The following is a 72,089-nucleotide window of genomic DNA, read 5'->3' as shown; positions in this document are numbered from 1 at the left end:
GAATAATTCACTGCTTGATGCAGGAGTTTCTAGGGCCCGCAGAGCATAGCTAGGAGCTGCGGGAAGTGGTAAAGCCCAGAAGTGCCAACTTTTTGCCTTTAATTTAAATTCCTGCCCAGTGCTGACCCCACACGCAGTCAGGAGAGCACCCTTTCTCAAACATTCGACATGAATACAAGCAGCCCTACAAGCCACAGAGCTGGCTCCCCCGCCACCTCCTCCCCCCATGCTCCTGCCAGCCGCATGTAGTTTGAAACGCCTTATAAATTAGAACAATTTATGGGGAATCATGTTGACAGACAGCAAAGGCTGTCAAAAGCAACAAAAAAAATCATGCAGAGAGTGCCGAGTCTCCAGCATCGCTGAGTGGATGTGCAGAATGGAGAAAGTTTTAAGTGAAATTTGGGAAGACGGCTTTTACATCCCAGTTAAACCCATGAGAATGCACTGGAACGTCTGCATCTCTCACCTGGACAGGTCAGTCAGAGAAAGACCAAATGCATCCTTCAGACACTTTCAGCCCCAGGGTTTAAGCTCGCACTTCACCACATGCTGGCTAAGTGCCGAGGGCCGTGCTGAGAATGCATAGGTGCGTCACACACAACCCTCTCCTTGAGAACGTCACAGCCCGCTGGGGAAACGCCAAACACCTGGGAAAGTGTAGGGGCAGAGAAATGTAGGGAAGGGCTGGGGGTCACAGGTGCTCCTTTCCACTGAGTGGAATCATAAAGAGTGGTGGCCACCAGGGACAGCACCAGTGAGAGTCCGGATGAGAAATCTGCGGGAGATGGGGCAGGCACACACACTGACTGGGGGAGAGGACGGGGGCACACACTGACTGGGGCAGAGCATGGGCACACACACGGACCAGATGAGAGGGCGGGGGCACACACTGACCGAGGGAGAAGGTGGGCGCACACACTGACCGAGGGAGAGAGTGAGTACACACTTCAGTGTTGTTGGAGCATGGAGTTCAAGACGGGGAGAGAAGAGCGCTGAAGCTGAAAAGGCAGTGCGGGGGCCAGACCATGGACAACCTCTGACGCCAGGCTAAGGACCGAAAGGACAGCCAAGCCAAAGCAGCAAGCAGTAGGGCCTGACCCACAGAGACCTGCAGCATCAGCTAGTGGATCATGATGCGCTAGGAAAGAAGTAGACTGCAGCCAACCAGATTCTGACTTGACCCTCATAAGCACAAGAACTCTAGGTGCAGCGGACAGAGTCTGACTTGAATGACGAAAGCAGAAAGTCCCCCCGATGAACCAATGTCCAGACAAGCCAAGTTACAGACCCAGAGCCCTTTGTATGACGGGGTGGCCAGGCCCTGGGGGAAGACTCCACTATCCTGCCAGAGTTCACACTGTTACTCTTTCTCCCAGCATTTCCCTAAGGAACCTATGACCATTTGCCAGAGTGGTTGTGAACTGGGGACAGTGAAACAAGCAGACTTTTGGAGGATTAGTGGACACTGGCTCTGCTCTAATACTAACGCTGGGAGACCCTGTGCTCACCAGTCAGAGTAGCGCTTATGGGGTCAGGTGGTCCATGGGGTTTTAGCTCAGGCCCATCTTATAGTGTACCCAATTAGTCCCTGAACCCATCCTGCGGTTAATTCCTCAGTTCCAGAATGCATAATTGGGGTAGACATATTTGGGAACTGGGAGAATCTCTACATTGGTTTCATGACTATGGAGTGAAGGCTATTAATGGTGGGAAAGACCAAGTGGAAGCCACTAGAACTGCTTCTACCTAGGAAAATAGTAAACCGAAGGCAATGCTGCATTCCCGCTGGGACTGCTGAGATGGAGCCCCACCAAGGACTGGAAGGGTGCAGGGTGGTGATTCCCACCACGTCCCCAATCAGCTCTCCTCTTTGGCCTGTGCAGAAGGTGGGTGGGTCTTAGAGAATGACAGTGGGTTATCACAAGCTTGACCAAGCAGTGACTCCAACTGAAGCTGCTACTGGGACATGGTTGCACTGCTTGAGCAGATTAACACATCCCCCAATGCCTGATATGCCTGGTATTGGAAACTGCTTTTTTCCTCCACTCTTATTAATAAAGACCACCACAGCAGTTTGTTTTCAGCTGGCAAGGCCAATGCACCTTCCCCGTCCTACCTCAGGGTTCTATCAACTCTCTAGCCCTTTGCTATGATTTAGTCCACAGGGATCTGGACCAGCTTTCTCTTCCATAGGACATGATGCTGATCCTTAGATTGATGACATTTTGCAGACTGGACCCAGAGATGCTGTTCGGAGCCTTTGGCAGACCCCTATGAGTGAATCACAGCACACACCCTTAAGATTTTGGAGCAAACCCTCCCACCCTCTGTGGATAACTAAACATCTTTTGAGAAATGGCTTATGGCTTGCTACTGGGTCTTAGTGGAGACTGAATGCTTACCATGGGCCACCAAGCTACCATGCAACCCTAGCCACACGTCATGAACTGGGTGTTGTCTGACCCACGAAGCCGTAAAGTTGGGCGTGCACAACAGGACTCCATCATCAAATGAAACGAAAGTGGAATACACGAGACCTACCGCCTCACCCCCATCCCAGCCCTGCCCACATCCAAGCCCCCCAGCCTGAGGGTCAAAGGAAAGGCTTTTAAGTCCCTCCTGATGTCAGTGGCAGAGCCAGAGGCACCATAATTGAGCTTGACTGTAACATTCCTACCCACCCTAAAAGAACCAGGTCTCCCTGCAGCCGTACCAGGCTCTGGTACCCAGACGACGTGGCACCCATCTTGGAGGCCTCAGAGGGTGGACAGCTGCACAGAAGCCAGGGGGCTAGTGGGCTGAGTTCATACTCAGCAAATTCCCAGTGCTCATGGTCACCCGTGTGGGCACTGGGACTTGAGGGCCCCTTTCAGGACAGATGAATCCAGTGAAGTTGAAATGCTTGCACTTCTGGGGGTTCTGCCCACTCTCCGTGGCGCTCCCTGCACAGCTGATTTAGTGCTGGGACTGGGAGCCTTGGGCTTGACGTTTTAATTTATCGGCATTTAGATTCATGGGCTTTAAGACTTGCTAACGGAATATAATTAAAATTAGCCAAGCTGACCCTCGCTGTCCTCAAAACTGTAGACAGTGGAGAGAATTCACCCTTCTCTGGAGTCATGGGGGTGCTGCGGAACCGGCCCCGTTTCAGGGTGGCTGACTTGCTTTGTTCAGTCAGGAGAGAAGGAGGGAAGAGCATATATTAGCCACAACTTAAAACCCTTACTCAAGCACAGAGGCGCTTTCCTGGCTCGCTCCGTACAGCCGATAATGCAGTGGTCTTTCAAAGACTGCCCAGGAGGCAGTGACAAAAAGGGAGAAGGTTAATCAAAAGACACTCAGGGGTCTCCAGTGGACTGGGCTGATAGAAACGCCTCACAGAACCGCCCTGCCCAGTACCCACGACATAAGCAAAAGCCAGTGACGGCATCAGGTAAATGCCCTGCTCCCCTCAAAAAGGTTCTCAGACAGCAACCAAAGGAGGCGTGGGCGTCCCCTAGTGCACTGCGCGCCCCAAACCAGTGACAGAGTCCCGCCCCCACCCCCCCACCCCCGCCGAGAACTCCCCAGTGAGGCTGCAAATCCTGAGTCTTCACACGAGCCCCTCGAACCTGGGCTGAGGCAAACTAGGGGGTTCAGGGGGGGCCTTACCTTTCCTGGTGAGGAAAAGTAGAAGTGGGTGCCGGCTACCAGGGAGAAAGGGGTGAGCCTAGGAACGGACGCTTCCTGTAGGAAATGAGGAGGGCAGAGCTGAAGTCACCTTCACAGCAATGAGAAATTCACTCCAGTATTGACAGCTCAGCAACGTGGGCGAGCACTGGCCCAGATCTTCCCAGGGAGACTGCGCTCCGGCCCATCTCTCCATCACGTCCTAGGGCTACAGAAATGCAATAAAACACTGAACCCACAGAAGCTCTGAGGAGGAAGCAAATGGCCCCAGATAACGGGGGAAAGTGAGCATAGCGTGGAGCAGAGAGAGCAGCAGCTCTGGACACCACTGCCTGAGCAGGAGCCAGGAGGAACGGGGCCAGCTATGTGAGCAAACAGCAGACACACACAGTCCTACCTGCGCACAGGTAATAACACTGAGGACGGGCCGCAGCTTGCAGGAACGCGGAACCCGACCCAGAGGAGAACAGACTCGAGGAGTGACAATAAATGGCCCACAACTGCCTTTAACTGAAGAAGACGTGAAAGGGCCTAGAACATGTAACAAGAAACTCAGACAAATGATAAGACAGAATGACAGCAAAACAGAGACCGCGATACAGGGAAGCAAGTTCACAACAAAACAGCATCATTACAGGACTGATAATACATCAGAAACAGCAAGAAACAGAATAAAAACCACCACATATAATTGCTCACTGGCAGGAAAAGCTCAAGAAGATAATTATTTAACAACACACAGCACCATTATATGAGCCAGCACCATTCTAATCACTTTACTAAATTCACTATTAATCCTCGGAATAATCTTACGAGGTAGGGAGAGTTGTCTCCATTTTACAAAGGAGGAAAATAAGGCACAAAGAGGTTTATCGTCTTGTCCAAGGTCACACAGCTAATATGTGGCAGTCTGTCCCCTGAATCCTTGCAATTAACCACTTCACTATTACTGATAATAATAACAATAAAAATCCATAGGAGCATCAAACACTACCGCCTGCATATGGCTTGCTCTGGCCGGAGCACTGTTTCAAGAGCTTTCCTTAGACTAAGCCTTTTAATCCCGGAAACGCCCTGATGGTGAGCACGTTATCCCGACTTTCTAACGAGGAAACAGGCTCAGTGAGGTTAAGCGGCTGGAAGATGAACACAGATAAAAAAGGGAAAGATAACAGAAGTCATCACAAGGGAAACAGACACAAACGATCAGAACATGTCCCCAGACGTGGAGCAGATAATAACTCAAAGAAAGTCTCTGAAATTAAAAAGAATCTCTAGATTAAAAAAGCACATTTTAATCAAGGAAATATAAATAAAGCACATAATGCTGAAATATCTTATTTCCTAGTTAACTATTACAATTAAAGGATAAAGAAAGAATTCTTCAGGCATCCTGACAGACAATAAGTAACCAAGAAAGGTAAAAAATATCAATCTGGCCTCAAATTTCTCCATAGCAACAGCAATGTCCAAAGACAGCAGAGCAACGTCTGCAGGTCCTAAGGGAAAAAAGGAGAACCCCCAGGCCAGGCGGGAGCGCAGAAGCCGAGATGTCCCTCCAGGTCACTGAGGCAACAGGTGCACATATGCAAACACGAAGAGACTCAGAGATTACCAAATCCATATGTCTTCCCTTAAAAAACCATTTTACAAAAAGTCTAGACAATTAAGAGAGAAATGAAAGAATCCAGAGACGGAGAAACGATTAAAAAACTGGTAGTAAGCAATGAATCTACTGACATCTATTACTAATATTAAACAACTACAGGAATTCTGCTTATAGAATGAGGATGTTTTATGTTCAGATAAAATAAAAACGAATAAGAGTGGGCGGGTGTGAAGAGGCGATATAGGGGAAAATGTAGATAACGCTGACGCACTTGTCTGTCCCGGCAGGGAGTCAATCAATACTGAATAAATCGGAGAAACACAGCTAAAAACCATCGCAAGCTCTCAATGGTTTCCATGACGTCTCTCTTTTAAACAGGAAGGGGTTTTGCGCACCTGCTTTCTTCTGGCAGCCTTCGTTTACTGCTGGGTAAGAAGGAGCAATAATAAAACCAGCTGCGGCTTGGCGAGTGCTCCTTCTGCACCAGGCGCCATGGCCAGCACCGCGTGTGCACAGGAGCCTGCGAGCCGGAGGCTGCAGCAGAGAGGGGCCGCGGCGGCGGAGGGTGGTAACGGGGCACCCGCAGTGGCAGACCTGGGGGACTGATTACTCTGAGGCCACGCTGGGCTTTGAAGCACTGCACTCTATTCTGACCTAACTGAGCCCACCCAGGTGCGTGTCTGTGCTTAGAGGGAGAAAGCTCGGTTTTCTGGAGAATCTTCTCGCGCTGCCTCCCGCATTGCTCCTCGCTGCAGGATGTGCAGGGTTTCACTGTCCCTGCTGACGTGGACCACCCGACTCTGCAGAACTCAGCTCCCGGTAGCTCCAAGTCCTCTAATGCAACAGCTTTTGGAGAGAGTCCAGGCGCCGAGTGTCCAGCACTGTGCTAGGCCTCAGGGATCCTGTCCCTGTCCCCGAAGAAGAGACAGCAAGTCAGCATGGATTCGGTGAGGAGCCCTGGGCTCCGTGAGATAAGCAGCCCCTGGAAGCAGGATCTTCCACAAAGATGGAGCCAGCTGGAGCCAGCAGACTGAAATCGCATTTGAGTCCACTGGCCAACATGTTCGACATCTAATATTAAGAGGCAGCAGGCCTGGAAATTCCACAGCTGTCCTGCGACGCTGGTTTCCAGTGATCGCCCACCCTTCCTGGCACCATCTCTACACTGCGGACGGCTGCTCTGTGGAAAATTAAATGAAGACAGTTCCCTTCACAGCGGTTGTTACTCCTGTATTACTCTCTCCCCATCTCTCTATCGGATCTCAATAACTAGTGCCTTTCACTTCTAAAAGGAGGTGGCCGCAGTCCTGCAGTCATGGGGGCTCCTGCCTGGAGTGAAGCCCCCTCCCCAGGGCCAGCAGACCTGGAGGTGCAGGAGGAGGCTGCTCCTGGAGGCCCAGCACCTCTTCTCTGGGACAGCAGCACAGTAGCATTCAGGGGCAAGGCACACCGACTTGGACTCAGACATGGGCTCAGATCTGGTCCAGCTGGTGATCTGCTCTGTCTCCTTTAGGAGCTGCGCTTGCCGAAGCCTTGGCCCCCATCTGACTGTATCCTCCTCTCGGGATCATCAAGGGTCAAACAGAGAACCAGCTGGTACCCCTCGGAGTCGCAGCTGAGAATGAAGGGTTCCCTGCTTCCCCTACTCTCTTACGTGGCCCTTTTGTTTTGTTTTCAAGGAGGAGGACGTAAAGGGCCAGTTTCTTCCTAAGCCTCCCCCCCAGCCACCCCACCCCCCAGAGCATGGCACCCGGGGACATGGGACATGGCCACAGTGACCCTCTGGATGTCTCCTTCCGGCCCCTTCATGACCCCCAGCCTGTCCCAGGCAAGGTGAATCTGGCTCAGCCCCAGGGAGTTGAAATTTGAAAAGCATGATTATTTCTGGAACAATTCTTATTCTGTGTTGAGAACTCACATATTTCCAGAAAATGAATTAAACAGACATTTCCTTTGAAAAATTCCTCCACAGCCATTGCATGGCCCGACTCGAGCAGGTGTCTGTGGGGGGAGGGGTGTCTCCGGGGAGGTGGGGGCTCGTGGCTGGACAGCCCCGTGGCAGGCCTCCCTACCCACACTCAGTGGGTCGAAGCTCCCAGGTAGGACCCTCAGGTAGTTGCATGACCTGCACTGTTTCAATTAATCCCCACACAGATATTTTGAGACATTACCCTGTTTTACAGATGGAGAACTGAGGTCAGAGAATAAAGGAATTGCCCAAGTTGCCTGGGAGAGTAAGCGGAAGAGCAGGGACCAGGAGGCGGGCGAGCCTGTCCCCAAAAGTCCGTGCCCTTCAGCGGTGTCCCCATCCTTCACGCAGCCTCTCCCCTGAAACACACTCTCTCGGGGTCAGGTCAGGGCTGGAGAAGGCACCAGACACGGAGATGGATGTTTCCTGGGCGCTATGCTGAATGACCCTCACAGCATCCCCCTGTGGTGGGAAGGGATGCTCCCCATTCATACATTAGGAGCCTGAGATACAACTCAGTCAAGTGACAAGGGGCGAGTCACTCAGATGCCCTACGCCACCTCTGGGTCTGGGGGAAGGAACAAGATGAAACAGAACTGGCTCCTCCAGCAGTTGCCCCAACAGCACTCGGCAAGAAGGGCCATCTCCTGGCCCTGCTGCCAGCCTGCTTTCCAAACCTGCATGGAGAAGCCCCCTGCTTGTGCCCAGGGGTTGGCCCCCAGCGAGCACCATGCTCCAGGTGGGCAAAAGGAGGCTCGCACCCTCCCTCCCACAGGCCTCTTCTCCCTCCTGCACTGCTCAGTCACGCTGCACAAAACTCTGGTCAACCCTGGCGGGACTTCTGCCCCCATCCTCATCTCCTGTTCACCCCTCAGACCACTGCAGTCTGCCCCTCACCCCACCACCCTCCTAACCCTACATACCTCCTAAAGGCCACGTCCTACATAGCCACAGGCCTGGGACCCTCTCACTGTCCTGAACCATGCCCTCAGCTGCTGGTCAGATTGTCCAACTACAGCGGCTTCAACAGGACAGAGGACTAGCTCCCTCTCACGAAGATGAAGTCCCACAGGAGGGCCGTTCAAGCTGCGTGGTCGCTCCATGGTCACTGGGGACACAGCTTCCTTCCACCTCTCTGCTCTGCTCTCCTTGGCATATGGTTTTGCTCCGCTCAAGCTAAGTGGTCCAAGATGGCTGTGCGAGCTCCAGACAGCATATCCAAGTTCCAAGTGGCAGCAAGGAGGAAGAGGGGAGAGGCAAAAGGTTTTCTCAGAAACCCTATTTAATGACGTCTGTTTGTGTCTTATTGGCTACTCCTACATGCTGGCAAGCTGGGAAATGTGATTTTCCGTCTGGGGCTGTCAGCTGGTTAAATGCTGGGGACCCTCCTTCTCTCCCGTGGTTTTCTGGCCACCTTTGTCCCCTGCTCTTGCACTCCTCCAGCCTTTCCCCTCTGTCTCTCACTTCTCTGGACCTACTGCTCTTCACTCCGCTCAGCCTTTCTGGAAACAACCTCATCCACACTTGTTCCTAGCTCTCTTCTCTTTCAAGTCGCTCCCGGAGCTTCTGATGGTAGCCCCCGGTCCCTTGGTCTCTGCATGCCTCTGAGTGCTGGCCCAGCAAGGATCTGCCTCTCACGGCTTGTCCATCTCTGCATCTTCATGGATTCCTCCAGCTCTGCTTTTCCTCACATTATCCACCCTGGAGGCATTGAGTCTTCTTGCAGAGCCCTCAGACTGAATGATTCTCCACAGGGCTTTTTCTCCGTGACGAATCTGTCCCCTTCTGCCACCATCCTCTGTTCTAGATCAGGGTCAAGGGAGGCTGGAGGGCCGGCAGTGGTAGATGGTGGAGACCAGCCTGGCCTCGTGTGGGGCCCTGCCTGAGGTCGGTGATCGCGAATTGCCCTGTGCTGCCGTGTGCCTCTCTCCAGCAGGGCTTGGCTGTGCAGGAGCAGGTGAGGATGAGGAGAAAGCGGAGTGAAGGGAGGGTTTGCCCAGGAGCGAGGCCTTATCAGACTTGCTTGTGAAGGTGAGGGAGCTCAGGGCATAGGGAAGCAAGCACTGAAAGGAGGCACCAAGAACTCGAAGCTGGGTCAGGAGGAGCAAGAAGGCAAGAAGGGGCTGCTGCCCCAGGAAGACGTAGAGGGACTGGACCAAGGGCCCGGAGCAGCTGAGGGACAGTGAGCGGGAGAAGAGGACCCTTGGGCAGGGAGCTGGAGGGTGGGGTTGGGGGGAGGGTTCTCAGTAATGGCTTGAGTCCAGAGAGATGAGGGGCACGGGTGGCTGAGCTGCACCCCCAGAGATGGTCCCTAGGGTCAAGGAGGCCAAGGATGCCCAGGGACAACTGTTGGGTTGGGGGTCATCAGCATGAAAGCTGACACCACTGAGAAAGTGGAGAGCAGATCTTAAGGCAGGTGCATGCCTCAGGTGTGAACGAACAGCAGTGACTGGGCAAGTGGAGATTACAGTAGATAGGAGGGCAGTGGGGCAAGGATGCCCACGCCATCTGCCGAGGTGAGGAAGTCAACAGCCCCATGGCAGGAAGGCAGGACATCTCCATGAGGGGGAACAGGGTGAGCAAGGGTACAGCGGGATGTGTATAGTCTGCGCTGGGAGCCACGAGGCATCGGTTGGGGCTGGAACACACGGCAGGGACTGGCCAGAGAGGCCAGGGCTGGGAGAGGACCCTGCCTGCTGCGGGTTTAGGAGCATGGTCTTGGTCCTAGATTAGACCCCAGACCTGGCACAGGAGAAGCACTTAATAAGGGTTTTCTAAACGGAGCAATAGGCTTTAGATGAGGGAACAACGAAGAAAACCCCAAATTGAGAACCATCTCCTTGACGGGTGTGTGGAGAGGGGTCTGAATGTAGCCAGAGTGTCCGGGAGAGGTCAGTGAGGAAGCAAGAGACACAGAGGGCCTTGGGGATCTTGCAGCCAGAAGCTGGGGGTGGGGGGTGGAGGGTGGAGGGAATGAGGGGTTGTGCGGTGATGATCAGGAAGCAATTAGTGGGATTCGGTCACTAAACACCCGCGAGAGAGAGGAGGGAATCAGGAAAGCCAGGTGTGGCCCACGCAGTCCGCCAGGAAGGCGTGCAGCCACGCGCGCGCCCCTGTGCTCTGGAAGCGACCAAGAGGTGGCCTGCGCCTGCGCGAACGCCTGGTCGGCGGCCAGGCCACGCCCACGCCACGCCCCAGCCGGCTCTCAACCACTAGCTGAGCTCCGATTGCCGCAGCGTGGGTCTGAGTCCAAGCTACCTTCTAATCATGCAGTGCTTTCGGGTGGGAACTAAATACCGCCTTTCAGCAACAACGGGCACTCCCTGGGAATGGAAGGCTTAACTATTAATGTCCTAGAAACCAAACAGAGGAGTTGATCAAATGGGGAAAATGAGCCACTGAGTGTTCTTGGACAGGGGAGACAAAGGTAAAAATAGTACTGTGGGGCCCGGGCTCTGAGAGGCGACAGGAGATGTATGAGATCCTTGAGCCTATCCCTGGAAACAAGACAACTAACAGTGAAATGCCGCTCGGAATTGTGTGCTAAGTTCTGGGCCCGGGGAGCCCCGAGTGGTCCGGCAGAACCAAGAGCTCCCGAACCAGGCCAGCCTGGGTTGCAATCGCAGCTCTACTGCCTGCTCGGTGCTATGGGATCTCCCTCGCTCACCTGCTCAGCTTATGTCTGCATTTGTAAGGGGCTCAGAATTCCCGCCCCTTGGTGGTCGAGGACGAAGGAGGCCCTGTCTGTAAAGGCCGGCGTGATGGGACCCTCTCAGGCAGGGCGTGGAGGCAGTTTCTCCGACCTGGGGGGACGTGGGGGGGGGGGGGCGGAAGTGGTTGCGGCTACAGTGCTCAGGGAAGCCCACCTGGAAGGACGCAGCAGAATGTGAGAGGCCGGGGCCTTAATGGAGGGGTCTGGACAGGCTGGAGGCCATTCAGAACATGGAACTGCAAGAACGAAGGGGTGGCACTGCCGTGGCCTGTCCCTGAAGTGGTCACACGAGGGATTTCCGCGGGATAAACCCAGCTGAGCGCCTCCCCTCCGGCCCGTCAGCCCTGCTCTGGCCGCTCCTGTCCTGGTGCCACAGGCAGCAGAGGTGAGGGCAGCTCACCTCACTCTGCCCTTTGCTTCCATGATCCCTGCTTGGACCTTGAGGACAAACTACAAATGTCCAGTGCGGCAGGAGCAGGGCAGAATGCGGGTGGAGAAGCGACCCTATGGGGCAGGGGGGAGGTGCCATGGGGTTGGAGCGCAGAGAGTCTTACAAAGAAGATGAAGCTTAGGGAAGGTCAGGATTGGGGGAGATAGCCGGGCAGCCCGGCCCAGGGCCCATCTGGAGGCAGTAGCACCCCCGCGAGGCACACGGAGAACCCCACTCCAGGGCCACATGACCCAGCTCCACCCTCACCCCGCGCCGAGTTTCCGCCAGACACGTAAAGTGGTGCGCTGTTCTTAATTCCCGAGTGCGGTCACCTGCAGTTTCATTTGACTCTTGACGAAGCTGTCAGGAGGAAAAAGGGCACACGTCTGGACCTACGTCCCAGCTTGGAAGCCGGCGAGAGCGCCCGCACAGCTCGCCGCCACCGCGGCCGTGGCCGAGCCTTTGCCAGCCCCCACCCCCGGGCCGCAGCCCACCCCACCGGCAGCCGCCCTTTGCGCTCCCCGCCCTGCCCTGCCGGCTCGGGAATTCCAGAAAGGGCGGGCCCAGGGGGACACTCAGGACAGTTGTCACGCTCCGGTCATTCCTCCCAGGAACCCGCCCCAGCCCAGGCCCTGACCCTTCGCCGCATCTCCACCCAGCCGGCAGCTGAGTTCTGGCTGGTTTCTGGGAAGGGTGCAGCCTTGGGCAATTCGCTGGACCCGTCTGCTTCTCGGGCGCCTCCACCGTCATGTGGGGATAGCACTGTTTATTGGAGAGGAAACGCGGTGCTCTGTTCTCTGGGGCCACACGGGTGGGGGGTGAGGGTCAGGGAATGCGGGCGGCGCGAGTCCTCCAGCCCTCGCTCAAGACGCCAGATCGGCCTCCCGCACCGCCCGCTCCAGGCTCTGCGTGGAGGAGGGCGCCGCGGAGGCTTCGACCATTCCTGTCCCTTCCCAGAGGGATCCTCCCTGGCTGGAACAGGTTCCACTGGGCTCGGTGCTGCCCGGCTCCGGGGATGCGGCCGCGCCTGCTCCAGCGGGCCCGCGGCGATGTCCGCCCCTACCCCGCGGCCACCCAGCACAGCACCCCACTGCTCCTTCCTCCTCTCCTGCTCAGTCTTTTACTCCGTAGGTGACCCTGAACAAGCCACGCCCGTTCTCCAGTTTCGCCATTTGTGCAGCGAGGTGTTGAAGAACTGGGATGACTAGGAGCCCCTCCTGGCCAGAATACCCGGTATTTTTCTCGGCAGCGCGGCGGAGCCAGGACGCGCCCGCCGAGATGCGCGTGCTGCGCGCGCCCTCTAGTGCCCGGTCCCGCCACTGCGCTGTCCTTTTGTGGACTGATGAATGAGTGAATAGGGAAGGGAATGGGATAAATAAACCTCAGAATGCATGAATAACAGTGAGTGATAATCAGTGAGTGAACACTTGAAAGAATGGACGTCAGAACTAATGCGTGCACAGGGTGAGTAAATGATCAGTGGAACCAAGTCAATTAATAGCCTTTTTTGTGACTACTTCCAAACATGTCATTTAGGATAAAAAATCAGACTGCTTATCCTGTGCACAAGGCCTTGTGCATGGCATGGAATCCTGCCCACTCTCACCCCCATTTTATCTGCCTGGAACTTATCTGCCAAGTCCTTCCCCTTCTCAGTGTTTTCTGCGCTTGTCTTTCCTCTGCCAGAAACCTCTCCCCCTGCACTCACTCCTTGTCCTTGGGGTCCGGCCCACTCTCAGCCCTGTGAGTCCAGCTGCTTCAGCCCCTTCCTGCACCCACTGTGATAGCCAGGACGCATCTGATAGGCAGGTCCCAGGGCTGCTGAGTGTCTGGCACAGAGTAAGACAAATGAAGGACAGGGCAGTTGCTGGTGACCTGACTTGGCACAGAAGCTCAGAGGAGCGAGCGCCACCCTCCCCCCCCCAGCTCCACCCCACCTGCCCTGGGCGACAGCCTGAGCCCTCTGGCCCCAGGATGAGGAGGGAGGGGGGAGCGAGCCAGGGGCATGGACTCCAAGCCAGGAGAGTCCAGCCTGGGGCTCATCTGGGCTGGTAGCTTTGCCCACCTCAATCCTGGGGCTGAGGAGGGACCTGGGGGAGGCAGTAGGTGATTAAACGCCAGCCCATTCCTCCTGCTGGCCTCGCCCCTCCAGCCTGGGCCTCGCCTGGGACAGAGTGGTTCAAGGAGCTGGGTTAATTAGCTTTGATGATAATCACCGAGCAGCGGCACAGGATGGCTTCGCTCAGCCTCCAGTGATAACAGCATGACCTCCTTCCTCCCTAAGTCCCCACGATCTACTTCCTGCTCCCTTGATTCCAGGGCTCCTGGCAGATTTCAGTGCAGCCCAATTAAAGGGGCTCCAAAGGATAAAAATAGTGTCTGATTCCAGAAGGGCTCCTCCCCTGTGACCCCTACAGCGTCTCCACTCATCAAAGCGGGGCAAGAAGGCCCCAGAGCTCATTTTCTTTTCCCTGCCTGTGCAGTTAGAGCTGTTTCATTTCCGCTGTCCAGCGAGCACCACTGGCCGCCTTAATTTTCCCCTTAGTTTGCTTTTACTGAATTTGTACGCAGAAGGGCAAGGACATGCTGCACCTCTTGGCTTCATTTCACCAGGAGTGGCGGTGCCATGGGTGGGGCAGCCCCCCCGGGGAGCCCACAGGAGCCCCGTCTTGGGTGCAGCAGACAGGCTGGCTGGGACGGGAGATCTGTGTCCTCTCCCGGGTCAGGCACTCGGGCTGTGACCTCACAATCCCTGAGAATGGATTCCTGCCATTCAGGCGGGGACCCTGGGTGCCGACTGAGGGAGACACGCAGGAGTCAGCAGCAGCGTCGGGCCAGCAGCGTTGCTTCTGCACACCTGCGGCTGCGCCTCCATCCGCTCCCTCACTGAGCACCTCCCGTGTCCCAGGCCCGGGCGATCCAAGCCCCGAGAAAGCAAACTTCGCTTTTTTAAGGATGAAGTCTCTGCAGCTGGACTGGGACTCAAACCCAGGGCCGCCTGATCCCAGAGCCTTCCCCGTATGTACACCTCCATTTCCTCCAGCCCCCATGCTCCCTACAGAGTCCCCTGCAATGTCACTGAGCTTCCCCTGGAATCCCTCCAGTGATGGGACGGGGTGGGGGTGGAGGTGAGGAGGCAGCCCCTTCCAACCATGGTTCCATGGAAAGGACGCCTTCTTAGCGATGTTTCTTTATGTGGAGCTGAGAACTGTCTGCTTGTAACCTAACTCAGAGAGCCCCCGAGACCGCCCTGCACGCCCGCTCCTGTCGCACACAGTCAGTAGTGGATGGCCACTACGCCATCTCCCCTCCCTGCTCCTCTGCAAGCTCAGCACCCCAGGGTCCTTCGTGGCTCCTCCCTGGGAAGTTTTCTACTCCTCTGCACCCACTTTCTCCCACAATGTCGATTTTTTTAGCAGGCAGTGAACGTGGCTGGCCTCACACTGACAGAGCAGGCTCTCCTGTACGGGGTGGCCACGAAACCTTCACTCAGCTCTTTTAGCCACGCACACTTTGTGCAGGCTGGGGATCAGCCAGAGAGCTGGGCAGTTTATTCAAGAATTTGGGGCCCCCTCCCAGGTTCTCCCCTCGCGGAGATTTCTCTACTCACTTTCCTACAGCTGTAGCCGCCCCAAGTCCACCCCTGGTTCTCCAGGCCAGTGCGACTCTGGGTTTCTGTCCCCACCCTCACGTCCTGGTGGCTCACGCTGCTGCCACACTCTAGCTGGTAGAGGGAAAGGCAGGGCCCGCGCCTCCCTCCTTCCAAAGCCCCTGGTGTCCGCCCCATCTGCCCCGTCCCTCCGTGCCTTCACATGGTTGCTCCAGTGCCGCGGCCAGAGTTCACAGCTGGGCCCTGCGGTGGGGCCTGGTTAACAGGAGCGACTCTGCCCTCCCCGTTCTGTGAAGCTGCACCACCCGTGGGGGGCAGTTTTCTCCTTCTCGTCTGGCTGGGTCTCAGCACCTCAGTGGCCAGCACGTGTGTTCCCTCAACTGCCCAGGGCATTGGTTCCAGGGAGTAATGACAGGTGGCATCCTTCCCTTTTCCCACCCCCCCCCCCCGAGTCTAAAATAAGAACTGAAAACTTTTCCTACATTTTATTTTAAACGTAATTAACAGAAACTCCACCGTAGCACCTATTCCAGCCCAAAGTGTCTCTGCCGGGGAGGCCCCAACGGCTTCAGTTTGCACAGACCTGTCCCCCATCCACGACCTGCACAGGAGCCCGAGATGCCTGCTTCCCTGCCCAGCCCACCATCCCACACCCCAGGGCGGGCCCTGAATCTGGGAGGCACCCAGGACGTCTTCCTGTGAACCCAGGCGCCTCCTACAGCAGGAACCCCACAGTGGGATGGAGACCCTGAGGTCCCGCCTCCCTGCCTCGGGCAGCCCAAGGCTGCCCAGCCGCTGTGCTCCTGTCCAGCCGTCCCCCCACACCAGGCAGACACATCTGCAGAAACTTCTAGAGCCCGGGACAGGGGCCATAAGGGAGAAGGGCCATTTCCCCTCTTTTTGGCCAACAAAACTGACTTCTTATTGTGGCAACACAGAGATGCACCACTCAGACCCCCTTCAAGAGAGGACTCGGCAGCAGACGTTTGCTGGCAGCCCCCACGCTAATTCCTTCAGGTCAGTTCAACTTCCAAGGCAAAGCCACTCTCTTCTTCCCGCTGCCCCCAGCCAATAACTCAGCAAGGCAGAGGCAGGAGGGCCTGGCCATTTCCCCAACGCAGGACCCAGGACACAAGGACCCTGGACAGGCAGGACCTGGGACAGACAGGACCCTGGGACAAGAGGCCCCGGGACAGGCAGGACCCAGGGCAGGCAGGGTCCCACAGACCCCTTTGCTCTGGATCACCTTCCCTGTCCTGTGGGCTGGTGGAGACCTGGTGAGATCTCACTGTGGTCTGGAGGCTCCCTCAGCCAGTCCTAGTCTGCTCTTTTCCTTCCACGGGTGCTACCCCTCCCCGTAAATCTTCCGTTCTCCCAGCTCCATCCATCAACACACCTATCCTGGGATCTGGGATTCCTCTTCCCCGCCGTCCCTCTGTGCCCCTCTCTACCACCCCCCCCACCCGGCCCCCCGCCGAGTCCTCTGCCTCCAGGCCTTCCACAAGCTGCCAGCCTTTCCTCTGCACCTGGGCCTCCGCAGACGGGTTGCACAGCCCTCCCTCTTCTAACAGCCGGTACCACCTAACACCTGGGTGTTCAAAGGGCCTGTCACTATCTCTAGTCAAGCTTAGCCGGATCTTCGTGGTGATGCTGCCTCCAGGCCTTGGAACACTGCCAGATGCTCTCCACAGGCACCTGTTGAATGAGTGAATGAGCAATGCTGCCAGGCGAGTCCACGAAGAAGGGGAGAGCTGTCCTGCAGCGGATGCCCGAGAGGACGGGAGCTGGAGGACACAGCCGGCTCCACAGAGGCCTCTCAGAGGGGAGCTGACTTTAATCATGCTGGGGGGTGGCAGCGGACGCTGCAGAAGTGACAGGTTTTAATTTGTAATTGTTTCCATCCTCATGTCTCGCCTCTGTTCCACTGACAGGCTCCCTGCACTTAAATCAGCTTTGTCCTTTCTGCCCAAGGAGAAACACAGAAATCCAAGAGCGAGCCCATGATTTGTGTGGATGGCAGGGATGGGAAAGATGCATGCGAGTGACAAAAGGGAGGGTGGCTGGATGCAGGGGAATTGCGGGGAACCCTGGCATGCAACTTTCTTAGTGACAGTAACTTCCATGGTTCGGGTGCACAAGACTTCCCTGCACCATGCCAGTCTGTGAGAACAGGCTCATTATGTCCTTTTTTTTTGGTGAAGAAGATTGTTCCTGAGCTAACATCTGTTGCCAATCTTCCTCTTTTTGCTGAGGAAGATTGTCCTTGAGCTAACATCTGTGCCAATCTTCCTCTATTTTGTATATGGGATGCCACCACAGCAGAGCTTGATGAGTGGTGCATGGATCCACACCTGGGAGCCAGACCTGTGAACCCCGGGCCACCAAAGCGCAGTGCTTGAACTTAGCCACTACACCACCGGGTGGCCCCTATGTCCATTTTTAGGGTGCGAATACTCAGCAGGAGGAAGTTGAATAACTTGCATGTGGCCGCCCAGCTGCTGCATGCTGGAGGCAGGCTTCCTGGCGCGAGTCCGGCCATGGTGCTGGGGCTCCAGGAGGACAGCAAGGGTGTGATTTGAGGTTTGCTCAGGCTCTGCTCCCCCTACCCACTCACTGGCCGAGAGCTGCCTATGGTCCCAGCATCAGCAGCCGTGAGCTCTGATGGGTGTTAATTCAATTAGATAAACTCGTGTGAGCACCCACTCTGATCCAAGCAGTGGACATGGAGAAGCGTGTGGCTGCTCCTGCCTCTGGATGCCCAGGTGGAGGACGATAGCTAGTGGGCCCAGCACATGCTCCATGCGGGCTTGCTCTGCAGAAATAGGGAGAAGACGTTCTCAGGGGAGCAGCAGAGGGGGAGGCAAAGCTTCTCAAGAGATGGTCCATAAAAGCTGATTCTAAAGAATCAGCCATGTCTGGACACGTCCCACGAGGGTCAGGGCCCTCCAAGCAGAGGGAAGGGGTGTGCAGTGCCAGAGGGTACACAGAGGTGGATGGGCAGTGACTGGAGCTGGCATGAGCGGGTTCTAGGAGACAAACTTACCTGGGGAGGAAGGAACACGAAGAGCTCCAGGCAGGTGGTGTGTCACATTGGGGGAGCATGGCTTTTGGGGCCCAAGGCCCACAGGGAGGGGACACTAATGTTCAGCTCCCTGGGTGGATGATGTGCTGGTGGGAAGTCCTTGCAGGTGTCCTCTCTGCTTACTCCCTTTCCTCCTGGCCCCAGGAGTCCAGTGTGGGCTGCAAAGGGCTGAGTTGTGGAATACGGAATCACGCCAGGATAGTAGTCGCTCACCACCTGCAGACAGCCACATTCAGAAAGCAAGAATGCAAACAGCATTGTCAGTGTCTGCCTTGTGCACAGCACTTTTCCTAGGACCCAGCACAATTCAGGCACAGAACAGAGAGTCAGCTAATACAGGATGGATGGATGGACGGGTGGGTGGGTGGATGGATGGGTCGGTGGATGGGTGGGTAGATGGATGGGTGGATGGGTGGTGGATGGGTGGGTGGATCAGTGGTGGATGGGTGGATCGGTGGGTGGATGGGTGGGTGGATGAGTGGATGTGTGGATGGATGAGTGGATGGATGAATTAATGAATGAAAAGGTACCAAACCTATTCTACTATAAGGGAAATACTAACCTGCACAACTCATCGGTTGACACACAAACACACATGTTCACCAGCACACACTCACTTGAGACAATCGCACATTCCCACACACTCACAAATTCATACACATGCACTCATAAAAGAATGCTACACACACACACACACACACTGCCGTACTGATTCTGGAGAGGTGACTCAGTCACAGATGCCGATCCATAGACAGGGTCTGGGGGCAGAGGCTGACCTGCCAGAAAGTGCAGGTCACCCTTTAGTGTTATGTACTGCCCACCTCTTAGCTACAGGAGTAACAGCCCCCACCCTCCAGATGCTCACAGTTTAGTTACAAAATCCAAAAAGACGGGAAGCTGCAATGCCATGTGATCAGAGCTACTGTAACCACAACACTTAGAGGGGGTGCTGAGGGTAGTCTGGGGTCCAAACGCTGTTTCGGTATGGGTGTGACATGGACATATACCCTCAAAAATACTGGAATTTGACCATATGGAAAAGAGGAGGAAGCGAGGGAGCTGGGAGAAAGAGCGAGGACAGTGGGGAGGGCACTCCAGGTGGAGGGGACAGCATGGAAGAAGGGCAGAAGCTTGGGGAGCGCCGTGCTTTCTGGGAGCATAAGGTACCTTGAGTGTGTGGTGCTGAGGCAGGAGCTGGACACATCAATGGGTGGGACTTGATGCACACGTGCTGTGGGGCCCTGCTTGGCTTCATCGGTCCACTTCAAGTGACCCAGGCAGGCAAAGGCAAAGAGACATGCCCGCAGTCACACAGTTCTGGGGACGGTCTCCAGTCTGTGGCAGCCACCTTCCTCCTCCCCCCCGCTACTTTGTTTTACCACATCTGCACAGGCTAAGGAAGCATGAACATTCCAGAGCCCTGTCAAGTCCTGCAGACCCGACCGCACATCACTTCCCACTGCCGACCTTGAGGAAGCAAGCGGGGCTGACCCCACCAAACTGGGTCCCAGATAGTGCTCAGAGCTTCATTTCTCAGGACGCCAGTGCCAGTAACTCATGATGCCATCCTGGAGCGGTGCAAGCCAGCAGGTTCCATGTTCCCAAGGAGTGAGTTCACTGCACCTCAGAGAAATAATCCTGCATCAGCTTCACTCAGTGCTACTGCAGATGCCTTTCTGCCACGTAAACACACGGAGGAAAAAGACTTCCATCTCAGCTCTCAGAGCAAGTGTAATGCAGCCAGGCCACACAGCACACTGCCAGTGAGTGCTGCCGTAGGAGACGCTGCTCTGCCACCTCCCAGCTCCTGACACTCATGAGGGCTCCTGGCCCCTCCTTCACGGCCTTGGTCCTGCCCACCTGCCCGGTCCCTCAACTGATGCCCAAGTGGTTTCCTTCAAAAGACAGTTTCCTGCTTGTATTAGTGAGGGTTCTCCAGAGAAACAGAACCAATGGAAGACAGATAGACGGACGGATGGATGGACGGATGGATGGACAGACAGACAGATGATAGATATAGAGAGATGGATAGATTTATTAAAAAATTTATGATAAGGAACCAGCTCATGTGATTACACATAGATTTGTTTATTATAAAGGATTTGTTATGAGGAATCATCTCACATGATCATGATTATGGAGGCTGAGAGGTCCCAAGGCCCACAGTCCTCAGCCCTGAGACCCAGGAGAGCCGATGGCGTAAGATCCAGTCCCAGTCTGAGTCCAAAGGCGAAGGAAGACCAATGCCCCCGGCGAAGACGGTCGGGCAGAAGAGCGGCTTCTCTCCAGCTCAGGCTTCTGCTCCTGCAAGCCTTCAGCAGAGGAGATGAGGCCCACCCACACGGGCGGGACGTCTGCTTTACTCACCCTGCGGATTCAAATGCTCATCTCCCGGAGATGCACCTTCACAGACACACCCAGAAGTAGTCTGGAACCAGATAGCTGGGGCCCTGTGGCCCCGGCCAGCTGACACATACAATCAACCCTCACTCTCCCCACATCTGTGTGCAGCTGCGGTTACAGCGAGGAGAGCCCCAGGAGCAGGAGCCTCTGTCTGTGGGCCCGTCTGCGGCCCGCCCTCTCCCCCCAGAACCTTCCGCGCAGGTGCTTTCCCTATCTCGCTCAAGCTGGACCCCAGGGCCTGAAACGGGACCAGCACAGGCAGCTCTCAGAAGAGCTCGTGGAGTGAGTCAGTGGATGACGGGGTGGGGTTACTTTAAAAATATTCTTCTCAGTATGATTCTGGTTTTCTAAAATATTTAAAACGGACTGTATCTTACCTATAAAATAAGAAAAATGTGATATAAATGATACAGTTTTAATTTTTTTTAAATGTCAGTTTGTGAAACTCTCTGTGTCCCCTTTCCGGCCTCCCCATGGCCCTTCTGAACCGTCAGGCTCCTCGCTCAGGGAGAAATGAGAGCTCTGCTTCTTGTGAACCAGACGTTATGGCATCTGTTCTCTCATCTAATCCTCACAATGATCCATGAGCAGGGCAGGCTAACCACATGTGACGGAGGGGGAAACTGAGGCTGGGAGAGTTCCTGGCACTTGCTGGATGCACAGGCCAGTGACTGATTCCAGAGCCAGGCCACTCACACATGCCAGACCCAGAGGTGGCAGGAGGGGCCAAATGTTGCTGAGCCCAGGACTCACAAGGCAGGCGCTGGTCCTGTCATTGGTCCTGCTTTCTGCTAAAATCCCTTTTACAGCTTTCTTTCCTTGTCAGGCCTGTGTGCTCGGGGAGGGGACGTCAGTGACCATATTTGTGTGTGCAGACGTCATGCACACATAGCCTCGAGTGTGGGTTTGGACATGTGCGTTCATATGTGTATTCTGTGTGTGTCTTGTGTGTGTTTATCTGTGGGTGGCTCTTTGTGTCTCTGTGTTGTGTGTGTGTGTTGCTCTCTCTTCCATGGATGTGTGTGTCTATGTTTCACACTGGAGAGAGGGTGCAAGAGAAAGAAAATATGGTATCTGCTCCCAAGAAGCCTCTAGCATAATTAAGGAGAAAAATCAAACATACTGAAGTGCTCGGGTAAGAGAGAGGACTGTGAAAAGTTCAGTCACGTGACCTAGCCAGCCCCGGTGCTGGACGTGGACCAGACGGCTGGTGGACCTCATCAGGCTCCATCAGTTGGCAGCTGGGATCACACCCAACAGACCGAACCTCAGCTTCCTCGTCTGCACTATGGGGCACACGGGGGGTCTCCAGTGAGAATCTCCTGAAATGCCAGATCCTGGCCCATGGAGGTTAGGAGAGGGCCAGAGGTTAGGAGAGTCGGTCTCGGATAGGGTTCTGAGAAAAGGAGATGCCAGTGAGCCAGAGCACTCCGGAAGGCCTTCTGGAGCAGGCCATGATTGCCCGCATCCTGGAGAATTCCTCGCAAAGCAGGGTATGGCTGGGGAAGGCCATGAGGAGAAACAGGCTGATGAGATCATTTCTCCATTGAACCAAGTCCCATTGTTTCAAACCCGATGAGGATGCGCCCCTTCAGGATAACACGGAGCATCCTTCAGAGCTACCCAGATCCTCCCACCAGCCTCCCTCTTGGCCCCATCTGCTCCCAGCAGGGAGCATGGCCCGGCCCTCCTCCCTGAACCAGCCACTTTTCTGTCCTGGTGTCTGCACTTCCATCACAGAAGCCCTGATCCTCCTTTGCACAGCTGCAGGGGCCAGGACTGAGGAAGGCCGGAAGAAGTGCCTTCCCAAGGAAAGGAGAAAATAAATGTCCTCATGAAAAGGAGCAGAGCAGTGCTCTCATTTGTCTGTGAAGTCTCGTGCATAGAGAGTTTTATCAGCCATGAAATTAGCCCTTCATGCTCCACACCACAGCCCAGTGAGGACTGGGGGGCGCTCGGCGCTTCCGTGAGCCCCAGGGACGCTGCTCCCGCCCAGCCCCCCTGCTGCCCTTGGTGGATTTAAAACGCAGCCTGCTCTGTGGCTGCAAATACCGTGGGCCAGGCCACACGCAGCCCTCAGAGCACAGCGCAGAACAAGGACACGGCAGCCTGGCCCTGTGCTCCGCTGGCCCTGGCTCAGCCGGAGGAAACGGAGAGCGACTTCTGCAGAAGACACTGTCCATCCCAGGGTTCCAGCATCATGCACGTTAACTACTGACACAGCCGAGCCGAGCCTTGTTGGACTGTGGGATGACAGCGTGAGGCGGTAGGAAACACACAGACTTTACAGAAAAACCTGGGCTTAAACCCTGGCTGCCCTGCCAAATGAATGTGACCCTGGACAAGTTCCTGTACCTCTCTGAGCCTTGGCTTCTTCATCTCTTCAATGGGCATCACAGCACCCACTCTGCAGGCGGAGAGAATTAGACTAGCAACGCGAGGGCTCAGTGGCGGTGTGTCTGCACGCTGGGTGCCTGCAGGCCCCCTTCAAGGGACCGCCTGAGCCTCGGGAGGCCTGGGGATGGGCCTCACCTCAGGGCTGTCATGTTGCCTTCACATGCACATACATGCACACACATGTACACACACGTGTGCACCTGCAACTTGGAGCCTGATCTGTGGAGCGCACATTTCCTGGTGGCTCCGCTCAGCTGGAATATTTCTCTGTGCCTGCCTCTCTCTGAGATGAATTCTGGCGGCATCCACAGAGTCAACTGTCTGACCCAGGCATTTCAGGATGAATGAGCTTCAGAAATGTTTTCTTCCATCCCTGCCCTCTCCTGGCTCGTGTTATCCAGGTGATTGCCCCTTTAAGGAGAAAAAAAAGATTCATTCTCATTCTCCTCCTTCTCCTTCTCATCTTCCCTCCCTCTCTCCTTCACTCTCTGGAGTCTTCAGCCAGGGGTGGGGATGGGGCGACCAGACCCCCCCACACACACAGGGACCTCTCTGCTGCAGCCAGTGAGACTCCAGCACAGAAGCTGCCCCCCTCAAGTACAGGGCCGCAGTCCAGCACCTCTTAATGCCACGAAGCTCCTTGGACCCTGGTGTTCCCCAGTCTCACAGGATGGGCACCCAGCCCAGCCACGCTGGCCCTGAGACCCACCATGTTTGGGGCTGCAGAGCCAAAACTTTTCTCTGTCAACTGATAACGGCAGAAAACAAGGCTTAACCTTCATCACTGCAGGTCCCATGGGCTTCCACGTCCAAGGTGGCATCCAGGCCTGGTGGACGGGGCCTCTGGGCTCTCCTTGTGCCTCTCAGGAACCAGGGAACATTCCTTTGGCTATCTGCCTCCACTCACCCTGGGACCACCCTGCTGGCTGCCCCTGAGATGGTCCGAGCGCCCCACGGCCTTTCGCTAACCCAGGTTCTTTGGAGTCCCCCAGCCTAATCCCAGCCCTCCATCAGCCGGTCCCATTCTGGCTTGGTGGGGGGGGGGTCTTCCAGCTGCCCCTTGCCGTGGTGGGTGAGCACAAGTTAGTGAGGCTGCCTCAGGCCCCCTGCCCAGACCCCTCCCTCCCCCTGCTAACTCCCATCCACACCCACGCTGGCAGCCTGTGGCCCGGTGCACATCCCCTGCTCTGGGACGCCCCAAACTTATCCAGGTTTCTATCCACTCTCCTCTCGTGAGCTTGCAGCCTGTCAACTTTCATCTTTGTGCTGGGGAAAGGCCCTTTATGCCTTCTGCATGTTCCCTCCTCTACACCTCCCAAAGCTTTTATGGTCTACACTTAGCATCTTTCGGGCTGTTACCTCTGAAACTCAATTTTTAGATATCCAAAAGCCAAAAACTGCATAAATCTTTTCTCCCTCAAAATGAAGTGCTTTGGCCAGAAAGAGGATTGTCTTTATGAGATTTCAAAAAATAATTTTACAGGAGGTGTAGAGAAGAAGCCAGATTGCCAAGTTTCAATTTCCAGCTCCGCCACGTAACTGCTGTGTGACCTCAGGCAAATTGGTGAACCTCTCTGTGTTTCAATGTCTACATCTATAAGATGAGGATAATAACGGTGAGGTAATACAGTAAAGTACTCAAAAGTATCAAGCACTGAAGAATCACTCAAAAAATGGGGCTACTAATATTTAGAAATGCAATTGACTCTCTGTTCTCTCTGAGCGACTGTGGTTTCTATTCTCTGGGCCAGTAGATGCCCCTGGAGGCAAGAGAGGGCCTATGGAGGGAGCACAGGGGACAGCAACAACTATAGCAAAAATAGAGCAAAGAACGACCTTAGTGGTCGTCTCAATGTTCCCAGGCACCCTCTCCCACTTCACGGCCCCCAGCAGCCCGTGGGCAGCACGCCAGCTCCCTCAGAGCCAGGAGACGGAGGTGGGGCAGGAGGACCCTCTCAGGAGCCGAACCCGGCAGCTGGCCAGCCAGCCCCACGCCAGCCGGGCCTCGGCCTCTAGAAACCGCGGCTGGGGAGCCGGAGTGTGACATGGGGCGCTGAGCTGTGCCGTGAGGGTAAATGCACACTGGATTTAGAAACTTAGTGCAAAATATGTGTATATGTGTGTGTAAAATATCTCATTAATAACTGTTATATTTATGACAAGCCGAAATAATATTTTTGATATATTGGTTTAAACAAAATATGTAATTACAATGGATTTCACCTTGGTTCTTCTTTTTTTTTAATGTGGCTAGGAGAAAGTTTTGAATCACATTTGTGGCTCGCATTCTATTTCCTCTGGATTCACTGCATTCCTTGACGTCAGCAGCAGGGCCTGAGCCGGGCGGAGCCGTGGCCGTGCTCCCCCTCTAACCAGGGCCTAACTCAGTCCCTCTCGCTCCTGTGCGGGCTGCTGGCTGTGGCTCAGGAAGCAACAGAGTGTGGACTCCCAGCACCCGGAGGACACTGTCCCAGCCGTAACGGGTCCATCCCGCAGGCCTATAGCTTCATCCTTCGGTGCACCATTGTTCAGGAAGGGGCAACCCACAAATAAACAGCCACCACTCAGCTCAAGGCGGGTACATAAAGGTGGGCCCAGCGGACGGAGTGGGAGAGATGACAGAGATTGGGAAGATTTCTCTAGGGAAAGACTCGTTTTGAAGTGCTGCTGCATTTTTTCTACCTTCACCTTAAGCCAAGTGAGGGGGGCTCCACAAGAACTCCTTGGAGAGATACAGGGACCAGAGCTGACCCCCATCCAACACAAACGTACCCAGACCGGAGGCCTTCCTCGCGGGCCAGACAGGCCCACCCTGGGGAGTGAGAACAGGGTCTTGGGCAGGTGACCCAGAGAACATCTGAGGGGAGGAGCCGGCACTCAGTGGACGTGGAAGTAGGGCAGGGGACATGGGTGACGGAACCGCATTACGGGGCCCTAGCCCTGGCGCTCCATGCACAGGGGACAAGCCCCAATCAGTCGCCCGAGAGGACGCGCAGCCCAGGCAAGAGCGCCCACTGCTCCCCTTCCGCCGGCTTGCCATCACCCTTCCTCACCTCCCCTGAAGGCGGAAGGGAGCCTTCCGGGGGCTCCACGGGTGTGTGGAGCTGGCACGGGGGAATCCAGGCAGCCTCCTTAGGAGGGAGCCGGTGCCCGGGCCGCCTCTCATTCCACTCCCTTTGGATGGTTTTCAGCCCAGTCTGCCGTATTTTCACCCCGGGTCTGAGTCATGTTTCCGATAACAAAATACGTTCAAGTGACTGCAAATAGTTAGGTGTGGCTATGCCCAGAGCAGGCGTGAGGGACACACGGCTCAGAGGGACAGAGGCCTGCAGCTGGAGGAGCGGGGAGCAGGGAGGGCAGGTCAGGCGAGCCTGCTCGGCCTCCAGAGCCAGTGCCACTGAGAGCCTTACGGGGCACTGACACTCGCACGCATCTGTTTCCAGCAAGGCCGCTCCGGAAGACGGATTTGAAATCAAGAGGCAGGCAGGATGCAGTGGCCATGTGCTCTCAGGAACTGGCAGTGAGGATGAAGAAGAGGAGACAGAGCTGACAAATATTAAGAAAATTCTAGAAGGGGGTTTGTCACTGATCAGCTCTGGGTGCTAATGGAGAAGGCAGAGTCAAGAGGCAGACCCAGGCTTCTGGCCTTGGCAGCCTTGCGTCCAATGGATCCATTCACGAAGTGAGAGAACGCTGGAGCAGGAGGCACAGGGGGAGGAGGATGAACTCAGCGTTGGAGGGTTAAGATCAGAATCCAGATATGCCCAGTCGACAACGCCCAAGTATGCAGTTCAGGCAGGAGTGGTCAGTAATGATAATAAAGAGCACTAACTGAGCGCTTACAAGAGGCCAGACAGTATTCTAAGCACTTTCATGCGCGGTATAATTATCTCCTTTTACAGATGAAAAACTGAGGCACAGAGAGGTTGTGACCCCAGTCTCCTAACCACTATGCTATCCCCCCTCTCAGAGGGACAAAGGCTGAGGCATCAATAAGAGGAGGACTGCGAATGGCCCGTTCAACAGTCAGGACGCCACGTGGGCCCCTTGCCAGAGGGTTTCAGTGGAGGGATGGGGCCAGGCGCCAACTTTAATGGATGTGGGCGAAGATGGGAGAACAGAAACACCACAGCTGTGACGTCAAGGCCAGATGGAGGGCGGCAGCTGGAGAAAGATGAGTCAAAGTAGAATTTTCTAAATGTGAGTGGACTTGAGTGGATTTCAATGCTGTCGTGAAGGAACCAACACAGAAAGGTCTGACGACAGAGGACAGAGAAGGCATGGAGCAGAGGAGTAAAACCCCAAGGAGGCAGGAGCGATGGAATGGGGAACACGGGGCAGGGTCTGGCCCTGAGCAGTAGGTCACCCACCCCCACCCCCACCCCCCCCCCGAGGAAGGTCGGGAGGAGGGAAGGAAGCAGAGAGGAAAGAGAGGAGAAGGGACGGGCAGGGGCCGAAGCAGGACGCGGCTCAATCTGTGACCTTGCTAAGGGAGCAGGAATTTCTGCTGATAAGGCCCCCCAATTACTCAGCAGAAGAGTCGCGCATCAGCTGAGTCGAGGGGAGCAACATAAAGAGGTGGGGGCTGTAGAGTTGGAGAAGGTTTAATGGTCACTGTGGGGACAAAAGGAGACTGTTGGCCAGAGCCTCACCCTTCACTCCTCCTCTCCTGGGGAAAAGCCGGGGGCTCATGGGGCTTAAGGTTTCTCAGAGCTGAAATTAATAATTAGATTATGTAATAAAATCACAATACAGTATAACATAGCAAGAAATAAGATGCTATATTGACCTCCCTCGGCCTGACCCCTGTGTCTGTCTCTAGGGGAAGAGAGGGCTGGAACAGCGAGAGGACAAGGTGAGAACTCCCAAACTGTCACCCCAGGGGGACAGGCCACCTTGGGTCAGCATCCACCTTCGCAAGGCAGCAGCTCAGGCCCATGCACGGTGCTGCCCATCATCAGACCCCACACTTGGAGAAGGTGCTGCAGAGCTAATCACCGGGCAGAGCACTGATAGCCCATAATTAAATTAATTCAGTACAGTCCGTAAAAGAGGACTAGCAGGGGCACTCACCAAGCTCCCCACACAAGGTCACGGTCGTCTCATCTCAGGAATATTTATTCACTCCAGATCCCCAGCATTTTCCAGCAACAGGGACTGTTGGTTCCTATAATTTAGGTCTTTTTTTTTCTTCCTAGAAAAATAAATTACCTAAACAAATTGAATAGAATAAACAGCTTGAATTGCAAATTATAAAGTTGCCTAGTCCAGCAGTACAGGAGGCTGTTATTCACAATATGTCACTTGAAGATAAGTTAATAAAGAAATATAGAAGAGAATCCATTTTTGGTCATCATTAGCATATACAGTACAAAAGCTACAGGGTATTCAATTAATTCTAGACCATAATTATAGAGCAGGAGTCTTGCGTATAAATCAACTTTCTTTTCTTTTTCTTGCCTTCCATGTAATAGGAAAAGCCATTTCCAACCCGAGTTTGGAAGGAGGACGCATGGCTGCTGCCCAGCCACGGGCCTCTGGGGCCCCAAGAACTGACGTGGGCTCTTCAACCCTGGAGGCATTTCATAAACTTCTTACAACCAGAAAATCATAATTACCATCTCTGCAATCATTTCCCATTTCTTTCCAACTGCCGTCTGTCAAGAGGTGCCGGCCGCGGAACCCCCGTGTACCTTGCGCAGTCACTAATTAATCCCAGAAGACGGCACCAGCTAAGTGGAAATGCGTTATTTGAAAAAGATGGAAGGAAACCAGCCGCCATAAGAAACCAGAGAGGGAGGGCAACTCTTTGCGTCACTGTGGAAAACCAAAACGATGGAGGAGATGGTTTGCAAAACGCAAACTCAAACTCAGTCCCTGACAGTAAGTGCTGGAAATAGCAGTTCCAGCGTGGAGACTTTTCAATGGCGGCCTTGGGACTGCGCGGCTCTGGGGACATTTCTCAGTGTCACGTGGGGCGTTTTTACTCACTGTTCACTTCTGGACGCTTTTAGAAAATCTGAATTTTCTGTTTCTCAACTCAGTTTCTTTCTCTTCTGCCCCCAAATCACGCGTTCTCTTCTCTCTGAGTGAATTGCTAAATAGGAAGGACATCTATCTCTACATGGTCAAGCTTTGCTGTTTGCCTTTAAACACGTTTCCCAGGTCTTGAAAACATCGAAACGTCTCCAAGTCCTTTGTTCCCTTTTCTGGGGACGTGACTGTGGCTGTGAGGTTCCCGTCCCAAAGCGCAGACCCACCTGGCGTCTCTGCCAGCGCCTCCTCTGCCAGCCTCTGGCACTGCGCATGCCCAGCTGCCTTCTCGCCTGTGCAGCAGACATGTGACCTGAGCTGGCCAATCAGAGCGATTGCGCTGCGGCAGGGCTGACATGTGGTCAATCAGAACCTTCTGGGCGGATCACTGGATAATTGGGCAGACCGGTCACAGGTGCTATGAACCCATTAGTGGGCGGTGGGCCTCTCTGTGCCACCTGCCTGAGAGACGTACACCCAGAGCAAGGCCAGGCCGCCAACGGTAGAGAGCTTCCTGGTGACATCCTCTGAGCCTGTGGACCTGGGCCGGCCTGAGCCATCTTGTCCTGGACTTCCAGATTTAGGATCCAATGCACTCCTCTTTGTCGCTAAGACAATTTAGGTGGGTTTCTGTCAATTGCAAATTAAAAAATCCTGCCTGGACAGACACTTCTCCTGCCCCCTTGTTGCTCTCGTCTGTACTCCCAGCCTTCTGCCACCTTTTCCCTTCCCATGGAGCAGCTGGAGCCTGGCAGGAGGGTGGGCCTTTAGTAAAACCCTGGCTCCTTCCCCAAGTGGGGCCTCTGCACGTGGGAGGACCGGTGGATGAGCGGGGCCATGGGCTGAGGGAGGGCGGCTTCTGGGGGAGTGTGGGCTGTCTCCACGCTCCCCACTGCAGCCAACAAAGGGGTCTTCTGTGGTTCACCAGGGTCTGGAAAACACCCAGTCCTCCCATTTATTCATCCACAGACATGGTTGAACATGCTGGGCACAGGGGACATGCCGGAAAACAAGACAGACACAGCCCCGGCCCATCAATCCTAGCGCCTGCGCAATGCTGGAGCATCCCACCTTGCCCATTCCTCCTCCTCCCACCCCAAGACCCCACCTTCACACACGCACACATGCACACACACATGCGCGCACGCTCAGCGGCTTCATGTTCCCACACGCCTCCTTTCCTCTGCCCAGTCGCTCTTCCCCACCTCCCCTCTTCCTGCCTCGCAGTCCCCTGGGTAATTCTTCTGAAATCCTTGTGAATCAAGCTCAGCTGTGGCCTCCCCTCCTCCACTCCCTCGGCCCTTTGCTCCCCCTCATGCTCTAGGCTGTGGAGAGCCCGCCCGCCCCCGTTCCCAGCTTCCCCCGAGGTGGTGGGCCCTTGGCTCACAGCACAGTCCCCGTCCGGAGAACTTGGCAAACATCTGCAGCGCCCAGCTGAGCCCCTGGAGCTCCTTCTTGTGGATTATAAACTTAAAGAACTTATTTCAAGAAGCTTCCCAGACTGGAAGAGGAGGGGAGAGCCTCGGAAAAGTTCTAGAGGAGCCCATTCTCAGCCAGTTCCTCCTGAGCCATGGGGTATGTGGGAGCACGTCTACAGCCCTGAGACCAATGCTGTTCGCTCATCAATGAATGTTCCCGGAGACTGGGGCCGGGGTCTCTGCCGGGCCGGAGATGGGGGTGAAGGAGCCAAGACCACCTCCCTCAGGGTCCTGCCACCCTCTGCCTTCTGTCTTTCATCAGAGCCTGGAGGCCCTGGGCTGGAGGCCATGGGGTGTGGCTTGGGGACTGCTACCCGGAACGCAAAGTGTCAGAGCTGCAGAGGCTCCTGGGCTGTCGAAACACCCCCCATACACAGATGTACTCGGCCTGGGTTTCCAGGGCACTGGTGACAAACTGGGTTCAAGGCCCCGCATCCCCTCAGGTGCATAGGCCCTAGCGTAGGGCCTGAACACCTCACGTTCCTCTTTGCCGGGGCGTTTACTGAGTGTCTGCTCTGCATCCAGCACTGTACACACAGCCCTCCCACAACCTTACAGTTTACAGATGGGGAAAACGAGGGGCAGAGGCCTAAGGGACTGTGCAGGCCCCCACCCAGCTGGATGAGGGGCATTCAGGGTCACGAGCTCAGCCTGGTACCGCCCAATCCCAGCGTTTCCTGAGAATGGGGACTCGTCGGAGCTGAGCCCGCAAGACTGAGTGAGGGGGCTTCTCTGACACCCCAGGGGCAGGAACCCACAGGACAGAGTAGGTGGGGCCCTGGGCTGGGGAGACAAGAGGAGTTCCAGGGAGGAGAGATAGCTGTGGCCTCAGCGCCTGGGCAGCACCTCCTCGTGGCTCTCCATCCCACAAGCTTCCCACGGGATCTGGCCACCCAGTACTCATGGTAAATCATCATAGGGCCTCTCCCTGAGGGTCTCCAGCACTTTCCAAAACACTCCGTACCTGCCTGGGGAGACCTGTGGGTCAGGGCCATCAGCCTGGATTTCTTTCCTTGCCTGGGTTTTAATTCAAGCAGGTATTTCAGGCCCAGACAATGCTTTTCACAAAACTCCTTATTTGTGCTAACAACACGAGGACTGAACGAAAATGAAGTGGGATGGTCCCAAACTGTCCAGGCTGGGGTCAGGAGCTCCCCCAGCCTGGGAGTGGTGGCCACCATCTCCATCACTGATGGAGTGTATGAGTCACCATGGTGTGGGTCACCTGGTGTGTGAGTCACCCGGTATGGGAATCACCCAGTAGGTACCACTCGGAAGGGACTCATCCCATGAGACAGACGAGTTTCACACAAGTCAGCAGCACAGGTCCATAAACCATGTGCAGAGTCACAACTTTGCCCTAGGAGCATCTTTGAAGGTCCTGCCCCTCCTGCAGCCCCTGTCCACCCCTCCACCTGTCACACCCCTGTGGCTGGGCAGCTACCGCCTGTCTCTAGGTAGATCATTGCTGGGACCTTTTGAAGAATCTAGAACTGCAGGGAAGCAAAGGCGAGGGGCTTGTGAGCCATGCTTGGCCCAAAGGCAGTGGTCCTCTGCCTATGCGGATCCCTGGGCTGTCTCCCTTGGACAATGCAAACCAGCACCCACCAGCCACACCCCCTCTCAGACCCCATCCTCCAGTCTCTGCTCCCCAAGCTTATCCACCCCCATTCCTCCTCAGGCGTAAGTCCTTCCTGGGAGCTCTGAAAGGGGGTATGGACCCCTGGTTTGTCTCCGCGTTCTCAGGGCCCTGGAGCAGGCTTCAACAGATCCAATCACTAATTCCTTGGTTCCCTCTGCCCTTCATCCATGCAAGGGTCACGTACAGAGCACAGGCTGTGAGTGTTGGAGAGACAACCCAGGAGCCGCTTCAGGCCGGAGTCTGACTCAAAGCACGGGCTCCTGCAGGGGTGCTACACCAGGCAACAACGGGGGCCGCCAGAGCACTGAGTCCACATACGCTGCTCCTGATCCGAAACTCCTGAACCCAAAATAAAAGCCGTCGTCCCTCCCTCACTGCGCACACAGTAGAGGAACAGGGCCGGGGCCACAGAAACTCCTGCTCCCACTGGGAAAGGAACAGAACGGGAGACACGGCCACACGGCCGGTTGGATTCTGAAATCCTGCTGGGTAGACAGAAGGGAAACCCCCCCAGGAAGGAGAATGTTCCTTAATTAGGTCCTAACCCTGTTCGAGGCGAGGCTTGTGCTTCCGGGGCCTCGCTTGGCCCTTCAGGGAGGGCCCTCCTTCGCTGCTGTTCTCAAGGCCACACCTGGAGAGGGCGCCAGAAGAGCGTGTCCTTTCGCCCAGGCCCTGCAGCTCGTTCCCCAGCTTTCTGTAGGGCCAAGATCCAAAGATCACTTTAAGTCTCAGTTACACACCATTTTGGTCCAGACTTTTGGTTTCTTTGGCAGTAGATGGCTCTCAAAAACCTAAAAACGTAGTCAGCTTCTTACTGACTTAGTTCCAGTGGACTCCGTGTTCCTTTGTCCTTTGGGAGTTCTTGAAAAATGCCTCTCTCGTGCTCTCGCTCCTTAATTTCAGGAATCTGCATACTCAGTCTCTTCTCCATGGGCTAGTTTGCCAACTAAAAGGATTTATTGGTCATCGTCTCCTCCACTCAGGTGTTTCAAACAACGTATGTGATGAGCAAACCCTTATTTTGGTCCCTGCTACCAGTCTGAGTTTTGACTGCCTTTTTTGCTCAAGCATTTCTCCGTGTTAATTTTTACTGTTTGGAATTGAGAAGTAATTGCCCCGTCCAACTGTACAAGTCCCGAGATTTCTTGACTTTATTCTCTTTTATTTTCAGCCAACAGCAGCCAACACACTCTATTAACATTCTGCTTTATGAATGCTTCCCTTTAAACTGAGTGTTTAATTACTTGGGTAATTACCTATTTTTTGAGATATCACAGGTGGTGCTGTTACCAAATATTTCACCAGCGCCTGACATGGACACCATGCTTCCAGCCTCTAATACAGACTGTGATCTCCCTTCCCGCAGTGGCGAACACTTACGCAATAGCAGACTGAATGCGTGGGGAGAATAAATCAAGAGTCCTGTTTCAGCCGAAATAATTTTGAGATGCCTGTTAGACATCCACTATGCGTTTGGAATTCAGGGAAGGGGTTGATGATTAAGTATCAACGAGGGAATCACTGGCCTCTTGTTTGTTTGTGTACTGAGAAACAGGAATTAATAAAATAAATGATGGATTTATCCTGATGAATTTTTTTAATTCAGGACCTCCTAAACAGGGCTGGAGACTTTGTTACTCTTAGGCAACCCCTCTGTGTATCCCCGTCCCACTCAACCACAAGAATCACTGTCTTCGAGAGCACAGCCACCAGCAGAAACCGTGGAGTCCCCCGGGTCTCCTGGAGAAGATAAAAGCTGTAAACCACCAGTCACCCAAGACGATCGAAGTCCTTTTCAAGTCTGACAATGTCTGACTGCGTAACTGCAAGTTAAATGCACCGTGCTGCTTTTATTATAGACACTCTGAAATATTAAAGAAGGTTAATAATTAAGGCTAATGTTGAACCAGTTCAAAGCTCCAGCACTAATTTGAGCCACTTGACTTTCTTATCGTGCAAAAACTTCCTCTCCATCAGCCCTCCCGTCACCCTAAGCACGAGGACTCTGTGAAAAGACATGATGAGCTGCATCACTTTAATGCATCTGGAGGGACAATTCCAGAAGCTCACAGAGGCTCTGCTCAGCTGTCTTCACTCTTGGAGATTCAGGTAAACAATCAATTTGAAGTGCTTGGAGTCTTTTTTTTCTTTATAGACATGAATATGTATGTCATCATGCACACCAGCAGCTTAACAACACGATGTTTAAATATTTCACTGCTCAGGTAAATACATTTGATGCCTGAGTCCCAATTTGAATTAAGTATTTATTGCGCATCTTTTTTGCAAAGGCCTATTTTACATCTGAGCATTTATCAACATGTTCAAAGAATGGCACCAGATCCCTCGGAATAGCTGGAGTTCGATCCTAGGCCCTGGCTGATCAAAGGTGACCTACAAGCATCATAAAAATGAAAAGAAAAATAAGGCTGCCTCTGTGATTGTCTGTATGCTAACAGAGAGCTACTTCGTGGGACACTGAAGACCAGACGGGACGCTGGGTCCTATTGCCCAGAACGAGCTTCTGAACTAAAACTGCAGTCTGTGGCTAAAGGACAGCTATGTGGAAAAGTCATAAAAATATTATGGGAAAATATGCACTCACCTTGACAGGTGCCTGCCATGAAAGTGCAGGCTCTGATGAGACAGTCTGCTGATACACGTTCTGGGGTGGAAGTTGTAACTTTTGTCCAGTGAGAAACTGGAGTGTTCAATCTCTGGGCAAACGATGTTCGTTCCTAGAAGGAGCCTCAAGGCTTAGAGGATGTCTGGAGGAGAAACATGCTCTTCTCGTAAATAACAGCACAGGTGGCACCCGAGCCCCTTTTAGTGCTTTGTTTGATTTGAGCTTCCTTGAAGCTCTCCCATTCCTTCACTTCCTTGATACCCTTTCCATGCTGGATGTGTGATGAGGCGTAGTGTTCCTCCTGACTCCCCAGCCTGTCCTCAATTGCCTTCCCCGTCTCCTCTTCCACCACCTGTCCCTGGCGTGTCCCTCTTCACTCTCTCCCTGGGCCCTTGTACTCGGCCCCACAACTTCACCGCCACATCAATCAGTTCCTGCCTTTGCGGGGTGCTTTGAAAATTTGATGAAAGCTGTGTCTTCTATTCAGAAAAAAATACACCTGCTCACACACACACACACACACACTACACACTTTTGCATTTACTTCAGAGGAGTCACTGACGCTGGGAGCACCCTCCTCTGCCCACCTGTATGCCAGTGACCCCCAACCCCCCGACCAGCTGCCACCCCCTGGGCTCGGGAGTGTAAGCCACTGTAAGGACAGTGGGGACTATCGCTCTCCACTGAACCCCCACCACCAACCCTGTAGGAACCCAATGAACATTTGTTAAATAGTAAAAGAGGAATTTTAACTTGTAAAAATGCATATAATATTTTAAAATAGAGAAAAGTTTTCAAAAGTGCATATAAAGTATGATCTTGATAGAAGAATTTGGTTAGAAAAAAATTGGAAGGAAACACATCAAAATGTTATCGAGTAGGTTATTTCCAGGTGGTCGAATTATGGGAGATTTTTCTTTTATTCGTTAATGCTTGCTTTATTTTGCAAATATTTTTAAAAAGCACGTGTGGCCATATATTTTAGTCCCGTTTTCTCTCATGAGCTATTTTGAAGAATGAAAGTGTAAATCCTGGGTCTCACCATTCACCACTGCGTCCCCACTCCTCCTCTTGCGCAAATCCTGATGCTCCAGGGCCTGGGTTCTCTCTCCGGGGCATCATGAAAGGTTTTTGTATACAAGAGTCCAAAAGCCAGGTTTCCAGGTACCCTGAAGTTCACCTCTACCCTGCCTTATTCGGGGAATCCGGACATATTAAACGAGGTGGTGAAGCTGGAGTGGGGGCAGAGAGAGGTGGGAGGGATGGAGGTGGGTGATGGGCAGGGGAGGTATGGGTTAGCTTTCCCCCATTTGGCTGCAGTATTCCCAGAGATTCAAGACCCTGAGAAGTGCAGCCTTTCTGGCAGGGGCGGGCTGGGCAGCAACTACGAGGCACGTACAGGGCATCTCTGAGCCCTGGATGGTGGAACGAAAGAACGGGGAGAACTGAGGAGGCAGCTGAGGAGAGCCAGGTTTGCTGGCCCCAGCAAGGCTCAGATGCTCACAGGAGTTCCCAGACAGGAGCAGGGAGCTCCAGTAACGACTGAGGTACACATCTCCAGCAGCCTGATTTAGTTCAGTTTAGAAAAGTAAAATAAAATGATGGCTTCCATACCTGAGGGTCTAGAGCAAACCCCTCTCTGCCCAACGCATGGACCTGGGTGCTCTTTGGTGCATTGGTTGGTGGTGGTTTTCTGCTGCTGCGGCTGACGGAATCAGCCTTCGAAATCTTAGCTGCAAGAAAGACATGGGCTGAGGCCTGCAAGTCACCTTGGAAAGTGGGCAGCCCCACGGCCTTCCAACCATGCTCTGCAGAGCTTCCTCAGACCCACTGCAGAAGCTGGGAGGAGCAGGAAGCCAGGGCTCCCTCAGCTCATCAGAGTCTTTATGTTCCATTTAAACCAGTTTCCTGCGTCCACTCACCACAAGCCTGTGTGGCTCTAACCTGTAGGGGAAACACTAGTCCTGACCCCCACCTCGTTGAGACCCAGAAGGGAGAAGTTGTCCCTTGCCCTGGGGAAATACAGCAGAAGCTGGACTGGAACCCAAGACTTCTGGCTCAATCCAGGCCTCTCTACCTTTCTTATTTTGTCCCATGAGGAACAGAGATAATAGGAGTGTCTCTGTGAGATAGCAGTGCCTTGGCTGTTTCTGCAATTCTGTTGTTCTAACCCCTCATTTCTCTCCAAGCTCAGGAACAAGTATGTAAAGTTTCTGCCAAGAAGTACATTTTGTCAGATTTCCACAAACACAACATTTCTGTTTAAAGAAAGGTAATGCTCTATGTTTGTGACAGAGCGATCAGGAGAGACACCCTCGCCCCTTCACAAACATCCAAGCCCAGGGTGCACCGGTTTCGTGCAGGCTAGCAAGGGCAGCCTCCTCAGCGATGCATGAGACAGCCAATGGCAGATCCACTGGCTGGCCCTGCAGCTGCATTCCTGCCCCCTTCTGGTCCACCAAGGCTGGGCAACTAAAAACGACCCCCCAGACACCCTTGGAGCTCGGCCTCCAGACACAACTCAAATTCCACTAATCAGACATACTACGTAAGACTTTGGTTTGCATCGGGAGCATATGGTTAGAGAGGTAAATCATGAGACCTCCATTTGGATGGGGAACTAGAACCAGCAGCTGTAGTGGCAGCTTCTTAATTCTCTAAGTGTTTTCTTGATTCATCCATTTCTGCAGCAAGTTATTTCCTGTTATTCTGCATGGCCTTCTCCATCTTGGCAGAGCGATTCTGGGGGCTAGGATGTGTCCTGGGAAGCTGACCTAGATTCGTCTCCTCCAGATCTCTAAACTACTTTATAAGCACCTAATTCCCTGTATGAAAACATTGCTGTTTAACCCAGCTAGGTGGATTCTGTCATCTGCAACTTAACCCTATTGAATTTGGCATCTTTGCCCATCTAATAAGAGAAAAAAATTGTATTCATTATAGTTTTAATTTAATCTTCTCTTAATTTGAGTGAAGTTGAAAGTCTTTTTCAATGTTTAAAAGGCCTTTGTATTTCCTTTTCTGTGGACAATTTGTTCTTTTTTAAGAAGTACAATCTTGTTCGTCATACTTATTCTCCTATTATTTCTTCCATTAGCCTTATAGTTTTATTTTTCACATTTAGGTCTTTAATGCAGCTGGATTCCCAATTGTATATGCGTTAGGGTAGGCAGCCAGTACTATAAGTACTATCTGCTTCTTGATTTATGTGTATCTTTCATCAAATATCATATTCACATGGGTTTGTCCCTGAGCCATCTCTACTCTGTCCCTTTGGTATATTTGCCTATCTTCACACCAGCATTGCGCTGTTTTTATTAAGGTAAACTTGCAATACTTCTCCCTAAATAGTAGGGTAAATCCTCCTCCTTGCTCTTCTTTCCAAAAATCATCTTAATTATTTATGTATATTTCTTCTCTACAAATTTAAAAATAATTCCATTGAAGTCCTCAGAATATCAAGCTAGAATTTTTGTTGAGATTGTACTGAATTCACAGATTAAGAGAATATTAACACCTCTATGAAGTTAATTTATCCAAAGATGAGTAGTATTTAGATGTTTTATGTCCTTAATTTTCATATTTTTCTGTATTGCTATTTTGTGTAATTTCTGTCAATTCTTAGGTAATTTATAGTCTTAACTATTGTGAATATCTTATTTTATCTTGTATTTTTGGATGGTTATTGATGTTGAAGGTAAATGCTACTGATTTTTGTAACTTGACCTGGGATCTAGCAACCCTGATGATTATTTGTATTAGAGTTCATTATCTTCTGTTGATTCTGTTGTGTTTCCTATGTAGAAAATCATCTATAAATAGAGTTTTATCCCCTCCTTCCAATTCTTATAACTTTAGTTCCTTTTCCTCTTTGATAACATTTTCCAGAATCTTCAATAGCATGTGAAATCTGGCATCAAGTGAGGTCATTCTTAATTTCTTCCTGATTCTAAAGGGAATGCGTCTAAAATTTTTGCATTAAGTATAATGGTTGCTGTTGATCTTTGGTTTATAAAATCTATCAGGTTAAAGAAGTCTCTTTCTAGCTCTACTTTGCTAAAATGTTTTTCATTGTTATATGGTTGTTGACTTCCCAGAGTGGTTAAATTGAAAAAGACAGACACTTGAGGTGTTGACCAGGATGTGGCTGCTGCTGGGAGTGTAGACTGGCACAGCCACGGTAGCAGACATGGTCGGCACTCCACCCAGAACTCCGCCCCCCCAGTCCTTGTCTCTGCTCCCCTCTCCCACCTTCACTGGTTTTACCCCCAGTTGCCCAGACCTGTAACTATTTCTCAGAGGATGGGCCTTATGCTACTGGGACCGCTTTGCCCACAAGGACAGAAAGCCAGAAACGCCCCCCATGGCAGCCCTGAGGCCAATGGCTAACAGGTGAAGGAGCGTGAGAGCCCAGCATCCTCATGTCAATTTGGGACACCCCTGAGGCGTATTTTACATTCCTAAGGCTTCCTGTGGGATCCAAGAAGCTCCGCTCCACAGGGCTTGGCCTTAAATCACAGCTTTGTGTGGGTTCTTCCTCTCCTCTGTCTTGCTTCCCCCACTACTTTAGCCATTTCTCTTTAAAGCACACCTTTAAAAAATCACACTTACATAAGTACTCATCCCAGGGTCTGCTCCTGACCCCCACTTCTCAGCTAAGACACTCACGTTAGAAAACTGTTCAGCAATATCTATAAAGGCTGAAAACACACATTCCCTGTGATCATGGTTCCACTCCTAGGTACGGACAGAAGAAATACATACACAAGTTTGCCAAAAATTATGTATGAAAATATTCATGGCAGCACTCTTATTAATAGCCCAAAACTGAAAACAACCTACATGTTCATCAAATTATCTGAATAGATAAATAAAATGCCTTATAGTCAGATAACGGAACACTACATATCAATAAGAGTGAGTACCCTGCCACCGCGCCAACAATACAGATAATTCTGACAACTCCAAAGTTGAGAGGAAGAAGCTAGACACAAAGCGGGATGTAGGGTGTGACTTCATGTATTTAAAGTGCACCAGACAAAACTATCTATGAATCCAACTTTGTTTTTTCACATGGCAGTCAGTTGACCTAATACCATTTATTGAATAACATGTCTTTGTTCTGCGGATTTGCAGTCAGGACAATTGTTGCCCTTGTCAGAGGTGAGGGGTAGCGACTGGAGGGAGCAGGGGAGACATTTAGGGTCGTGGGTGATGAGGATTATTTTAGGCTGGTTACTTTTAAAACTGCAGATGAGAAGGGGGCTCTGAGGAGTGGAATTTGCTTGCCCTTTGATGAGAGACATTTGCGTTTGTGAAGGAAGTCTCCATCTGTGGGGAGTGTCTCCCTCTCTGCACCAGGAGGAAGGCGGGATGGCCTTATCTGGAACTCTTAATGGGGAAGGCAAGGACTTAAGTTGTTTACTGTCTGGCAACCTCAGGTAATTGACCCCACCCCCCACCAACATCCTCCTTTGTCTTTAGCTGAAGATAATATTTAATATTTAAGCTGCGGCTTCTGCCATTTACTTAATCCAGTTTGATTCTTATCTAAAAGTTATAGGACCACCCAATAACCAGACCCTACCGGCACTGATACCATTTTAACAACTCTTTGTACATATTCTTTCCTTTGTCTTGTGAAGAGATAACTCACATACCTATGTATTAAATTTAGCCTTACTCTCCACCCATGTTTGCAGCAGCAGCTTTTCCTGCCCATGGGTCCTGTCCCCACGCAGCAGCTCTGACTGCCCTTGGGTCCTGTCCCCATGCTATTCCATACTATTCTCTAAATAAAAGAGCACTACTGCCAGACCTTGAGAGTCCAAGAACTCTTTCTTTCGACTCCTCGGCTCACCAACCCCGCATCAATGGGTACTGTGCACGGATGCTCTCAGTTTGTGAAAATTAATTGAGCTGTACACTTATGGTTTGCAAACCTTTCTGTAAATATATTATTCATCAATACTCTTTTAATTAGAAAATAATGAGGTGTTGAACTTTATAGGTCTTTTCTGCCTTTATTGATGTAATTACGTTGAGAGCTTTTTTTTTAATGCTGGACCATCCTTACACTCTTAAGATAAACCTTCCTTGAGCCTGTTGAATGCACTTGTTAATGCGAATTGGATTTGGTTAGATCTCTGTCTATTCTAAAAAGTGAAAGGGTTCTACAATTTTCTCATTTTCTTCTTATGTAGTTTTGGAATTGTGGTTAAACTATGAGCTTGGCAATTTGATGTCCTTTTCTACTTTCTGGAATAACTGGAATAAGATAAGAAATGTCTCTTCATTGATGGTTTAGTAGGACTCACAAATTATCTGGATTTGGGTCTTTTTTCAGAGGATGGAGTATGTAACCATCTTTTCTATTTATTTAGTGTCAATTGGAAAGTAACAATTCTCTATTTCTTCTTCCCTCACTTACAGCATTTTATAAATTTCAAAAAAGCGTGTCCATTTTCTCGTGGAGTATTCAGATTTATTAGCATAGTTCTTGTAATTTCATGGTTTTATTTTTTCTGTTTAAAACTCTTACCCATCTGGAATTTATTTTGAGGTAAAGTGAGATTGTGGTTCGGGCTTTATTTCTTTTTCCACCTGGCTACCCAGTTGTCCCCGCATCATTTATTCAATAATACATCTTCTCCTCAGGGAAGCTGATTGATGTCAGGAGAGCTGTGAGTGGCAGCTCCATTGTTCACTGGTAACATCAATGGAGTAAGAGGCTCTGGGATAGACAGTGAAGACGTGAGCCCTTGCCATTTCCTCCACTGAGGAGATGGAACAAAAAAGGAAACAAACAAATAACCCGATAAGCATGCCCAGACAGATCCCTGAGGGCCTGTCTCCGTGGAGTGGACCCACTGGGGAACTAGTCTTGTAGAATCCTTCACACAGCAGGAGCTCAGGGGAGGCAGATATTGTGGTACATAGGGTGTGGGGCTGTTAGAACAACAGAGCGGTAGCCCTCTGTTTTCTCCCTCTGCATTTTTTTCATTCTGCAATGTCACAACAAATGAGCAGGCGATTTCCTCAAAGTCAGAAGGCGCCTGTGACTTATTTTGCAGGGAGTCTGGCTTTCACCTGCGTTGAAGAGAATCCCAAGGCTCCACATAGGAAGGGGCCCACCTTCCACAGCAGCAGAGAAATGGCTGTCCCATCTCAGGCGGCTCCCTGACGGGAGCCTCACTTATGCCTCCCCCTGATGGGCAGAGTGGGTCACACAGTGGAACTTATATGATACAAACCCAAAACATGAGTGACCCCGTTGTTTTTAGACTATTCATAGTGAGATGTGACTGACTAGAGAGGAAAAGATTATTCACTCTTCAAAGACTACTGCCATACTGCCATCCCGTCCCACATGTGTGTCTCCATTAGGAAGCACTCAGCTAGGAAATATACTCCCTCCAGTGTTGATCAAGAGAAAAGGAGAGAGAAAATAAACCCCTCACGATGGAAGAAATAGTCTCTCCTTTAGTCTGATTGGGCCATTTAGACGACCTGACCACTCCTGTGGACCAATAACAGTCCCCAAAGAATCCCGTGCACTGATTGGCTTAAACCTGGCTACCTAAGCCAGTCACAGGCAGGGGGTTGGGGCCATAGTAACTGGACCACTGTCAGCCCAGTCCAGTTCTCCCTGCTGGTTACATGGGCAGACCCAGGACGTTTGGGTGTCTGAACCAAACTGGGCAGGTACTGGGAAGAAGGGCTGATTGAGTATATGCTGGGGAAGCAACTGGCAGTGTTCATGACATTTTCAGTGTTCAAGAATTTTTTTTACTTTTTAATTTTTTAAATCATGGTAAAATATATAACATAAAATTTTCCATTGTAACCATTTTTAAGTGTACAGTTCAGTGACATTAATCACATTCACAGTGTTTGCAACCATCACTACTATGTATTTCCAAAACTTCTTCATCACCCCAAACAGAAATTCTGTGACCATTAAGCAACTAACTCCCACTCTCCCTACCTCCAGCCCCTGGTAACTTCTAGTCTGATTTTTCTCTCTATGAATTTATCTGTTCAAGATATTTCATCTAAATGGAATCATACAATATTTGGCCTTTTGTGTCTGGCTTATTTCACTTAACAGATATTTTCAAGATTCATCTATGTTACAGCATGCATTAAAACTTCATTCCTTCCTATGGCTGAACAATGTTCCATTGTGCAGATACACCACATTTCGTTTATCCATTCTTCTGCTGATAGACACTTGGGTTGTTTCCACTTCTTGGCTGTGGTGAGTAATGCTGCAATGATCGGTGGCATACAAGTATCTCTAGAAGTTCCTGTTTTCAGTACTCTGGGGTATATACCTAGGAGTAGAATTGTTGAGTCATAGAGTAATTCTATGTTTAGCTTTTTGAGGAACTGCCAAACTATTTTCCATAGAGGCTGCACCATCTTACATTCCCAGCAGCAATGTACAAGGGTTCCAGTTTCTCCACATCTTCGTCAACACTTATTTTCCTTTCAAAAAAAAAAAAAAAATCATGGTCATCCTACTGGACGTGAAGTGGTTCCTCACTGCGGTTTTCATTTGCATTCCCCTAAGGACTAATGATCTTGAGCGGCTTTTCATGTGCTTATTGACCATTTCTATACCTTTTCTGAAGAAATGTCTTTCCAAATCCTTTACCCATTTTTCCCAATTATTTTGCCAAACAACTAGAGTTGTTTGTCTTGTTGTTGTCTTGTCTTATTGTCATTGTTGTATAGGAGTTCTTAATAAATTCTAGCTAGTAAACCTTTACCAGATATATGATTCGCAAATATTTCCTCCTATTCTGTAGTTTGTCATTTCTCTTTCTTGATAATATCCTTTGATGCATAAAAGCTTTTAATTTTGACAAAGCCAATTTATCTCTTTTTTCTCTTGTTACTCATGCTTTTGGTGTTATATCTAAGAATTTCTTGCCAATTACAAGGTCATAAAGATTTACCCCTCTGTTTTCTTTTAAGGACTTTAGTCCTTAAATTTAGGTCGTTGATCTATTTTTAGTTAATTTTTGTTAAAAAGACTATTCTTTTCGTATTGAAAGGACTTGCCACTCTTGTCAAAACTTATTGCCCATAGATGTATGGGTTTATTTCTAGACTCTCAATTCTATTTCACTGTCTATATGTCTATCTTCAAGTCAGTGCCACGTCATTTTAATTACTGTAGTTTTGTAGTAAATTTTGAAATTGGGAATTGTGAGATTTTTAACTTTGTCAAAGTATCTTTTGTGTCAAGAAATTTTTTTTCAAACCTTTAAAAGGTTGTTATTGCTATTCAGGACACCTTGTAATTCCACATAAATTTGAGGATCAGTTTTCCATTTCTGAAAAATAGAAGACTGTTGGAATTTTCATGGAGGCTGTATTGAGCGTGTAGATTGCTTTAGATAGTTTTGACATCTTAACAATATTAAGTCTTCCTATCCATGAACATGGGATGTCTTTCCATTTATTTAGGTCTTCTTTAATTTCTTTCATGAATGTTTTGTGGTTTTCAGTGTACAAGTTTTTCACCTCATTGGTTAAATCTATTCCTAAGTATTTTATTCTTTTAGATACTATCTTTCTGGAATTACTTCCTTAATTTCTCAAAATCCTCATTGTGAATTGTTTATTACTGGAGTACAAAAACAAAACTGATTTTTGTGTATTAATCTTGTACCTCTTACTTTCTTTCAGCAGCTTCCTCCTTGCCCACTTTCCCAGAATATTCATTGCATTTCTTTTCTTTTTGACAGACTTATCTTTTCACTGGATATTTACAAAGTCAAAGGGAAGGTCTCAGCGGAATCCACAGAGGGTATGTGCCTCCTCTCAGCATCCATCCTCTACCCTACCTCTCAAGAGAGTTAAGGAGACACAGTCACTCGGGTCCCTGACTGACAGAGCTCTGCCACCGTCAACGCAGGCTTCCAGTGTCACTGCAGTGAGTGCTGAGGCATGCCCCCAGATTCCCCTTGGGGCCTAGGTGCTGAGGACTGTCTTCTCTTGAGAGGGGCTCACAGCTGAGACCCTCTTGAGATACTACTGAGATACTACTGCTTCACTTGAGGTTTTCCCCTCCCTGGAGAAAGCCCACATCCAGAGACTTGGGGTGCAAAGGCCCAACCCCCTTTCCCCACTTTGGGGATCTCTGAAGGGCTAGCCCAGCTTCAGAGCAGCCTGTGGGATAGGCTGAAGCCACTATTAGGACTGAACTCAGTTGAACTTCTCCTTCTGTTCGGTTGTGTTCTCCTCTACGCATGTGTTTCGAGAACACCGTGCAATAAACCACCCATGTGCAGATCTCCATCTCAAAGTCTGTTTTCAGGGAACCCAACCTGAACAGGCATCTTCAGGGCCACTTCCAGTCCACCCGCAGAAAGGGGCAAGTGCATGGAGGAGCACTGTGGAAGGTCTGGGATGCCGAATGATAGGGGTGCCACACATCACATCCACCGCCTACCACCCAATCACACGGCCACTCTCAACATCTCAGAGTGGGAAGAAGGAGTGTGACAGTGTCTCCTGCAAATGGGTGAGCACTTAGCTGTCTCTGCACTTGCATCTACACACACACGTTCCAGGGCAAAACACATCTGCAGCATCTGAGGAATTTAAATTTGAGGTGACTCAGGCCCATGTTTAGGTGGAAGAAGGGACACACTTTGTCAGCGCCCAGATCCCTGGACTCTCCTATTACAAACCTCTTGTGGGACCCTTGTATTCAGAGTGTTCAATTAAATCATTGATGCTTCCTCTGCTTTCAGAGGAAATTTGTTTTTCAGAAGGAGCAAAGTGAACTCTGAAGACTGTGGGAAAGGATTAGTAGACAGTTGCCTCTTGGCCATAAATTCCAATGTTTCATGGGGCAAGAGGGGGCCGTGTGGCCTGGCCATTTCTGCCTGTAGGGGGCCGAGCCCATCGCCAGACGTGTGAAAGAAGGCAGTCTTCACCGACAGCCGCTCTCATCCCTCAGGGGGCAGGGGGCCCAGGGAGAAGGAGGCAAGCCTGCCACGGGGTCCTGGACACCGGCTGCAGAAAGGAGGACCAAGGAAATGTCAATAACAGGGCAAGCCAAGCTTCACAGAATTGAAGACCCAGCGCTTTATTGTGTAACAAGGGAATGTTTTGTTTTTTTAACTCAGAGCATTTCCCAAAACATAAGAGAGTTGAAAACCTTTCATGCAGATGCTCCAAGCCCTGGGGAATGGTCTGTGTTAGGAAAAGGAGGTGGGTGGATCTGGGTGCCCTGTGCCTCCCCTCTCCTGTCCAGGGGCTGTCCATGACCTGTCAGCCAGGAGGCCTCAGTTCTACCAAACGGCAAGTGTTCACTGTCCCCCCAGTGGTGCTGAGGGCAAGTGTCATAGGTGAGCCTCTTGGGAGTGGCTATGTCCTGGGTGCCCCTTGCCCCTTAAGGACCTAGTGTGTGTAGGTGAGAAAGCCATTTCAGAAGACCAGAGCCGAGGCCCCTCCCATCATTCCTCTGGGGCCCACGACTAACACCACTCTGAGTGGCAGTGCCAGTGAGGGTGTTTCTTTTCTTCTGTCTCACTTTGCCCCTGGCCCATGGCCTGGGGTAGCTGTGCTCCATGCCCTCGTCACCTGCAGTGGCTGGGGACACAGGGCTCCAGTGCTGGCTTCTCCCTCCCTCCTGCTCTCTCCCATCCTCCCCTTCTCTCCTTCTGCCTGGATCTCCCAGGCCATCCACCTTGGGCCTCCTGGCTGTGCACATGTTGGCTCTGTCTAGGTTACCCTGATGAGTATGGGGAAAGCTCATCTTTTTAACATCCTTTTCCCTCTTTCTGCTAGTTTCCTCTGAAGTTTTTTCTGTGTTCTTACATTTCTTCTCCTCTGTTCCCTCTCCCTGGCTCTCTGCTTTTGCCCTTCTCTTTTTGTCACATAGACCCATTACTGTGTGTCTGTTTCTATTTTTTTTTCTCCTTGTCACCCACACTCGAAGAAGGGAGGTGGGAATAAATCCTCTTCTGGACTTAAAAAGGCTCAAAAGAAGAAGCCGCTCCTCCCCACACAACCACTGCCAAAGGACAAAAACAGCCCACCTCGGACACTTCCCCCTCTTTTGGGGCAACTTTGTTGTCCCTGTCCATTTTGGCATTTGCAGGATTTCCCAAGACTTTGGGGGCGAAATTCACACTTTGGCCTTGGAATGGGGAGCCTGCGTCGTCCGTTATCCTCCACTCAGCTCAGAAAGCTGCTGGAAATGAGCTATGGCTCCCGCCCCGCGTGGCTTGCAAGAAGGATGGGCTCACCCACATCCCAGGCTCTCCTCACCGATCAGACCCTTCCCCACCCAAACACCCCTCGGCCACGGTGGGATGATGTTTATGCTGTGGCCTCCAGTCTGTTAACTTTCGGTTTCTAATCTGATAAAGACCCTTCCCCGTCCCTGGAGAGTGAGTGACCCTCCAGACAGACACGGGGAGAAGGGGACCCGCAGGCTCTAACCTGCAGTCACATCTCGAGTGTGGGAGGAGAGGAGCCCTGGCATTTTTAAGGGCCTTCCCGTCCATCTCTCATTTGATCCTACAACGCTCTGTCACATGGGTCCAGGAAGCTGAACTGCCTCGGTTTCCCCCGTGAGGCCACATGCAGAGGGTTGTGCAGAAGCAGAGCTGGCCGCCGTCCATCGGCCCTGGAAGGGCAGCCGGTCACGGGACAAGCGTGAAGTCCTCGTAACTCTGAGAAGCCGCGCTGGCCACCCCTAAGTCCCCCGTTGTGGCTGAGGTTCTGCCGTGGCCTGGTGCCACCCATGCCTTTGGCCCTTTTCTCTCATGTTCCTTCACTCCCAACCAATCCTGAAGTTCCCTTTAGAGGGAAAAGATGCATTTGCCTCCAAGAAAACAGAGAAAAAAACATACATCTGATCCAGTGAGGTTGCCTTTGGAAAAAGCTGACCTCTACCCAACTCTAGCAAAGCCTATGCCTAAATTCTCAGCAGTAAATAAAAGTCATCTCCATTTTACAGAAGATGAAATTAAGGCTCAGAGTGGTACAGTGTCTTGCCCAAGGTCACACAGCAGCTAATAAGCACAGAGGGGGGTTAATGCAGGACAGCTCATCCTCCTTAGCCCACCCTTTAGCTGACTCCAAACCAACTGCAATAAGTGAGAGCACTGTCCCAGAGGACACACAGTGTGCAAACAGATCCTTGAGACTAAACTTCATGACCTGGGGAGGGGTGATGCAGGAAATACCTATTTTCTTCTCTAATAATATTGAGTCTAGGGTTTTTGGGGAAGGTGTTCTTTTTTTATGAATTTGTAGGGAGGGCATAGTGCTATAAGGGTGACATAGAAAATGATACTTAAATCTATGGAACACCTACTATGTGCTAGTTAATAGAACACACATTCACCTACTGGTCTTAGTAATCACAAGAACACTATGAAGTAAGCATATACGTTTATTATACAGAAAACTAAGGTTCTGACCTTTAATACACTTGCCCAAGGTCCAATCACTTGGACCAATGTCCTGTCCTTGGTATAGCCCCTGTTAGTCCACTACAGCACCCAGGGTACCCAGCAGACACAGTGTGAGGGCTGTCCCACAGCTGCAGGTGGACCTCAGCTCTCCCACAGAGCCCCAGTGCAAACTTGCCCAGGCAGATTCCCTGCGGACACACCTGCCCAGTCTGAATAAGCAGTTCCTGCCTCATACTCCTGCGCCCACCAGGCCTTCTCCATGCTCACCAGCTCTGGACAGTCTTCCACTGGATTGTAAGGCCGACAGGACAGGGACTGTATATGCTTCAGTTACCAGAGCAGCCCACAGCAAGCCCAGGGCCTGCCAAGGAGGCACTCGGGATGCATTTGATGAAGGGAGGAAAGAGCGGAGTATGGGCAGAACAGCCCCTACTCAACCCTTCCGTCACAGCAATGCTGGACGTCCTTCATCTAGACTGTGAGAGAGCAGGATTTCCTGGAACAGGTGGACAGTTCACCAAATCCCAGAAACCAGAACCATAACTTCTCCCTTGGAATTTGTGATGGAAGTCACCTAGGAACCTGATTTTAAAAGCATTGTTTGCCCCTCAAGAAGTGAATTCATAGGAACTTCTCACCCAAGAGGTGTGGCAGGCTTAGCTGTCAACGAGCCCAGGAACAGTCATGACCAACTGGTGGAGGGTCGAGCCAAGTGGTCATTAATGGGAGCCAGAGAGTATGGAGTTCACATCCCAGTTCTGTCAACCATGTGTTGTGTGATCTTGGTCGGGCACCTTTATTGACTAGGAGGTCTCTGGTTGCAAGTAACAGAAAACTCAGATTGGTCCACTAAAGAGAACTTATGATCCAGGAGTCTGAAGAAGTCCAGAGTTACTTTGGGTAGCTTGATCAGGAATATGTGATTATTTGGCTCCTCTGGGTCAACTTTATTCCCAAGGTACCTCTGCTTATCAGAGCAAAATGGCTGTGGCAGTCCCAGGCCTCACCTTTGCCTATGACACGGTCCATAGGAAGACACAGAATATGAGTCCAAGAACTCACAGTAACGAATTGGGGAACCAATCTGAATGGACCCCTAGGTCACATGTTGGTGCCTGAACCAATCAGAGCAACCACTGAGATGGAATGTGCTATCAACGCTCCTAGGCAGTGAGCTCCCCCAGACCAGGGGAAGGGCCCCGTTTCCCTGGAAGCACATGGGTCTTCAATGGAAATCTGGAGCTCTCCGGAAAGGAAAAAGGGCAAGATGCAGGGGAGCTGCCCACAGGAGTGCAGGGTCCACGGAAGTCCTACATCTCTCTGAGACTGTTATTTTAACTGTCAAACAGGAATAAAATAATAACCGTTCAACACAGCACGTAGGGCTCATGTGGCTTCAAATGAGATAATGAGCAAATGTACTTTGTAAAGTCCAAAGCTCCACATCGATGGCTCTTTATGTTTTTCAGGTTGCAGACTCTTGAGATTCTGATAAATCTATGAAACATTCACGTAACAACTAGATCTTAAGTTAACATGAGGGAAGCCCTCTTAGGGAGAAGAAACACTATTGTACCTATGACCCTGACTCACTAGTCTCTGTGAATACCTTCTAGCTTGTGCTTAGCCTAGATGATTAAGCACTGCTCGCTTTTACAAAATACATGATCTGTAGTTCTATGACTCTTGCTTACGTATATCTCCCAGCTGTGATAAGATAACTTTGGTCTCTGAGTTCCCCAGGAACATGACGACATCCAGAAAGAAAAATTCTGCATTGGTACTCAGCACAAATGACAGAAGAGAAAATGTGGTGCCTTGAAGTTCGTCACACTGGATGGTTGACATCCCTAAGCCCCTCCTTTGCTGCCCATTTCCCCTATACAACTGCCTCAAGATTCTGTATGATTTTATGATGGTCCTTTAGGACACTAGTCTGCCATCTTCCGATTATGCTAACCAATCAGATAAACTTTCCTATCTCAACCACAGGCTTGTTTGCAATTGATTGGCACCAGATTAGAGCGAGCAGAGCAAGCCCCTTTTTCCTCAGTTACAAATTTTCATTTCATTGCTTTTCTTTTTGACAGACTTATCTTCTCACTGAATATTTACAAATATGGGAAGTGCCTCTGCCCATGGCTAGTCGAGTCCAGGAGAAATCTCAGGACTCTCCCAGCGGCTGCTGGGATGTTCTTTCTCCCAGGGACTGTCCCCTGAGTTCCCCTGGTGGCTAAAGAAATGAAACAGGCTCTAGATTTCTTTGTTTGTTTGTTTTTGCTTCTGGTAAATTGACCGGCTCAGTCTGGAATAAGGTAAGTCGCCTCCGGGACTCCTGTGAACTTCCTTCCCCTCCTCTGGGGTCCCTTCCATTCACAGAGGGGCCATCTGGGCACACATGCAGAGTGAGAACACTTGTAGGACTTTCTGCCCTAAATCTGGAAACCGGTTCACTGGTGTCTGGTTTTTCTGTATCTGGATCTGTATGTCTGTCCATCTTGTGTGTCAGAATGAGGAGAACTCAATCTATCCCGAGAAAAGGCCTCTGGACTGCCTCTTGGCTAAACGGGCTGAGTTCAGCTATGAACCCATGTCTAAGAAGATAGTTTTCATTTATACCACCACATGGCCACAATATTCTTTAGACTCCAGAGAGAAAATGGCCAAAATGGGACAGTTTCAGTTTACCCAAACTGGTGTATTTGCATATGCAATTGGAAGGAGCTGGTTATAAATTTAAACAACCAATAGGGAGCCTATTTTAATCTTTTGAGGCTTTTGAAATCAGGAATAATTTACTGCCTCTTTAAAAGAAAATAATTAAATAAACATGCTAGCGAAACAAAACCAAAGCTGCTCTTGCTTGAGCTTTCACACTTCAATTCCCCCGAAATTCCTGATCTAAAATTAAGCAAGTGAAAATGAGCAAACTTTTGAGATAATTTGGAATTGTAATGGTTATTCTGGGGAACCTCTGTTTCAGATGACGTCACCTTAAGGGGATACCCTTAAAAGAGAGAATTCAGAACCTCTCATGATGGAATGCAGTCTTTGATTAATATACAGAAACTTCTAAAAGACAAAATGATTTCAAAAACTGCTAGAAAAAGGATCCCTGTAGCAAAAAGAAAAGAATCTTTCGTAAATATTTTTGGCCATCTGAGCAGGTCCATCTGCCAGAAAAACAGTTTGGACCCAACTATTCCATTGAGTTTTGCACCCGAGACCTGGTTAAAATGTTGAATATCTCTGTTTGTGTCTATCTGTCTCTATGTTTATTTGTCTGTGTCCAGATGATATAACTTCTAAGGAGCTTTATTTAATTGGCTTAGAGTAAACACTTTTACAAGTTATTTCTAAATGTAATAGAAACTAACCCAAATGTCTTTCAAATTAACATGATATAAAATGATCTTTCATTTGAAAGCTTATTTGTTTGTTGGTTTGATTGGAACAAATATGTTTTCAGAGTTATCAACACTGGCTATGTTACAAACATTATCTCTGTTACAAAACTTGTCAGCAAGAATAATACCAGAATAATAGCTGATTTTGTCTGATGTCTCATGAGGGTTCTGTAGGCAATCTAAATATAATTATTGGGGGAAGAATAAACTAAATAGATCTAAAAAAAGATGAAAGGCTTTTGGAGGAACTTTTTAACAGTAATTAAGTGTAATGGTATATGTACTTAAAACAACTCAAGAGGGTGGCTAAATGCTTTAATGTCACATGAAGTTTTTGAGAGTAATCTAAACATAATTGTTGGGAACAAATAATTTAGATAAATAAAAACGAGTAAGAGTTTTTGGGTACAATAATTATGTTTTATGGTCTGTATACTTAAAAAACAGTTTCCAAAATCTTTTTGGTAACAACCTTTAGAGCTCCACTAAATTAAGTTAAATGATAAAAACCTGTTGAGTATCTAGGTCATTTCTACATAAGACAAAATATTAGAAATTGATTGCTGAACACAGACTTGTCCGCCTCTGGTCTCTTATCGCAAAGAAACTGAAAGATGCTGAGTTTACTGATAAACATGTTTTGTACATGCTGAGAAATCTTCTGGGAGAAAGCACATATTTCTGGGAAGTCTGTATACAAGGAAAGTGAAATGTATGTTTTCAGTAAGGAAGGTATAAAGAATAGAGATATTTTCGTTTGTTTTGTTAAGAAAGATAAATTTGTCCTGAAGGACTAGGAAAGAAGAAAGGAAAGAGACAATGATTGTTGCAGCGATGCCGTCCCCCTCTCTGACCTGGACCCGCAAGTGCTGCACCTGCTCCCACCCACCACCCAGCCCTCAGGCAGGATGTCTGCTCCGGTCCTTTCGTCAGCTACCCCCAGGGTGCCCAGGGAGCGCTGCTTAACCTCCTCTTTGCAAAATCCTTGAGGACAAGGACTGTGCCATGCCACCTCTTATCCCACAGCGCCTGTCTCTGGCGGTACGGAACACTTACAAGCTGTTATTGTGAGGGTTGGAGGAGAAAGGAATGGCGCAACTGTACGCAAAGCGCCGCCCCCGCCCCCGGCCCCGCCGCCCCCCCGCCGGCAGCCCCTCCTCGGTCCGCCCTGTCCTCCCCTGGCCGCCCGCCCCGCGCGCAGGAGCCGGCACGCTCGCTGGCGGCCAAGCTCAGGCCTTCTTGATGCTGGATGTGCGGCAGCCGCAGCTCCTCCCGGCAGAGCAGAGGGTCCTGGCGCCCTCCGCCCCTTCTGTCATCCGCAAGGCCGCAGGCTCCTGCGCTCTGGGGAAGGCGGCAGTGGGCCTGCTTGGTTGTCACGGGCAGAGCAGCCCGCCGGCCTGGCTCCCCACGGTCCAGGCGGAGGAGGCCAGCCTGGGTCTGTTAATAAGGGCAGAACCTCCGGCCCAGCAGGAGCCTCGCTGGCTGGGATCAAAACTCCAGAGCCTGTTGTACAAAATGCCATTTTTCCCTGGAAACTGAACGAGCATCTTACCTTTTTCTGACTATATGGTCTTTTCCTGCCCCCCTCAGCTCTCCTTCCCACCCAAACCACACAGGCACACTTCCTGAGGAGCAGCTGCCTTCCAAGTGTCCTCCCAAAAAGAGTTGTTTTTTTTAAGTTCATAAAAATGCCAATCAAAAAGGACAAGACCCAGGCTTGAGGGAGCTCCCATAGCCAAAGATGGGCAATTAGAGCCCAAAAGGGATAAATTCTGTAAGGAACTGAACACATTCAATACATAAAATCACTGGGTTTAAAAACATCCGTAACTCAATGTGTGTTTATGGGAACTCTCTGTACTGTCTTCACAACTGTTCTGTAAATCTGAAACTATTTTAAAACGAAAAGTTTATTTAAAAAAAGAAACATCTGACGTGAAAGGCCACATACTGTCTGGTTCTATTTACCCGAAATGTCAGAACTGGCAAATCAGAGAGAGAAAGCAGCCCAAGGGCGGCCCTGGGCCGGTGGGAGGGGAGCCAGGAGAAACTGCCTAGTGAGCAGGGGGTGTCCTTCCAGGATGATGAAGAAGTTCTGGAGCTAAACAGTGGTGATGGTTCGCAGCATTGTGAATGTCCTAAATGTCCCTGAATTGTACACTTTAAAAGGGTTAAAATGGTAAATTTTATGTTATGCACATTTACCGTAATAAAAAAAAGAAAAAAGTTCAAATGCATACATGTATGGCAGAGCGTAAAATATGTAGGAGAATGATAGTAGTTCTTTAATTTCAGTGTGGTGGGTATTCCTGGGGAGGAATACAGAAAAACGGGATGAAGTCATGGTACCTGAGCTATATGTATACGTTCATTCATTCATTTACTCATTCATACATGCAGGAAACGTTTACCGAATGTCTGCTATGTCCCACTCACTATCCTAGGGTATGGGGTTCTGTGAAAAGAAACAGACGGAACTAACCTTCTGTTGTAACTACAAAATTATCGTTTGTTTCCCTGAGGAAATAGGGCTGCATATTACACTGCATCTCTTCATGGCTGGTCCCTGTGCGTTTACGCTTCTGTGGAGGGCGCTGTGACACGTGGTCTCACAAGACTGTCTCATTGAATCACCAACAACCTTGTGAACGAGATTTTAACCCCACTGCACAGTTGAGTCCTGAAGGCTTTCGGGCTCATGCAACTTGCCCAACGTCACACTGCTAACAAGCGGTGGAGCTTGAATTCGAACCCCGAGAACCTGACATGTGACTTCCACGTGACAGCGTGGGAAGGACAGTGCGGATGGCAGCTCCCCAACCTGCTCCCTGCCTCAGGGACACGTGAGGCCCTGCCAACTCCGTCTAAGCATCCTTGTAGATGCTTTGATGGGATTTCCAGCAGAGCTACAAGGAGTCTTCATGTAAGAATGTTTTTAGCAGGAGATAGTTAGTCTGTCTGGGTTGTTTATTATAAATAAACCTGGGATTATGGATTTATGGGATACAGCTGGCTGAAGAATGAGATATAGTCATATAGGCTCTCAACCTGAGTGAATAATGAAGCATAAACTCTAAGAAGCCCAAAATCTAAGTGGCTTTCTTTGTATGAGCTTGCACTGCACGCCTCACTAGGTCTCGTCTGTTACTCTGACACGGGCCCCAGCGCAGAAGAAGGGACTTTTTGTGAAGCTGCATTTGATGGCCCCTCTCCCTGGACGAGACCAAGGATGCACCACCGTGTCCATGCCTGCTAGTCCTTGTATCCTCCTCCTAATAATTAGTAAATTTTACTATTGACTAGGATTTTAAAATCTGAGTTTATAATAATATTCATATTTTAAAAACACCTCATTGGTCCCTGTAAGGGGTTGCTAGGGAATCAACTCTTTTTTCTAAAACTTGATCAGGGCAAGAATCAAGCACTTCTCTGCCCATCTTGCACAAACTGCATTTTAGAATAACTGATTTCATAAGGGAGATCTCTCTTTATTAAAGGACTCCAGTTAGTCAATGCAGAGGGATTGAGAAAATTTCAAAAGCACAATTTTGCAATTCCTAATGAAATATTTGGGGGACTAGTGGTTAAGATTCAGCGCTCTCACCGCCACAGCCCGGGTTCATTTCCCGGTCAGGGAACCACACCACCTGTCTGTCAGTTGTCACACTGTGATGGCTGCGTGCTGCTGTGATGCTGAAAGCTATGCCACCGGTATTTCAAATACCAGCAGGGTCACCCATGGTGGACAGGTTTCAGCAGAGCTTCCAGACTAAGATAAACTAGGAGGAAGGACCTGGCCACGCACTTCTGAAAAATTGGCCATGAAAACCCTGTGAATAGCAGGGGACCATTGTCTGATACAGTGATGGAAGGTGAGAGGATGGTGCAAAAGACAAGGCAAGGTTCTGCTCTGCTGTCCACAGAGGGTGGGAATTGACTAGACAGCACTAACAACAAAATGAAATATTGGATCCGGGTAATGACTATGGATGGCTGTGAAATCGTTAGGTGAAGAACTGATCAGGAACATTATAAAAGATGGACCAGATTGATAACATGGATCCACCTGTTGGGAAAGACAGAACAACTGGACACCATGTGCGCCCTGATGTGGTGCCAATAGGAAGTTCCCAGCACCCCAGTACCACAGCGAAAAGAGAGCAAACTTGAGCCCAGTCAAGGCCCTAGATCTGGCTGTGAGTTTACAGGAAATATGGGAGCCTGAGGAACTTCTCAGAGAACATCAGGATGAAGCAATGAGCCAAAACCTGAGCACAGAAATCCTACAGGACAAATGATCAGGTTTCTTAGACAAAAAAAGTAGGGGGCATGAGAAAGGAGCAGGGAGATTGAAAGAGACATGAGAGATAAATCAGCCAAACGCCATGGGTAGACCTTGTTCGGATTCTGATTCAAACTAGTCAGAGGTAAAAAGACATGTTTGAGCCAATCAGGGAAATCTGAATACACTCTGATATTAAAGAGTAAACATTTATTTTGATAGGTTCTTTTTGGTATTGCGGCCATACTTAAAATATAGGCTAGAAAAACATACGGAATCAGTTATGGCTGAAATAATGTGACACATAGAGTTTGTATTAAAATACTCAAGGAGAGAATGGATGAAATGAGATTTGTCATGTGTAATGAGTACGTGAAGATTACTGTTTTCTCTATTCTTGGTATGTTTTAATTTTTCCGTAATAAAAGACTAAAGTCATTTTTAAAATGCAGAAATAGTGAGCAAAGGAATAACACGATATGCTAATTCTCATCCTGTGCATCTGAAGACACCCCAGTGGCTCTGACGTCTCCTGGGAGCACACACTCTTACAGCCTGAGTCCCACGATTAGCTCCAGCCTCTACAGTGCCCGGTGCTCAGGTGGGCTGGGTCCCCAGGCGGCTGCTCTCCCTTGACGGGACACGGTGGGCTTCTCTGGCATCTCCTGTGCTGATCACCTCCTTGCAGATGCTCAGTAGGGGCATTCGAAGTGATGAACTGGATCCAGTGAATAGCATGGGGGGTTGGATAGTTTGTAATGAATCAGAGAATGGATTGATGTGGAATAGGATCGATGAGATTAAAAGTTTGAGGCGGGTGGTGTGGAACGATGGAATGGGACGTATCAAACTGGGCTGACTGGAAAAATATGGGTGGAATGAGATGAATTGGATGGAATGGTTTGGAATGGAAATAAATGATATGTTAGGTTTTCCTATGACAGTAACAAAAAAAGGTGGGATGGCATCGAAGTAATAGAAATCTCAGAAGCCTTTTAAATACATGCAGGAGTGATTGACTCAAAAGAGATTATTAAGAAGTGACTGGAAATATCAGAGGACCAAAATTGCTAAACACCTGTTACACTGATTTGATTGAAATCAAATCATCCTTAATTTTTTCCAATTGAATCCAAAATATTAAGTACAACTTCCTAATAAAATAATGAGAAATTTAAGTTTTTCATCCATGCTCCCCATCCCCCATTAACTGAAAACATATTTCCCAGCTGTGGGTTCACATGAGAAAGCAGGTTTGATTATCTTAGTCCTCTGACTCTTAGAAAAGAAACTACCTTCTCTCCAGGTGCAAGAGCCAGGGACACATAGCAGAAGCGAGATCCTGGGAGGGCTCCGAGCGTCTAATATATATTTTCAGTGCTGTCGTAGATAAAATGGCCACAAATACTTTGACACTCCTTCTGTCAAGAGATGTAGTATTGTTTGCCCCCACTGAATTGGCTGGGTTCCATGCCTGTTCTCCTCAATAGAATGTGTCAGAAGTGATGTGGTGCCAGTTTCCAGGCCCAGAATTTCAGACTGCAACCTCGTCGAACACTCATTTTTGGAGCCCTGAATTGCTAAGTAAGAAGTCCTGCTACCTAGATAGGGGACCACATGGACAGGCCCTGAAACTCCACAGAGAGGAGGAAAGGCCCAGCTAATCCCAGCCAGCCCCCTACCCCATACCCGACACTCCCACCAGGACACCAGGCATGTAAGTGAAAGCTTCTTGGAACCTTCAGCTGCCAGCTGAATCCCACCAGCCATTGCACGCGGAACAGAAGAATCGTCCTGCCGAGGCCTGTGCAAATCCCTGACACCCTATCATGAACAGAATGAAACAAACGCTGCTGTAAGCCACTAGGCTGGGGCAGCTTCTACTGCAACCACAGATCATTGGAACAAGTGGTGCTCGCTAAGCACGTGACACAGAGACGGTGGCTCCCCACTGTAGTGGGACTTTGGGCGTAGAGCCAGCCTTGTTTCCTGCCTGGCTCCACCTTGTGACCAGGTGGCTGGACCAGAGGAGGGGGAGTCATGGGCAGGGTGAGGGCAACAAGCCCACCTGGCTATGGAACCACAGTCCTGAGCTCCAATGTGAGAAGGGACAGATGTCAGGCAGGGTCTCTGTCATTTGCCTGTTTGCCAGGAGACTGAGAGACAAAGGAAAACAGACAGAGGAAAGGACACTGGGCTTGGAGACAGCGCACTGCTGGGTGACCTCAAGCAGACGCCTTGATTGCCTGAGCAGGTGCCTTCCTAACAGCAACACTGGCTGCATTGCTGAGCTCCGCGGCACAGGAAACCTGCACGGGCACTCAGGGGAGCGGGTGACCCTCACAGCTCCTGAGATGCACTGGCTCTGCCCTTCTCCCTCTTTGGAGCAGCACAGCAAGGGGACGGTGTACCCGGATGGGGGTCATGGCATCACAGGCCCTGGCTGGAAGGCCTGCTCCACCCAGAGCTCACCGCCCCTCCCAGACCTCAGTGTGCTCATTGGCAGGACGGGGACAAGACTGAACCTGTGCCCCTGACGTGAGGATGACTGACGTGGTGTACGGAATGTGCTGGGCACAACCTGGGCTCTGGATAAATGTTGGTCCCCTTCCTTAAGCTCTCAGACAAATCCCCCAACACCTCCAGGTTGGGTTTCATAGGTTAGAAACAGGCAAAATGTTCCCTATATTGTTTTAGTTTTGTTTTGAATCTAGGAAACCTAAGGGGTCAGTAAAACTCACATTGCATCGAGCAGTCCTGATCCCCAGCCCATGAGTTCGGCGTGCCCACATGCAAGCGGAGGCCGCGGTGGTCTGTGAGTGAACAGCTGGCGTGGCTCCACACTCAGAGAAAGCTGGTTTGGATGCCTGGCTCTGTCACTTATTAACCCTGAGACTAAGGCAACACCCTGCACCACTCTGGGCCTCAGTTTCCCCACTTGTAAAGTGCTGCTACTAGAGCCTTGCTTGCAAAATTGCTGTGAGGATTAAATGAAATAAAATGCTAGGATGAGGCAGTGATATTAAGCAGTCGGCATCATAACTGTCACTGTCTTCGTCACATCTGCAAAGAGGACCCGCTAGGCTCAGAAGATGCAGAGAGAGATGTCTGGGGTCTCTACAGAGGCAAAGTAAATGAGAGCTGGCAGCCGTCTTGACTCCAGAGACAGCCAGCCTGCAGGGCTGAATCACCAGGGAGCAAAGGAGAGGATGGATGTACTTGTGTGCACGCCAGGATGCCCTCCTCTGGTGCACAGGCTCCTGGGAGGAGCAGGGCAGGCCCCTCTCATGTGTGTCTCCTGAATGAGCTGGGAAAGGGCACAGCACTGAGACTGAGCAGCCAAGAGGGGTGTCTGGTGGAAGACATGCTGGGGCCCACCCAGCACCCTAGGCCCTTGTTACTGGCGGCCTCTACCCCAGGACGTACCCAGGCTGGCGTCTGACTCTCTCCTTGAGGACAAAATTCTTCCAGGGTGGAAAGAGGCCTGGCAGAGGTGGCCCTAGGCCCCAGCTGGTACAACGAGGTCTGGGATGGTCGCAGGACCTGGGAGAGAGGGACCAAAACAAACCAGGACTGGACAGAATCCGTGTCCTTTAGGAGAGAGGTCCAATTCAACTCCCAGTCTCCGTATAATCAACAGGTAAAAATAGGTTCGGTTGTTTAAAACCCCAGCTGCATTCTACAGAGCCATGATGACCCCTGATGGGCCGGCCCTGATGAGCTGAGGGTGGAGGAAGCCAGGGGCGGCTCTGCAGGATAGAGGGAGGATCCGTTGGCTGCATGGAGAAGACAAGAGACGGAGGGAGAAGTCTAAGGCCAGATTCTGCAGGGCAATGTGCCAAAGGGAAGAGCCTTCATGATGAGAGAAGAGCTGGGGCAGCCCAAGGGTGCTGCAGAATAGACGTGACCCATGACCAGTGAGGAGCTTCAGGTGATTCACAAGGGCGTGACGGGCGCTCCCTCCCGCCTCCGCTGTGTCAGCCCGCGGTGACATCTGCGTCGCTCCCACATGCTGCTGCGGCTGTGGCTCTTTCTGTGGAACTCAGAGAGGGCAAGCTTTTCTTATCTGGCTGTGGGAGTGCCCTGCAGAGGTGGCATATAAGAACCAGGAGCCCAAGTCAGAGGGCACCAGGAGAGGGTGAGACCCACGGAAATCACAGAAGTCCTGGAGAGTCACCCCAGGTCATGGAGTCGAGGGAGTGAGGCAGTTCTATTTACCGCCAGGTAGAGAGACCCCGGCAGACACCTGGGCTGGACACGCCAGTGCATCCTTCTCTGTAGGGGAATGTGGGCAGTGGAAAAACAGGACACTGGTCTCAATGTATTCACATCCTAAGATGTTCTCTTGCGGGAATGAGAGTAGCCTAGGTCAGACTAGGATATGACTGCCAAACCCCTTGGCCAAAGGGCCCAGGGCCTCCTCTCGGTGATGGTGTCACCTCTCACCTGAAAGACACTGACACTGCCTGGGCTCCCACATCCGGGAGGAAGAAGGAGCCCTGGACTTGGCGGGGAAGTGAGATGCACTGTTGGGAGACCACGCCACCCGCCCAGCCCCACATCCAGCAAATGCTTATTTAGCCCCGATGTTCACAGCCCCAGGAAGCATTCACAGCCATCCATCCCAACCCTCCAGCCGCCTCCTGTTTAAGATGCCGGGTGAGGGCTCTGTCCCACAGTAGGAGAGTCGGCAAACGGGCTGATGTTTACAAACTAGGAAGTTTGGTGAGTGGGGGCCAGCCTCCCTGAGCGTGGCCACCTCTGCCGTCCTCGCTAAATACAGCTCAAGACCTGCATGGTGAGGACCAGACAGGGCACAGCTCGCCCCGGGCTCTGTCTGCAGAGACAGCCACTGGGGTGACCGCTGTCCTTCTGGCTCAGGGCTGCACAAAGAGATGTCACAAGTAGAGTGAGTTCAAAAATGCTGGACCTTGGGGCCAGCCCTGGCTTATCACTCACCAGCCAGTCGCCTCAGGCACTGAGGACTTTTGTGACCTTCTGACGCCCCCTTTTAACACACAGATAGAGAAAGAGGCATCAGGCCTTGTCCTCACAGAACATCAGGGCGCAAAGCCTCCTTAAAGATCTCAGGACCAGGAGTGCCGTTCTCCAGCAACGTGAAACCACAGCAATAATAATACTACTGAGCACTCACACCTTGCTTCCCATGTCACGCGTGTTTTACATGCCTTAACCTGCGACTTAGGTTCTACTGTTGAGCATACATTACAGATGAGGAAACTGAGGCCCAGAAACTATAAGTAACACCCAGTATCGCACGCTGAGGAGACGTGGCAGAGCTGGGATTTGAGCCCGGGCGCAATGGCTGGAGTCCACTCTCGTCCTTGGCCAAAACACTGCTGTACTCCGGCTGACGGCGGCTGCTCTTGGGCACTGCGAAACGACTGGGGAGCAGAGTGGGGAGGGGTCAGATGTGGAGGGCGTGGGCATGCCCAGGACAAGTGATCGGAGGGCCCTGCCTGCGCCGTGGCTTTGGCCTGGCCCCTCTTAGCTCAGTGAAGACTTCATGTGGGCGCCCTCTGCTGGGACAGATGGCCACTGCTGTCCCACAGCATCGCTGCCTCCTCAGCCCGCAGCACTGACAGTGACCTCCCAGTGCTGAAGGCACCCCGGGTTCTCCAGGCAGCAGAACTTCCTTCACAATGCAGGAGACGCTTAAAACAGCTGGCAGCAGACCGACGTTTTTGCCCTGGTTTGACCTGTTAGCTACGTCATAAAACAGCACGTGTTGTGGACTGAACACCTGAGGCATGAGGGGCTATACTGAGGGCTGTACCTAGCTCCCTCCTCTCATTTGTCCTCACAGCAAGCTTGTGACCCTGACTCACACTCGTGTTCTCATGTGAGGTCCAGGAAGCCTAAGCGTGTGCACCCAGCACAAGAGAAGCTAGGCCTGGCGGTGAGGCCTTCGTGACTCCAAAGCCAGGGCCATTTCAGTTCTGGATCAGTATTGTGTTATAGTTACTGTGGCATTTTACTTAGCAATTTTAACCTTCCAGAATATTCTCACATTCATATCCCACTCGGCTGTGCCACTCACCCTGAGTTACTCGCCCTCTCTGAATCACAGTTCTCTCTGGAGTAAGACAGTGAGATCCAACACCAGCATCCCTTGATTATCATTTTATAATCACGGGAACAACCCGAGAGGGAGGCAAGCCAGCAGTGACATTCTCCGTCTTCCAATGGAGAAGCTAAAGTGTGCAGAGCTCATCCTTTCGATCAACCAGCATATTGCGGGGACCCACAAGGAATAGGCAATGAGTAACAATAATAACAACAATAACGATAGCAGCAGCTTGAATTATTGAACCGTTACCTATGCCAAGAGCTGCGCTAAGCTCGTTATGTATGACCTCCTTTAATACTCACCGCAGCTCTGTAAGGTGACTATCATTGCTACCCTCAAGTTATAGAAAAGGAAGCTAAGGTCAGGACTCAACCCAGACTCCTAATCACTGTGTGATGCTGTCTGGTGCAGTTACTTTTGCCCTGCTTTGTGTTCATTCATTTATTCATTTGTCCCACGGAGGGTGTACCACACGCCAGGCACAGAGCTCAGTCCTGAGAATACAGGAGACGAGGGCTCTGCCCCGAGTAGCTCACAGATCAGGGTGTCATGCAATAGGTGTAGTCCCAGAACCTTGGCCAGCCCGTGGGCCGGGGCTAGCCTGGCATGGGCGGAGATCCAAGGCCGCCTCAGCTGGCTGTTCCAGGTCCCGGCAGCAAGGGCTGTTTAGCAGGCTCACCAAAGGACCTTCTTGACCTCAGATCGTGAACTTCGTTTCCCTGACTGTGTCTTCTTTTTAACTCACAACCAGCCTTATTTTAATCTACACCCAAAGACAGAGGAAAAATGGCACACTTCTAATGAAGAAGACGACGAGGACGAAGAAGGTGCAAAGTAGCTTCTAAATTTCAGGCTGGCGTTTAAACCTACTCATGTGAGTCAAGCTCATTTACTTCTCTTGGAGTTGGGTGACAAGAACATATATTTCCCTGGAAATGTAGCCGCTAAAGCCACTGCAAATAGGGCCTGAAAAATCGCACTTTTATCTACGTGATGATTTATGAGATTCCCCATTTTCTCCAGCTGACTGAATCCAAGACTCTGGACAGGGCCAGCCACATCAACACTCCCAACTCTAACTGTATGATGTGAATTCCAAAATTCATGCCTCTGAAATGCAGTCCCGTAAAGCCATCTGCCCTCTCGGCTTCTCAACTGATTGGCCTCCAGCTCCCAGTTCAACATGAGGGCAGTGGAGCATCATTTCTTTCCCCCTCAACCTCGTACTCCTGCTGGATCCGTGTTCTTAGTGAATGATTCCCACACAGGCCCAGGAGTCATCCGACATATCTAGTTCTCAAGTACCCTGGTCCTCATCAGTCTTGAGATCCTCAAAGTATGCTTGCTCGCAGTCTCTCAAAGGCATTCCTTGTCTCCAGCCCAGGACCAGTCCTTCCAGCATTCTCCTCACTGGTCTCCCTGTTTCCAGGCTAGCCCCACCAATTCTTTCTATTGTGTCGACAGTGATTTTTTTAAATCACAATGTGATTATAAAGGTCAAGTTTCTCAGTTCATTTCTTCACTCTCAGATGTCTCCACATTCTCCACTTGAATTTGTGCATGGCCCCCAAAACTCCTTGCTCCCTCCCGCCTCTGTGCTATGCATGTACCTCTCCCTCTTTGTAGAACACGCTTTCCCTGTTTCCTTTGCCTAATAATTCTTTGTTATGGACTGCATGTTTGTGCCCCCTCAAAATTTATATTTTGAAACTTTAACCCCAACGGGACGGTATTAGGAGGCGGGGCCTTTGGGAAGTAATTTGGTGTAGAGGAGGTCATGAGGGTAGAGCCCTCGTGAGAAGGTTAGTGGCTTTATAAGAAGAGAAAGAGCCGAGAGCTCCCTGTCTGTGACGTGTGGGGATGATACAACAAGGCAGCTGTCTGCAAACCAGGAAGAGAGTCTTCAGCAGACACCAAATCTGCTGGCACTCTGACCTTGGACTCCTCAGCCTCCAGGACTGTGAGAAATAAGTGTCTGTTGTTTGAGCCATCCAGTCTATGATATCTTGTTAGAGCAGCCCAAACTGACTAAGACACACCTTTTCAACCTTCGAGGCTTTGTGTAGGCATCACCTCTTCCTGGAAGTCTTCCAAGACTCCCTTCCGGGATTGGCTAGGCCCTTCTGAAGTGCAGCTACAGCTGCTCTGTAGGATTCCTCACACTGTCATGTGAACATCTGTCTGCTTGGCTCTCTGCCGTCTGAACTGTGAGGTTCCTGAGGGAAGGAGCTGTTACTTTCTTATTCGGTATCCTTAAAGGCTAACACAATGCTTGATCAATGGCAGAGTTCAACAGAGGCTTATCAGATGGATCAATAGATGGATGAATGAGGGAATGTATAAATGGACCACGCATGCCCATCCTTCTCTCCACTCTGCTCACACCTGTTCCAGAGATCACCTCTAGCTTCAATATGGGTAGACCTTAGTCCCCTATCATCTTGGTTTTCTCCTGGTAATTCCATGACATGGAAGGCCTCATAGTTCTACAACATGGTGTAGTGTTTTTCACACTTTTGTGAATCAACCTAAGAAATACATTTTAAATCACTGTCCAAAACATCACACAGCCCTCAAAAGAAACAAAAGTGTCACAGAACAGTATTCACCCTTATTGCATGCAATGCACCTAGTGTTTTCTACTGTTTTCTAGCGTATCCTATTTTATTCTATTCTATTCTGTATCACCTTTTCATAGGCTGGTCACAGCCCGCAAAAATGATTTTTCCTGGCCGCTATTTATGAACCACAGTTTGGAAAACATTGCTGAACAGTAAAGTCTTGATGTTGACCTCAGACTTCTTTGAAGTAGAAAGTTACAATCATCCTTTCAAACTTTGGCAACATTTCAAGTAAACTTATAAAATGTATGATTCTGACCAGCACCACTTCTTAATGAATTTCAAAGAATAAATTAGTGGCAGAATATACCATAAATAATTAAATAAGTTTTTTCACTCTGTAAAGTAGTGAAATATAAGCTAATTACATTTCAGAGGACAGCTACCAAAAAGGATGACCCTGGGCATTGATCTCTTATACTGTTTTATCACAAAGATTTTATTTTGTATTCTTTACAAGATCATCCTTTCTCATCCTTTAGGTCTTAGGTTAAATACTAATTCTTAAAAGGCATTCCTAAGCATATTATTCTTATTCTGTATCCCCTATTCTTAGGTCTTTCTGTAATAATATTATGGACGTTGATAATCAAAATCACTGTATACTTTGACTAAGGAAAAAAAGATCATTCAGACACCCTATTGCATGTCATCATGATGTCCAGCATGCAATCAAAATTACTAAGCTTGGGAGGAAGCAGGAAAAAGTAAGCCATAATCAAGAAAAATAAGTCGGTAGAAACAGATCTCAAGATGATCCAGATGATGGATTTAGCAGACAAAGACTTTAAAATAGCTAATATAGCATACTTAGGAACACAAAGGAAGATACTGACATGATGAGTGAACCAACTGAGAACCACAGCAGAGAAATGAAAACTCTAAAAAGGAAACAAACGGACATTTTAGAACAGAAAAGTATAATCTCTGAAAATGCAAAATTGGACGGACTTAGCTGATTGAAGGCTGCCAATGAAGGGTCAAGCAAACTTGAAGATACATCAAAAAAAGTTTATCCAATCTGAACAATGTAGAAAAAGGATTGAAAAAAACATGTCCTCAAAAACCTGTGGGAAAATATCAAGCAATCTAACATATACACAACTAGATTCCCAAAAGGAGGAAGATATAGGGCAGGACAAAAGTATCTGAACATCAATCTAGGGATCCAAGAAGCTGAGTGAACCCTGAGAAGGATGAAGACAAGGGAAACCTCACCTGATACATCAGAGGCAAACTGCTGAAAACTGAGAGCCAAGAGAAAATCTTAAAAAGCTTCCAGGACAATAGAATCCACATTACGTACAGGGGAACAGTGACACAAATGACAGCTACCCTCTCATCAGAAACAGGGGAAGCCTAAAGAAATGAAGTGACATTTTTATAAAGCTAAAAGAAAACAACCTTCAACCAACATTTTACATTCATTAAAATTATCCGTCAAAGACTAGGATAAAATTTCTTAAATTTCAGATAAACAAAAGTTGAGAGAATACATTGCCATCAAAGAAATACTACAAAAACCTCTTTAGGCTAAAGCGACACAGACAGAAACAGGGTTCTACAGGAAGAAATGAAGAGCACGAGATTTAATTTTATTTTTCTCTTTTTTTCTTTAAAGGACTTATGATTGTTTAAATGAAAAATAATATTTTATTTTAGGGTTTATAATCTATAGAAATAAAATGCATGACAAAACTAGCACAAGAGATGAGGTAAGTAGAAATATATTGTTGTCACATTCTTATATTTCATGGGAAATAATAGTGTGGTAAGTTAAGCAGACTGTGATAAGTTACAGATGCATATTATAATCCCTCGGTCAATCGCTAGAAAAATACAAGACGTGTAGCAGAAATGCAAAAAGGCAAAATAAAGGGGAATACTAAAAATATCTGCAGTTAATCTAAAAGAAGTCAGCAGAAAAGGAACAAGCGGTAAGCAAGGGAAAAAAACAAAAATAGAAAAATGGTAGACTAAAACCCATCGCATTAAATTTAAATGGCTAAACATTCTAATCAAATAGCAGAGACTATCGGACTGGATCAATAAATCAATACTCAGCTACCACTGTCCACAGAAGGTGTGCTTTAATATAAAGAAGCAGGTTAAATAGACTATGCAAAACACCAGCATAAGAAAACTGGTCAGGCTATATCAGTATCGTATAAAACAGACCTCCAGACGAGGACTATAACCAAAGATGAATGGTGACATTGCACAACATTACCATCATGAGGCAGTTCCTCAGGGAGACATAAAAATTATAACTGTGTAAGTTCCTAAAAATAGAGCTTCAAAATACATGAAGCAAAACCTAGCAGAACTAGAGGAGAAATAAATAAATCTACAATCAAGGTTGCAGGTTGTAATATTGTTTTTCAGTGACTGATTTTAAAAAGCAGAAAAAATGACAAGGACACAAGAAATTTAAAAACTGTCAACGAACTTGATCTCATTGACATTTAGAAAAGACTACATCCAAGAATGACAGAATCCACATTACTTCTCAGGGCACAAGGAACAGTCACCAAGATAGACCATATCTCTGACTGTAAAATAAATCTCGATAAATTTCAAAATGGTCAAATCTCCACAACATAATTGATTTAGAAATAAATAGCAATAAAGTATCTATAAATTCCAAAGATTTAGAAAATAAGCAACACACTTCTAAATAGCCCATAGGTGAAAATAGATCATGGATGAAGTTTAATTAAATGATAATAAAAACACAACATATCAACATTTGTGGGATGCAGCTAAAGCAGTTCTTAGACAGAAATTTATAGTTTTAAATGTTTATATTACAAGGAAGAAAAGTATAATTTCAGTGGTCTAAGTTTCCAACATAAGAAACTCAAGAAAGAGAAGCAAATTAAAACCAAAGTAAGTAGAAAAAAAGAGATTACAAAGATAAAAATCAATAAAAAAGAAAATAGATGAAACAGAAAATGGTAATAAAATCGAATGCTAGTTCTTTAAAAAGATGAATAAAATTAATAAAAGTCAACAACATGATCAAAAGTAAGAAAATACAAATTTTAAAATGTCAAAAATGAAAGAGAGGGGTCCGGCCCAGTGGCGCAGCAGTTAAATGCACACGTTCTGCTTCTCAGCGGCCCAGGGTTCGCCGGTTTGGATCCCGGGTGTGGACATGGCACCGCTTGGCACGCCATGCTGTGGTAGGCGTCCCACATATAAAGTGCAGGAAGATGGGCACGGAAGTTGGCTCAGGGCCAGGCTTCCTCAGCAAAAAGAGGAGGACTGGCAGTAGTTAGCTCAGGGCTAATCTTCCTAAGGAAAAAGAAAAAATGAAAGAGAATATCAGCACAGATTCTACAGACTTTAAAAGGAAAATAACAAAATATTATGAACAATTTTATGCCAAAAAATGTGGCAACTTTGATGAGACAAATTCCTTGAAAAATGCAAATTACCAAAACTGCCGCAAGAAAAAATAGAAAATTTGAATAGCTCTGTTATGTTAGTCATCTATTTCTGCATAATATAAGTTATCCCAAAATTTAGGAACTTAAAACAACAAATATTTATCTCAAATTTCTGAGGATGAAGAACTCAGGAACATTGTATGTCAATTATATCTCAATAAAACTGGGGGAAAAATGAGATTAAAGCCATATATAAAATAAACTTTTTAAAAATTGAAAAAAAAACAAGAGTAGCTTAACTGGGTGGCTCTCTCTCAGGGTCTCTCACAAGGATGCAGGCAGGCTGTCAGCCAGGGCTGCCGTCAGCTCAAGGTTTGACTAGGCTGGAGAATCCACTTCTAAGCTCACTCACATGGTTCTTGGCAGGTCTCAGTTCCTCACTGGTGGTTGGCAGCAGGTCTCTATTATGTGGGCCTCTCCACAGCTGCCATGTCATGTCATGCACGATATGATACATGGACCTCTCCACAGCTGCCTCATTCATTAGAATGAATGATCTAAGAGAGAGACATAGAGAAAAGCTACAGTCTTTTATAATCTATTCATGAGTGACATACCGTCAAATCTGCTGTGTGCTGTTGGTCACACAGACCCACTCTGGTGTAATGTCGAAGGGGACTACACAAAGATGTCAACACCAGGAGGTGAAGATGGTTGATGGCCATCTTGGAGTCTGGCTACCACAACCATATCTATTAAAGAAATGTAATTCATAATCAAAAACCATCCCAAAAAAATAACTCCAGATGCATATAATTTTACCAATGGTTTTTTCCAAATATTAAGTAAAATCTTTCAGAAAATATAGCAGGTGAGAATATTTGTCAGCTCATTTTATTGTGCCAAGCCAACTCTGACACCAAAACCTGAGAAAAATATTACAAGAAAAGAAAATTAAAGACTCATCTTCCTCATGAACATATAACAAAATCCTTAACAAAACATTAGCAATACATAAAATAGTGTAGTTTATCCCAGGAATATCAAGTTAGTTCAACATTCAAAAATCATATAATGTAATGTGGGGGCTGGCCCAGTGGCATAGTGGTTAAGTTCACACGCTCCACTTCAGCGGCCTGGGGTTTGCAGGTTCAGATCTCAGGCACAGACCTACACCCTGCTCATCAAGCCACACTGTGGCAGTGTCCCACATGTAAAATAGAGGAAGATTGGCACAGATGTTAGCTCAGGGCCAATCTTCCTCAACAAGAAAAACAGTCATTTAATGTAATTTAATACATTAATGGACTAAATGAGAAGCCCCATCAGGATCATCACCATAGGTACAGAAGACGCATTTGAAATAATTCAATGTGCATTCGAGAAAAAAAAAAAAACTCTCAGCAAACTAGAGTTTAAGGGAAAACCCCTCAATCTTGTAAAGACATCAACTAAAATTCTACAGCTAAAATCATACTTAATAGTCAAACATTGAATGCTTTCTCCATAAGTATATCCACTCTCATCCATTCTATTTAACATTGTTCTAGAGGTACTAGCCAAAGCAATAGGCAAGAAAAATAAATTAAAGGTACAAAGAGGGGCTGGCCCCAAGGCCCTCTGGTTGAGATTAGCATGCTCTGCTCCGGCGGCCTGGGTTGGGTTCCTGGACAATGATCTATACCACTCATTGGCAGCTATGCTGTGGCAGCAACCCACATACAAAATAGAGGAAGGTTGGCACAGATGTTAGATCGGTGATAGTCTTCCTTAAGCAAAAAGAAGAAGATTGGCAACAGATGTTAGCTCAGGGCTAATCTTCCTCAGCAAAAAAACCCAAAAAACAAAAAAAAAGGGGGAGAGATTGGCAACAGATGGTAGCTCAGGATGAATCTTCCTCAGCAAAAAAAAAAGCATAAATATTGAAAAAGAAGAAGCAAAACTGTCTGTTTTCAGATGACATGATTGTTAGAAGGAAATTCTATACAATCCAGAAAATACTGAAATGGATAAGTAAATTAACCAAGGCACAGGACACAATGTCAATATCCAAAATCAACTGCCTTTCTGTATATTGGCAGTAAACAATTGAAAAACATACCACTTACAAGAAAATCAAAAAATTAAAATACTGAGGAATAAATATAAGAGAGGACATGCAAGCCTTCTACATTTAAAACTATAAAACATTGCTGGGAGAAATAAAGACTGAAATACATGGCAAAATATGTTATCTTCATGATTTGGAAAAGTCAATAATGTTAAGATGTCAATTCCCCTAAACTGATGAATAGATTCAATGTAATTCAAATGAAAATTTCAGTGGGCTTTTTGGTAGAAATTTACATCTTTTGTTTTTTGTTTTCTGTTTTTGAGGAAGATTAGCCCTGAGCTAACATCTGCTGGCAATCCTCCTCTTTTTGTTGAGGAAGACTGGCCCTGAGCTAACATCCATGCCCATCTTCCTCTACTTGATATGTGGGATGCCTGCCACAGCATGGCTTGACAAGCGGTGCCATGTCCGCACCCAGGATCCAAACCGGCAAACCCCGGGCTGCCAGAGCAGAATGTGCGCACTTAACCGCTGCACCACTGGGCTGGCCCCTTGACATCTTTATTTTAAAAATTATTTGGAAATGCAGAGAACCGTAGTACCCAAATAGGTCTTGATACAAAAGGACAAGTTGTGCGACCCATCCCACCTGATCTCAAGACTTCCTGGAAAGCTGCAGTGATGGAGACAGCGTGATGCTGACTTAAGGGTAACCCGGTGGAACAGAACAGAGTCTAGATAGAGAATTACACATATATACACAACTGACTTTTGACAAAAATGCCAAGAAAGTATAACGGAAAATTCTTTTCGAAAATTAGTGCTGGAACTGGATAAATATATGGGAAAAATTAACCTTAACCTCTATTTCATATCACACACACGTACATACACTCACACAAATGAATTCAAGATGGATCACAGACCTAAACAAATAGTTTAAACTATAACATTTTAAGAAAAAAATATAGGAAAATATCTTCCCAGCTTTGGGACAGCCAAAAGTTTCTTAGAAAAGATACAAAAATTACTAACCCAAAAGGAAGAAAAACGATAAACTGGAACTTCATCAAAATTTTAAAATTTCATTCATCCAAAGACACTCTTCAGAAAATTAAAAAGCAAGCGATAGACTGGAGAAAATATTCAGGAGATATATATCTGATAAGGAGCTTGCTTCCAGAATACAGTTTTGAAGTTTTTAAGCTCTACAAATCAATAATAAAAAGATAATCAAATAATGGCCAAAAGGCTTGAACAGATAGCTCACAAAAGAAGGTATACAAATGGCCAGTAAACACACCAAAAATGCTCAAGATCATTAGCTTTAAGGAAATGAAAATTGAAACCACAATGAGATACTGTTTCACACCCTTTAGAACAGCTAGAATGAAAAAGACTGACAAGACTACACGTTGGCGGGGACGTGGACACTGGAATCCTCACACACTGCAGGCGGGAAGACGCGACGCTACAATCACTTCACAAACAAGTCTCAAAGTTTCTCCACACCTACACCTACCGCGCGATGCTACAGTTCCACTCCTAGGTATTTACCAAAAACAAAAATACTTATGTCTGCAAAAAAACCTGTAAAAGATTATTGATGGAAATTTTAATCATAATACTTAAAAACTGGAAATAACTTCTATGTCTGTCATCCAGACATAAAAAAGATTTGTGTAAGCGTGATGTGGTCATATATGCAGCAATATGGATGAAATCTCAAAAATATTTTATTTAGTGAAAGAAGCTCGACACAAAAGTATATATATTGTAAGCTTCCATTTATATGAAGTTCAAGAACAAGCTAAACTAATCTACAGTATGGAGGTCAGAAGAGCATTTGTGTGAGGCAGGTGAAGGTTGTTAGAAGGAGGCGTGAGGAACTCTGAGATGATGGAATTTACTGTCTTGAAGTGCACGCATTTGTCACAACTCAGTGGATTACACAATTATGATCTATGTAGTTCACAGGATGTAAATTTCATCTTAATAAAACAATGTGCAATGAGACTTCATCGTATTCACGCCAAGCAAGCAGTCCCTTCACCTGGAGAGTAGCACTCAGTACGACTTACTTAGATCCCCGGAGCCAGCCACGACTGGACATGAACCAGTAATCTGCCCTC

General features: G+C 49.3%; 1 long non-coding RNA gene across 1 annotated transcript; it reads left to right on the top strand.

Moving 5' to 3' along the window:
- The first annotated feature begins 39,789 nt into the window (after window positions 1-39,789).
- On the top strand, window positions 39,790-44,966 carry LOC139076737 (uncharacterized). The gene is made up of 2 exons (XR_011528640.1): window positions 39,790-40,104; window positions 44,422-44,966. It is a non-coding gene; the product is annotated as an uncharacterized lncRNA (long non-coding RNA).
- The last annotated feature ends 27,123 nt before the right edge of the window (window positions 44,967-72,089 follow it).

The sequence above is a fragment of the Equus przewalskii genome, chromosome 17, assembly GCF_037783145.1.
Source record: "Equus przewalskii isolate Varuska chromosome 17, EquPr2, whole genome shotgun sequence".
Classification (NCBI taxonomy): Eukaryota; Metazoa; Chordata; class Mammalia; order Perissodactyla; family Equidae; genus Equus; species Equus przewalskii.
This window is presented reverse-complemented; position numbering and strand designations above follow the sequence as displayed.